Genomic DNA, 68,919 nt, shown 5'->3' with positions numbered 1-68,919 from the left:
GGACAACTGAGACCAAAATGGCGTTGTCACAATTCAAAATGCCACATTTGGCAAAAACCAAACTCAGCATATCAGCACAAACACCTGATACCAACAGTCAAGTATAGCAATAGAGGGCTGATGATTTAGGCTTGTTTAGCAGCCACAGGACCTGGGCACTTTATAGTCATTGAGTCAACCACAAACTCCTCCTCTATACCAAAGCATTCTAGAGTCAAATGTGAGGCCATCTATCCAACAGCTAAAGCTTGGCAGAAATGGGTCATGTGACAGGACAATGGTGCCAAGCACAGTCCAGACCTCAACCCTACTGAAATGCTGTAGCAGGACCTTAAGAGAGCTGTGGATAAACAAATGCCCAGAAACCTCAATGAACTGAAGCAATGCTGTAAAGAAAGGCGGGCCAAAATTCCTCCAGAATGATGTGAGAGACTGATAGTCATAAAGAAAATGTTTACTTATAGTTATAAGTACATAAGTTATTTATATATATATATATATATATATATATATATATATATATATATATATATATAAGTTATAGCTTCTAAAGCTGATTCTACAAGCTACTGATTAATGGGGTGTACTTAGTTTTTCTCACATGACTTCTCCATTTTGGCTTTATTTTTGTCAAATAAATAATGATATGGTGGAATCTGTTGTGCATTGTGCAGAGGACCAGATTATCTTTTATGTACTGATACATTAAACCATTGGATTCAAAGAGTTTCTGAAGCTCTGGTAAGTGAAGCCTTAGGAGGGTATAAGACAGTCACTTACTTTCCGCAAATCTCTAACTTCAGTTCCTCCTCACCGACGCTTTGTTGTTCTGGTGCTTTTATTGTAACCTCAAACTTAGGTAAAACTGGAAGCCAGATGCAGTTTTTATAAGATGAATTACATATATATTATGTCAGTTACATACATATTAACAAAACTAGTGTACTAGTATTGCCACTTACCATACTTTTTCACTTTAAAATGATGTTCAGTCAGTTTGTTACCAATGTTGGCCTTCAACTTATACAAGCCCTGAGGAGCCTCAGAATTTAGCTTATGAGAAAGCTGCAGTATCAGGCCTGAGGAGGACACATTCATCCACTGACCAATTCTGTTATTATTATTATCCTGTTTGGTTCCACAAAAGAAAAAAAGAAAATACTTGCTGTTAATACTTACCTATTCAAATGAAAATATAAAGGAAGTAAAGAATAATGTTAAGAACTTCAACATCAGTGTCAAATTAATATATGGTGCCATCATCTTACCTCCAATGTCACTGCGCTGTACTGTTGAGTAGAGGACTGTGCATCAGTATTTTGTCATTTTCATTAAGAATCAAAATACCTCCAAACACTATCAAGATACCTACTATGATATTATGTAACACATTAAAATCTAAATGTAAATAGATGGCAATGCATAAAACAGCAACTAGTCACTTCATCTGCCTGACTGAATGTTGTGACTTACTGGAATTTACAGCCCAGCCAGATTATTCTTATCTTATTATTCAGCCACAGAAACAGACTCCTCTTACCTTTTGTTCAAGGGGAACAAAATTTGAATCCATGGCGACAACTCTGAAATTCACTGTGAGAGGCCAATGGTATAGATATATGTTCTAAGTTGTACATTCACTAACATTTTCATGTAAGCCATACACATGAACTGGAAATAGTGACACATATTACAGGAAGGATGAATTACCTGTTTGGCCAGGATTGTAGATTGGTTTATCAGTCTGAATAAATGTTAGTTTGCTGTATGACTTAAACAGGACTCTGCTTTTCTTTGTCATCTCAAAACTTTCACCTTTCACTTGCACTTTTATCTCCTGCAGAGACTGGCCATCAACCTCTGGAGCCTGTAGAGATAAAGACATATGTTGCCCTAGACTTCAATCAACAATAACAGCTGTAGGAAAAATAAATGATTATCTTACTGGTTTCTGACCTTGAACTGGGAGCAGCGATGAAACTCTTCCTCCACTGTCTCCTCTACAAGTGTTCTGCTGTGATTGTTGTGAATGAGGTAAATGGTCATTTGTAGAGTCTCATTAGGCCTCAGGAGACTCACACAGAGTTTAGCCTCAGAGCCAGACTCTATCACTGCAGGAAATGTCACCATGAAATATCTACAGACAAAAACAATATTTTGAGATCAGTTCCAACAGATGTAAAAACAAGAGATAGAAAGCAAACATTACTGCAACTCTGATCTGTATGAGAACCAATCTCAGCAACTCTGTGATAAATATTGTCTATTGACAAAATCTTCTGGCAGTTCTTCCTTTTTTTTGTCTGGTTTTAAGTTCTAAATTTTAGGTTTCCACATCTCTACACTTTTACAGACTTAGAATGGATACTTTGAAGTTTTCAGACTTTTGCTCTGTTAATAATGGGATATATATGTTCACACGTTTCTTGTCCCACAGCTTCACAAAGTAATAACGTGCTATTCTAACCTACTATGATGTCAAATGATTGTCAGCCAGTAACATGTGGCTATCTTAATATAATCTTCAAATTGTGATGTTTGCTTCTAATACTTGATAAATGTCCATTGTTTCATTATTCTTTTCATTACTTGTTCCTTATTAACTTGAATTATTCATTCTAATGAATTCAAATCGTCACCCATCGCTGGGTTTGATCATTTCTTTACAAATTTCATTCTAAGTCAATGAGGTAGAAATTGGTAGTTGTAATGGTTAAGGTCTTTTTCCATAGCTACCCTGTCTCATGTCTTTGTTTTGTTTTTCAATTCCTGGTTCTTTGTCCCCACCTGTCCTCTCGTTAGTACGTGTCTTTAAACTCTGTGTTTTCTAGCTCTTGTTGCTGGTCATTGTTTGTACATAGCTTCTATTTGTTCTAACCTTCATCTGCATAAGCCTCTGTTTGTGTAAGTAATTTGACCTTGGACTGTTTAAATGACTCTGACTCCTGACTTGACCTTAATAAATCTTGTCTTCCCGTCTTTATCAACACTACATGGAAGAGCAACCTGTAGGGAAAGATGCAGATAGATGGAAGGAATGTATAGAGAACCGATTCTGTGGTACTCGGTTAACTCTCAAGCGCCACTTCAAGCTTCCCGTGTGAGCTTTGGGAGCTGCTGAATGGTTTCTTCCAGAATCACCCAGTTTCTTGTCCCACTGATTGTTCCACCAGCCACCCAGCCTGTGTGAGTCTCTGGCATTGTGGATGCCACCTAGCCAGTTCCTGTTCCCAGCATTGTGGACACCACCTGAGTTCCTGTATTTCCTTTTGTTTAATTGATTCATTGTGGATCTTACTAGAATGTTTTTGTTGGTTCTGCTTAATTTCTTAGATTTTAGTTTGTGTCGGAATTCATTCATCAGAGCCACATATCAAGCAAGCTCGCCTCGCTGTGTTGAAAGTGATGGAAGTTTCACAATATGGCTGGCAATAAATCATTCCACAATCATCATCAAAAGAAAGGATAGGACACATGACCACCAAGGTCTAGGACTCTCCAACCGAGCCAGCTCCGGAAGTCCTACCCTGCGGATCAAGAAGCCTAATCGTCTCACCCTCATCGTCGTACATTGCTCGTGTAGGGTCGAGCAGCTAGCAATGTGATTAAAAACAGACACTCTCTCTCAGTGCCACCCAGATGGTCTGACATGGTCAAGCTCAATGAGTTGTAAGGACAAGTTTCCCCTTTAAGGTTACCAGTTAATATCAATAGTAATGCTACGTTTTCTATATATCAAAATTATGTCGTATTTAAATTAGATCTTATACTTTTAGTCATGCTCTCTCACCCTGAATCTCATTTAGTTAATAAGTTTCCTTCGTTGGTCATTGTTTGGTTTGATAAGTAGATTGACCGGTTCATCATTCTCACAAAATACTTAAACAGTTTTTTTCTTCTGTCCTTTCCTTTATTACGTAGCTTTGGTTCCACCACAAAAGTAGATTTTGTTCATTTATGTTACGTTAATTCCTTTGCTACATTTTGCTATCCTGCAGTGATTTTAGAAGATTCAATACCTCTAGTCATTAGTAGAATCTTAATCATTTTTATGCATGTTCTCCTATCTCTGTTTATTCAATAGCTATAGTGTAGTTATAATGCTTATGAGCCATGAGTGATATTGGAATTTTTGGTAGATGAGACTGGTGACTTTTATGAGTTGAGACTGAATTATCATTAATAAATGGGTTAATTTAATTAATTTATCCAGGTTAATCAGGGTGGAGCCCCAATTAATCTGAATATCTATAACTGAAAATTTATTAAAGTGTTACACTACTAAATATTTGCTGGACAAACCATACACCCTTCTAAAGACAACAGGCAGTATAGTGAGGATCATGGTTTTTTTTTTTCTCCAGTGTATTCAACACCATACGGTCTGTGTTACTTGGAAAGAAGCTTCAGCTGACACAAGTGGATGAATCCATCATCTCATGGATAATGGACTTCCTGACTGGTCAACCCCAGCTTATGAAGCTGTAGGGCCGTGTCTCAGACATGGCCATGTGCAGCACTGAAGCTCCTCAGAGGACTGTATTAGCACCAGTCCTGTTCAATCTGTACACCTCAGGTTTTAGGTACAACTCCAGCTCATTCCATCTGCAGAGATTCTCACATGACACACCCATCGTGGGTTGTATCAGGAAAGGACAGGAGGATGAATACAGGAAAATTGTATTCTACTGGTGTATATTGAACCAGCTGCATAGTAAATCTGGGAAGCCAAAGGAATGACATGGCAGTGGAAATCCAAATCTCCCTAGTCGCGCTGATTGAAGGGAGGGGGTTGGTACTTACAAGTACCTCGGTGTGCACTTAGACCACAGTCTGCAGTGGGGTTCCAACACCTGTGCAGTGTTCAAGAAAGGACAGAGCCAGCTGTATTTTCTGAGAAGACTGAGGTCCTTTTGAGTGTGCACAAATCGCCTTTGGACTTTCGACTAGTCTGTTGTTGCAAGTGCCATATTCTGTTCTGATGTGTGCTGGGGCAAGAGTATCAACAAAAGGGCTCTGAACAAACTGATAAAGACCTGGCTCTGTTACAGGAGTCAAGCTGGACACCAGAGAGGTTGTGGCAGAGCAACGGACCCTCTGTAAACGTCTCATGATTATAGACAATGCATCATAGTTATGTAATCTCTCTTACCAGCTAACTGTAGCTTACTAGGCAAATAAATCTCCAAAAATTATTATTTTCAAAAAGTCACATGAAAAAAAAGGTTTCAATGTCTGAAGTGACATATCTGGAGCTACTATATAAAATAATGCAAAATATCAAAGGCACTCTTTGAAACCACATTTGTTATGTAAATTGCATTCTGATCACAAGTGGCCATTTTGTGTTAAAGGTGTATCTGTTAACTTTAAGTCAAAACTGAATCAGTCTAAGGAATGTATCTGAACCCTTCAAAAAAACATTCAGAACTCTACAATGCAATTTACCATCTAAATATCTATTTCCTTAATGAAAAATATATGTCTTCAGAAAAATGTAGCCAGTAAAATTACTTATTAATATTATGCAACACTATGTTTTACATGGTTTGAAAATAAAGTATGTCTACCTAAACACAACGTGAATTTATTATAAAATGACACAGTTAAAAGGCTATTCAAGTTACCCACAGATTTCTTTGCAGAATACTTACGGTCCTGAGGTTTGTCCATAGACAGTGCTAAAGAGGAGGCAGGCTAACAGTAGTTGTTTACTTATGGGAATTCCACTGACATGCATGGTGAAGTTCAGCCACTGACACCAGGCTGTGAGGATTAATCATTTTAAAGGAATGTTTAGCCAGAGTGTTTAGTCAAAAAATATTTGGCCTCATCTTATTAATGATTAACATATTAAAGCAATGCATTTTAGCTACTTTTATGTATCCCGCAGGAACGAGGCGAGAGGCGGAATGCAAATGCAGGAGGTGGTTTATTCGGCAAGGGTAACAAAAACACAGAGGACTAAATAAACAGAGACAAGGGGAAAACACTGTGGTAAAATAACATACAAACTGAGCAAAGGGAAAAGCATAGTCTAGTCGCAACAGAACAAACCTGACTTACCAAAATAACCAACAACATGGGAGACAAAACACAGGGCTTAAATAACCAAAAACAATTAACGACTAACCAGATGCAGGTGAACATATCAACAGGGAAAGCCAAAACAAGGACTGGAATTGAGGAACAGATGAGGGGCTGAGAAAACAAAACAAAGGAACGGAACAAGGAAATAAAGGAAAGCAGACACGACTGTGGAAACAGGGATGTCAGGAGGATGGCCAATCGTTACAGAACCCCCCACTAAAGCGCGCAACACAGTGGCATGCAAAAACAGAACACAGGACTGGGACGAGACACTGGCAAGCGGAACGTGCAAGACGCGGAGCAGGGACAAGACCCAGACAAGACACAAGAACAGACAGAAACAGGAGACTCAACAGGAGCAGACAAGGGGACAGATACAGAAACCAGGGAAAAAGGAGTGGACAGGAAGTGAGGGAACAGGACAAGAACCAGAAACAGACGTTGGAACAAAGGCAAGAGTTCAGGTAAGACAGAGAGCAGGAACAAAAGTGCTACATGAGGCAGAATCCGGACTAAAAGGAGGAGCTAGGGATGATGAGCCAGGGCAGGAAAGCGATGGGGGGACACATGGAGTAAACAAGGAAGTAGAAGCCGGGCCAGGGGCAGGACTACAGACAGGGATTGTGGCAGGAACGGGATTCGAGGTTAAACCCTGCACAGGTACAGGAGTCAGAGCAGATCGAGGGATGGAAGTAGGATGGGGAAAGGGAGTAGGACCGGCAACGTGGCTGGAACAGGAGACGGGTACAGAGTTGGGAGAGGAGAAGAGAGGAGAAGAGAGGAGATACATTCGTACGAGGTGTAGCTGTGGGAATGGGGACAGAAACAGAGGCAAAGACGTAGAGGTATGTATGTTTTACACAACTGAGACAGGCACAGGAACAAAATAAACAACAGGCATGGTTACACGTACTGGGACGGGCAAGGGAAAACTAATGCCATAAGGCAGGGTAACAGGTTTAACTGAGGTCACATAAATAGGCATAGCTATATTGACAGGACAAAACCAGGAACAGGAGCCGACAGAACAGGAGTTGAGGAGACAGAAGCAGACACGGGGGCAGTAATGGGGGCTGGCGCAGCAGCCTCAAGGGGCAGAGGAGGTACAAGAATAGCATAAGGTGTAGACATAGGAGTTGTGGGGGGCCGGGAGGCCGACGGAGAGGCCTTAACGGTCACTGGCTTGCTGTGAGGTGTGGCCGAAGGAGTCCTACATGTCTCAGGAGGCACACCTGTAGCAGCTATTAGGGGCACAGGGGAGTCTCGAAGAGCAACCATGGGGACTGGCCTGGCATGAGGCACGGGGACAGGCAGGACAGCTTCTTCTGTGCCGGAGACAGGGACTGGCAGCGCAGCATCCTCTACACCGGGAACAGAGTCTGGCTGGGGTCCAGCAGGGAAGCGGCCATGACTGGCAGGTCCCGCTTTGCAGCTGTCAGAAACAACAGACCAGGAACGACCAGGGGACCAGCTACTTCAGTCAACCACAGGTTTGGGCGGTCCACGGACATGCTATGCCAACCAGCGGCGCTGCAGGGAGGTCCGGAAGCATGGTTTCGGTGATCGGTGGTGCTGCAGGGAGTCCTGGAGGTGTGGCTTTAGCAGTCTTTGGCACTGCCAGGGGGTCCAGGGGCGCGGCTGCGATGGTCAGTGGAGCTGCAGGGATGTCTGTGGGTGCGGCTGTAATGGTCAGTGGCGGGTCAGGGAGGTCCGGAGGCGGGGCTTCGCCGGTCAGCGGCGGGTCCGTGAGGTCCGGAGACACAGCTGCGGTGGTCAGCGGTGCTGCAGGGAGGTCCAGGGATATGGCTTCGACGCTCAGTGGTGTCAGGTCCGGGGCCATCCAGGGGGTTCGGAGGTGCAGCTGCGGCGTTCCGCTGTGGCAGGTCCAGTGGATCCGGAAGGAGTCACACAAAATATACAGAACGGTGTGCAAACAAAATAAGGTATATAACATTTTCTTACTTTAATAAACTGATTGACACACATTATGAAACACAGCTACATATTGCATGATCATGAAATGTTAGCATACAGTATAACAAGCTCAATGGACGTTCAGTGACGTACAAACAATCATATCTACAATATTCAGTATAAAGTTTAAATGTTCATCAGGGGATTAAGGTTTTAAAATACATTCAACCACAGGCTGTACTATGTGTATTTTTATAGACATGAGTGTACTTAAATCTTTTTATAGGCATTATGAGCAATGGGTAGAATATTGTGGACATGAGACAGTAATTTTTACATAACTTTTTTACATATTTTCATTCGCCCATTCTTACAAGACAGTTATTTTTGCTGATTAGGTAAAATAGTTGCTTTTAGTAGAAGGCAAACTGGCAAACTGGACAACTGCACCTTCTTTTACATTAATAATAAAAAGTGGCTAAATGTTTAAATCTACAACTCCTTTACATTAATAAAATGTCTTTATACGATGAGCTTTAAAAAGGAAATTAAAAAATGCTTTACAGAATTGTATTGCACTGAGAGGCATTCCAGTGCCAAGGATTAGAACTAATAGGGCACTGACAGGGCACATCAGTGTCCAAATCTAACGCACATGGTGTTTTGAAATGCATTTATTAATATGTACCAAATGAGAACCGTAACTGTGAGGGTGGAATGAAAGCATGTCACAAATTATTTGGTTCAAGAAAGTTAAAATGGTCATAAGTTGTAAGGACTATACTTTAGACTGTTTACTTATAAAATAATGCACGGTCAGTGATCTATTTGACTTGTACAAACTTCAAACCTCCCACTCATGAATTTTGGAATAGAAGGGATTAATTCCACACTCTTTCCACTAATGAAACAGTGATATTCTTATTCAGAAGAGTGGCCATTGGTTACGGGCCTACTAAAGAAGGTGTTCCCATTACTTCTGTGGATGATGTTAATTCCAAATGGTTTGGTGAAATGACCAAAATCACCATTTTTGCACTTATTGCCATGTGTTTTTTGTTTGTTTCTTTGTTTTATTTTTGTTTTAATTTAGTTCCTGTCTCCTCCCCATCATTCCTGTCTTATGTTTGTTTTCGCCAATTCTACTTTTCATAACCTTTTCACCCCTTACATGTACCCTTTGGATTTCAGTAATCTTCATGTAGTCATGATGTTTTTCCTAAGTTTGCTGTGTATTTTGTTCAGCAGGTTTTTTCCCCTTACATCACTTATTGTCATGTATTATCCTGGAGCTTTCATTTTTACTTCGGACTGTTTGTACGACTATGCTTCATGAACTGTCCCAAATGACAGTGATTCTCTAACTCAAGAGTCAAGTGTCAAAAGGCTTTCTATTGTCTGTGACAGCCCAAGTGCCACAAGGCAAATAGCAGGATGCACAGACTCCCTCGACACAGACAGACATCTGTTAGACGAACACGAACGATAAACACAGAGGCACTCACGTAAAACATGCAGGGTGAAAACGAACAACGTCGAACACAGACATAAACACAAGCCCAATGATAAGTATGTATGTATTATGTATTAAATACATACATAGCAAAAAAACAGGTGCAGGCGTGTACCGACAACAGGGGCGTGGTTGCAAACAAGACAGTTGGTGACCTCACACTGCACACGGCGGGCCATACCAAAGGAAGAGTGGGAAGGGGAGCGTTCTGTGACATTGTCATTTCAGCTATATACAAATATACAGTGAAGCTAAATAACATTCATCCAGGACCATGGTGCAACACAAAAGAAGAACACACGTGTAAATAATAAATATGAAATACATACCAGTGATAACATATAGGGTAATACCAACCAGACACCAAACTGGAGGAAGAAGGCTGTTCCATGTTGTGATATTTTAACATACATGCTTATAGCATACAGCAGTCTTGCCTTGCCCTTTTTTTTTCTACTGCGCGTCTCTAATCCTGATATTTTGACCCTCAATTATCTGACCTCTGTTTCCTGCCTCTGGCCCTTTTCTGGATTGTCTTGTATAGTACCCTGCACATGGATCTTCTGTGTTTGAGTCTAATTAGTTACAGTTAAATGGAATGCAGGATTTGTTAAATACTTGTTGTCAGTCTCTGGGATGTGAGGAGTGTAATGGCATGGGGGAAGAAACTCGCTTTAAGGCCCAGAATACTTCTGTACTTCATAACACAGTAGGAGAGAGAAGAGCTGTGTGATGGGGCTGTGGGATCATCCACAAAGCGTGTGTTGTAAATGTCCTTGAGGGAGGGGAGAGACATTCCACGATCTTTTTGGCTGTCCTCACTTTTCTATGTAGGGTTATGCTGTCCAAGAGTGCAAGGATGCTCTCTATTGTCCAAGTTCAACTTGAGCATCAAAATGGGCATGAAAGATGATTTAGGTGACTGTGAATACGCCGTGGATGACGGTGTTAGATGAGCTGGTATGAGTGTTACAGAAACTGCATCTACTGCATTTTTCACACACAACCATCTCTAGGGTTTATAGAAAATGGTCTGAATACGAAAACATATCCAGTGAGTGGCTGTTCTCTGAACAAAAATGCCTTGTTGATATGAGAGGTCAAAGGAGGATGACCAGACTGGTTAGAAAGTTAACAGTAACTCAAATAACCACTAGTTATAACTGAGGTAAGCAGAACATCAAATCTGAATGCACAACACGTCCAACCTTTTGCACTTATTTTGTACTCAACTAGACAAAATTAACTTCTAAATCCCTTGCATTCTTAGTTCAGGGAGATAGCCCCACACAGTGTGTAATTAAGTGTGCTTATTTACTGGCTTTAATTAATAAAAATACAACACAGAGATGTCAGAAAATCAAACTTTTGTGTGTTATGATTTACAGTGAAATCTGATGGATTGCACAAAAGTGACGTTAAATCAAGTTCCTCTTAGCAACCAAACTAAAAGACTTGTCTTGAAACGTTTAAAATGCCTTCCAGTTAAGAAGTATTACTTTCCTTTTGTTTTGTGCACTGGCTTAGTTCAGCGGTTACTTCATCTAATTTCATTGAAGAAATATGATGTTTCCTGTACAGGGATCGAACCTCGGGCGCAGTCCAGTGCTTTTTGTCTACTGGTACCGCTAATTAAATCTTATATCATACATCAGTCAATGCAATTTCAAAATCACCTATTTATAATTCTAATTTACAATTACTAAATATATCTTTTTCAATGTCCATAATTCACAAGGGCCTTAGTCCAGATGAAGCGTTAGAGTTCATTATTGCCCCCTACAGGTTATATCACGAATCTTCGCTAAACAATCAACGTCGATGAATAATGACGTAAAATCAGTCGTACCGGTTCTCACGCAAGTAAACAAGACAATACACGAACATTAAACGGTCAGTAGTTTGGTTATAAAATCGGTGGCATTTGTAGCAGTATATCACAAACCTGTGTACCACGCGTATTTAGTTTTACATTGCTTGTTAAGTTAACAGTAGGTAGTGCCTAGCTAGCTAGCGTTAGTTAAGTGGTTGGCTAGTTTACCTTGCTAGCTAGCCAGCTTCATAGCATAGCTGACAAGAGCGCATTATTTTAATTTCATTAATTATTTTAATTACCGTAAACCACAAGTAAATATGGATAGCTGGACACTTAGCTAGGACGGAGCATTACGGTGCTGGAGAACATCTAATTATGTATCAAGAAAATCGCTAGATAATCAGCTATTGGGTAAATTGATGTGTAGGGTTAGCTAAGCTAGCTAGGTTAGCTAGCAAATAAAGTTAACAGTTTATTTCATGGTTAGATAAATAACTAGCTAGCTGACTAGCTGCGATGTTTAGTTTAGTAGCACACGGTAAATCGTCGTTTTTTCAGTTTAACAGATACGGGGACTGCGTCTTATTTTCCTTTTCTGCTTAGTCGAAGACTGGATTGAGCGGAACGAGGGATTTCTTCACGCTGATCGTGGATATGAAAGGGTCAGAACCTACATAGGTCACCTGTGCAGTACTGAAATAGTATTACTTTGCACTTAGTTAAAGGTTAATCGTTGTTTGCATCCATTTGTCAATTACTAGTGCATTTTATTGTTTGTAACCATTTCTTTTTTCTACAATATTTAATTTTCAGGCAACAGAAAAGTTCAGACCCTGATTGCAATGTTCCTGTAATTGAGGAAGGTATTGTTGCTGATGGTCCTTTTTGTATGTGAATCTCTTTTTTTAAAGTGGTTTTTAAAAAGTCTGATTTTGTGGTTATGTCAGGGGCAGTTGCTACTGCTGAGGACCCATCAGCAATTGCCACTATCCAGTCAGCTGCGACCTTCTCTTCAGAACAGCCAATTAAATACCTCTTCAAGACAGAGGGTGCTGGGGGGCAGGTAGGGGAACTGTACCCTCCCACCGGACAGGTAGGAGAGGAATAGCAGGGATAGGCATGTAAACTTAAAAACCACTGTAGTATTATAGTAACCCAAAATAAGTATGTCTAAAAGGTTGGACTGGATCTGTTTGTTTTACTTTTTTTCCTGACAAGTAATAGATGTTGAAAATATTTTTGTTATACTGATGCTGGTGGTCCTTACTTTTTACAGGTGACATACCGGGTAATTCAGGTTTCAGATGGGCAACTGGACACACAGACAGATGGTACCACAGCTGTCAGTGTAGTGGCTGGGTTTCCTGCTACAACACAGCCTGTTACCCAGGTACATTTTCTATGAAATAAGTTTGTCTGGCATTACGGTATTTATTTTTTATCAGTGTTGCAAGGTTCAGCTAATTCTGGTGTTGGTCCATGTAAATAGGCTGTATTCTCTCAGTCTGAGGGTCTAGAAGGAGATGGCACAGAAACTCATTACACTTATTACCCTGCCACTATTTCGGATGCTGGAGCAGGCACTATGGTCACAGGTGTGCAGACCTCTGATACAATCCTCAGCCAGAGCACACCTGCAGGTAATAAAGAACGCCTTGCTTTTGCACAGAAGTGAAACTGTTTTGACATATTTTCCATAATGACACAGTACTTGCAGTAGATGCAATGACCGTGTGTTGACAAAACAGTGTACCTCAGGTATTCTTCATCTGTGTTTTAGGGCAGTTATATGTGATGATGTCCCCCCAGGAAGTTCTGACGGGAGCAAACCAGAGGTCTATTGCACCTCGCACACAAACTTACAACACGTAATCTTACCTTCTCCTTTAGAATTTTAAACGTTACATTTGTAATAACTATTAATCTCTTGGTAACCATGTTTAGAGACCACCAGCCATTCTAGTTGTATTTGATTTTAGTCTGTGCGTGCATAGTCAAACATAGTGATTATATAGAATAGTGTCCTGCTGTCCCAAAGTACTTCTTTGAGAGGGTCTGTTGTTACGTTTCATACTTAAAGCAAGTCCGAGGCACCGAGGACCTCTAGGGATGAGAAACGGAGAGCACAGCACAATGAAGGTGAGATGTGATGTGAGTTTGGACTAAGAATTTGGCATCTAAGAACTGACTGATTCTTAAAGAAAACATTAATAACTGCAAAAATGTTGTTTTCTCTTTTGTAGTTGAACGAAGGCGCAGGGATAAAATTAACAATTGGATTGTTCAGCTTTCAAAGACCATTCCAGACTGTACTTTGGACTCCACCAAGACAGGGCAGGTGAGTGTCCCTTTGATGGTAGGTTTACTATATACATCAGGAAAGTGTGACACAGGTTTCTCCATTGTGATTTGCCACAGAGTAAAGGAGGGATCCTCTCGAAGGCTTGTGATTACATTCAGGAGCTCCGACAAAGTAATAACCGATTGGCAGAGGAGCTCAACACATTGGAGAGGTTGAGGATGGACAACCAGCTTTTACGACAAGAAGTAAGGCCACTTCTTTTAGTTTGGTTGCTGAAGTATTCGTTCACAAATCACTTCACTAGAAGCACTTTCCATGTACACTCACTGTCCATTTTTTATCTGTCTTTTAGGTGTATTATATAGCTGTGCAGTTATAGACTTTAGCCCATTTGTTGCCATTCACAGTTTGTCAGCCTATCTCTACTTTGTTCATTACTGGTCAGTTTCTGATCACAGGATCACCGCTGGCTGGATGTTAATTGGAAGATGGACCACATCAGCAAAGCACACTGCTACGGTAGTGACAAAGTGAAGCTGATTTAGTACTGGGGCGGACAGGAATAACTCACTCATGTACCACATTAGCACAGCAGTAACACTGGCATGGTAGGGACACAGTGGTGCTGGTTTAGTAGTGTGGGACAGGAAAATCACCTACCATATTATAGTAATACTGCCATGGTAGCAACACACTGGCACTGGTTTATTAGATATACATATTATCAACTTTGTAATGCTATTTTGTTGAAACATTGTTCAATATGCTTATGTTTAAATAATTTGCTGATTTTAGCACCTAACTGTAGCCTAAAATGACAGTTTTTTGGTCACCATCAATTTAAAGTGAGTAGTGGTTTCCAGGAGTGTTTCATCTCAGCAAATGTCTTTTTTTCTTATGTTAAACCTATAAGGGGATGTGGTTACAGTTAGATTCTCATGCCATTTAGGCTCCTGTGTAGGGGCCCATTTGGGGGTCCTTGTTAGGGACCTACATAGGAGTCCATTTTAGTGCTGTGTAGGATACATGTCATGAGTTGCTATGAATGTATCAGCCAGAGCTTAGTTTCTTAGTTTTTACACATCACTCTCATTGTGATCTGGCACCAAAAAGCCAACATTGGCCCTGATCAGACCATTAATGAAGAGTAATAAAATGGTTAACACAAGTTGTGCATGGCAACCTGGGGACTATAATCTATAACTGTAAAGCTACAACGAGGGTTTTTTTTTTTGTTGTTTTTTTTAAATAAATATTTCTAATAAAGTGGGTTCATGATGGACATAGTGTACATATCACACCTAAATATTAGTTTGCCATAAGACAACTATTTCAAATGTACTCTTCATATACCAGGTCCATCAGTGGCTGTTAACAGCTGTTAATGTATGTGTATAGGAAAATTATTATTTACACATGGGAATTGCCTGGATATTTCCACAACATGTGCTTAACACAGCAGACTAAAGCCCTATGTATGCTGGCTGACCAAAGATGCGTAATGCAGCAGTTAGTCGAGAGGCATAAAAGACTGCAGGAGTAGAACTTTCTAAATTGAAGAGCATTCAGCTGATCTTTTTAAATGCCTTTATTATTTGCTCCAGGTGGAAGACTGGAAATCCAAGAATCAGATTTTAAGGAGTCAACTTAGGCAGCACGGTATCGTTGCAGCTGCGTCTGGGGAACCCCAGTGAAGAGTGGGGGAGATGTCACTGGCTTTGTTCCGCTGTAGGCGGTCCATGAATTTTAGGACCATGGCACGGAAATTCAGAATCCAAATCAGAAGTGTTTTTTTTGGCATAAGACCTTAATCAACATCCAGCTGGTTTTGAGGCTGCAGTGGCAATCATGGACAATGCTTAATGCAGGACTTATAGGTCATACTAATGAGGTTCCTTTTAATGCAGGACGTGTAGTTTATACTAATGAGACTCCTCTTACTGGACCTTGCATTATTATGTATATATTTGTTTTGTACACACATTTTTCACAATATCTAATTATGCATTTGCTTTTATATGTTGGTAAAATCTGCAAAAATTGAGCATGAAAGACTTCATTTGTTTTATACATGTCTAACCTTTGTGAGGACAGTCATCATTTTTGCATGTCATTTTTATTGTGGCTGCTAAGGGTTTATGACGACTACTTTTTTCTGGTCATGTGCAGAAACATTCTGCATTATGCATAATGCCATTCAGTATGTATATGCATCTGAAATAAATATATTTCTTTTGTCTGTAACAGTCAACCATTAAATATTTGTCTCTGAGTTTTTGTATCTTTACTACAAGACACCTTTTATTACTGTATATTCCAGAATCCTACCACTGACAAGAGAAAGAAATCTAATCTTGAAGAGAACACTTTCTAAGAGAAATCTAACCTTTCAGGGGAGTAAGGTATTCTATAAATGAAAATGTTTCAATAAAAGCAACATGCATGTCAATTACTGGCACTCAAAGAAATGTGAATTTCTTAGTAGGCACAATATGTGCAACTATCTCTTAGATATTATATCTAACAGTATCTGGCTTGCATGATAGTTTGTATCTAAGATACAGGTTCATCTTGGGGAAGATGAGAGAATACACTAATAAAATCGGATAGAAATGCTTGTAGATATCTGTCAGCTTGGGGAAGGTCAGAGACACAAATACATTTACAACGACTGGTGTAGCAAAGATTTAATTTTAATTCATATTTATTTATTTTTTCCTCAGCCAGGTGGAGCAATTGAGAACCACCTTCCTACACAGAGCAAAAACAAATTTCAGGGCATAAGCATATATTTCACAGTCTTTCCTATCAACTTTACAAAGCTGTTAAAAGATAACATTTTTAAAAGTTTAAAAGCATCTAAATTTTGAGTAAGTCTTTCCTATTTCAGACTAGCTCTAGTGAGAAATCTTTTGCAACATGATATTCAGTAAAAGGTAACATTATTCATATTAAGTGACATTTTGTAACATTGTTCATTGCTGTAAGTGCACCAAGAAAGATTTTGGAGTGAGACAGCACTACAGTACAAATACCATTTAAAAGGTAGTCCCTGAGAGAGGCCTCATAACTAGTCTTCATATTATTCACACGTTTATTATCATACATTTAAGAAACAAAACTTGTGAACCTCACAAACTTGTCATTTTGGTTTAAATAGAAGTGCATTTCAGGGAATAACATACTGCATCCAGTAGAGGGCAGTATCAGAACTGAGCTACCATTGGATCTTTTTTAGGGAGATTGATGTGGCTGGGCATTGTTGTTGTGTTATGCCTCCTACTCCCATATGCCTTTCCCATACTGTTCCAACTCCAGGTTTGGTGGGTCTGTTCTTATGCTGTTGCACAGTCACTGAGAATACACTTTGGATGGTTCATGGGAGAATTTCTTGTTTATTCTCCTGGCTTCTACTTTTCGTGTGCATCTCTTCAGACGGGCAGCCAGAGCTGTTAATATTTGTTTGGCAGTCTCCAAGGCCTCAGGTATGGACAGATTGTTGTACTTCTCAGGTCCCTTCAGGGGCCTTATAGTGTCTTTCTGCATTTCTAATAGCTAGCTGATTTCACTCCATGTGGCTTTTATCTTGGCCCCCAACCACCTTCTCCATGGAGGATGCTGCTCCTTGATGGTGAACCTCTTCTAGCCAAGCATCTCAAGTATCACTGTTGCTGTGGCATATATCAGATTGTTGGTTTCAGTGAAGGTCACAGTAGGGATTGTCTTTAGCGCTGCATTCACATACTCCACTTGGTCTTGGTAGTCTGTCCATCTTAGCCATGATTTTCAATCTCAGGTCAGCAGCTCTTGTAATGAGCTTGGTGCATGGACTCATTGGGTCTTGGTTCCCAAGTTCAGGGTGTGGGGATGATCACACAAAATGAATGTTGATACTATTCTTTCCACTTCTGTGTGTCTATTACTCAGCATACGTTGAGATGCTGTAATAAATTGATTTATGTTGCAGACCTTTTGCAGAGCTAAAGTTGTCTCCTCAAAAAAAAAAAAAAAAGCAATGAACATGTACACAAAAAGGAGAGAAGTAGTGCACAATTTCTTCTAGATCATGTTACCATGTATTACATTGCTACTGGTGTTGTCAAATGTTCTGCTTTAGAGTTTCTTTCCTAACTGAATGCCAGGTACGCTTAAGTTGATTTAAGAGAGAATTTCAGTGTAAAGACAAACACAATATCTATAACATAGCAAATGGAGTCGTTTCAATGACAGTCTTCAGTTGTGGGCCATAATGAATTAAACACCATGTAAAATACGTTTTATGGCTATTTATTGCTAGCCTTTTCCATGTGGCAGGTCACATTCTGCACATGTTTGTTCTAGCCTGCCACATTACACATGGAGGCACAAACTGCAGCATCTAAGCGTAACAGGGAAAGCCCACTCCCATCTAAACATAAGAGGGAATGTACAATCCCATGCAAACGTATGAGCATGCTCTAATCTCAAAGCTCAAGCACAGACTTACCTACTGGTATCCCAGCAGTTGACCCACTAAACCTTAACTTTCAACTTATGCACTAAACTAATAGTGGCATGTCCTCTTTATATCCCTACCTTTTCCTCAGGAACAATGATGGATGATTTAACACACACACAGCTGCAAACAAAAGTTTGTTTTTAAAAATATTAGCTGCTGTATGATTTATTCAAATTGGTTGCTCTCTGTGAAATAGTGTCACATCAATGCATATCCTGGCAAGAAGCCTACATACAATCTGATTGTAACGATACCTTTGAGGTGTCATTGTAGTCATGGCCAAAAATTAAAACGGACAAATGTTTATTTTCATAAAGTTTACTGCTTCCATTTTGTTTAATCCTTTTGTCAGATGTTTATATGGTATAGTGAAGTACAGTTCTAAGCATTTCATGAGTAACTTTGACGAATATATCCATTTTAAGCAAAGACTTAATATGTAAAATGTTGACCCTTCTGCAGTTCACCTTGGCATGGTAGATATCAGCTCCTGGGCAAATTCTTGCCTAATCAGTGCTGGGAATTGATTACAGTTTCTGTGTTTGTCCTCAGGTTCTCAATAGGATTGAAAGCTGGTGAGGTAACCAAAATTTCAATGTTTTGCTCACTTGAGCCGCTTGGTTATCACTGTCGCCTTGTGATATGGTGCGCACTCGTACATGAAAAAGCATTGTTCGATAACGATGATCCCACCACCAACTACAAAATCACCAATCTTACCCAATAACTGACAAAAATGAGCAACCAAACACAGGGCTTAAATAACCAAGACAATCAAGCACTAACCAGACACAGGTGAACATATGAACAGGGAAAACCAAAGCAAGGACAGCAGATGCGACAGGGAAACCATGGAAACATGGACGCCAGGAGGGTGGCCAATCGTGACACTTACAAGCAACGATGTGATTGCCTGTGAAGCCCTTTTGATGCAACTGGATACGATGCAATGATGACCGCATGTGTTTCCTTGGAGGTAACTATGGTTAACAGAAGAAAATGTTAAGCACCACCACCCTTTTAAAGCAACCAGTCTGCTCTTCTACTCAGTATGACGGAGTGATATCAGCTGCCTTGTCCTTATTAACACTGAGCTAACGAGAAGATCACTGAAATTATGTTATCAGGCAAATTTTGTGGCAGGACTAAAATGCAGTAATTTTTGTGATTAAGTTCATTTTCATGGCAAGGAATGATTTTGCAATTAATTGCAATTCATCTGATCATTCTTCACAATCTAGAGTTAATGCAAATTGCCGCCATAAAAACTGAAGCAGCAAACCAAAATGTGAAAACCAAAATTTGTCTAGTCTCAAAACCTTTGGCCACGGCTGAACAGTTTTTGGCTGTTCTGTGCATACTACTGCATATGCAATCATACGCATCCTAACAATGACTGTAACGTGAGCATATCAGAAATTCGTGGTTTAAATATTTAGCTTTCTGACACCTTCTCTCTCTCTCTCTCTGTGTCTCTCCCTCTCTCTCTGTCTCTCTCTCTCTCTCTCTCTGTGTCTCTCTCTGTCTCTCTCTCTGTCTCTCTCTCTCTTGCTCTCTCTCTCTCACACACACACACACACCCACACACACACTCACACACACACACACACATACATACACACACACACACACACACACACACACACACAAATGACTACACTGTAATTATTCTTAGGCCTGTACCTAACAAGAGGCAGCACACACAGGTAGAAAGAGTTAACAAATATTTAATAATTTACACACAACTGATAAATCAGTATGAGTTAAGCATCTTTGTGGTACCTTTGTGAATTTTTTTATTATTAGTTTTATTTCATGTGGTCCTACAATGCAATAATTCTCTCACATACACTCACATATTTTCCAGTAAGGCTAAAAGTTAAATGATTCTTCCTGATGTTTTAAGAAATCCCTTCTTTGCTGGTAACGCCTGAATCAGTGGAGTCTGTCTCGGAATGAGCTGCTCCCATTTCCTGCATGATACTGATAGTGCTGCTTTCTTCACTGCAGCTCCAGGGATTTGCTGCAGCTGAGCCAATTGAATGCATCAGCAAAATGCTGTCTCACACCTAGATCTTGGTGCTTCTCAAAGCACCACATCAGATCAATCTGGTACTTCCAACACATTGGAGTGAACAAAGAATATGGAGAGCAGTTCTGCATTCAGCAAGCCCCCAACATTATATCAGTTGTTTTTCCGTTTATTTGTTTTTTTGTAGGACACCTGTTTGATTCCCAAGTTGATCATGCAATACCTTTTAAATGTGCAATTTGGCAGAGTGGTTAGAATAGTTGCAACATTTTTGATATACAGATAATTTAAGGTGGTAGTAAGACAGCTCACTGTCAGACAGTTAAGATGATGATGATAATAATAATAATAATAATAATAATAATGATAAGTATTGTTTATATACGAGTTTTTCATAAAGGTAAATTAGATAAAGATTAAATACAAGAGCAAAAAATAAAGTGCCATTCATCATTAAATACAGGCTACTTGTCATGTGGTATGGCCCACCGTGTACCCTGGAAGTCACCTTGTATTGTTTGTAACCACGCCCTGATATGGCACACACCTGCACCTGGTTTAATGTGTGTACTAACCAACCTGTTGGTGTGTGCCTCTGTGTTGGTCATGGTTTGGGTTGCTACTCATACGTGTACTTCCATTAACCGTATATGTTCGTGTTCATGCCAGTGTTACATGTATTCATTTTCACTGTTTATGTTGTGTGAGTACTATGCGTTATGTGTCAATAAACGTCTGTCGAGGGAGTCTGTGCGTCCTGCTCTGCGCTCTGTGGCCCTCGGGTCGTCACACTACTTAAAAGTGTATTGGGACATTGGAACAGAGGTTTTTACCCTCCTCCTAAATATCAATAGTACTCAGGTCATTAGGACATGAATTTCAAGCTTGGGCCATAGCATGGAAAGGGTAGCCCGTATGTCCAGCATATAACCAGTGTATTTCTTCTGGTAGAGCTTAAGCAACAATTAAGAAACAATTCACTGTAGTACAGTGGACTGAGACCATGAAGGTTCTTCAAATAAATTCTGTAAGTTGAAATATGATCGCTCACTCAAATGTGTGTCAGATTTCTCACTGCAGCATTTTGCACTCTACAAGCTTGAGAGAGAGCTTCTGATAAAGCAGAAAATTAACAGTGATTGAGACTAGATGGTGTCATGAGCTTTTCATTGACAGTTGTTAAGAGGCTGCTGCTGACCATGGGTATATTTCTCCAGTGACAATGGTGTTCTTGATGCAGCTAACAGGTGGCGCTTTGATTTAAATTAATTTTATTTATATGGGGTTTTTAACAATAGGCATTGTCTCAAAGCAGCTTTACAGGAACCAGTTTTATACCCTTAATTAGCAAGTCCAGCGCAACTGTGGTAAACGGAACTCCCTTGGGTGAAGAAACCTTGGGAGGAGCAGAGTCAAAAGTGCAACCCATCCTCATTTCGGTGATAATGAATAGCTGCACTCAAACAAATGAGAATAGTAATAAATGGAAACAGATGCTGCAGAGGATCAGAATCTGGCCAGATGTTTGCAGTTAAAAGTGAATGAGATGGTTTTATTCACAGATGAGATTTTCAAAACCATAGTCACATGGCACAGGTCACTAACAGGAAACAAGACAAATGATACATGTGGGGAAAGAAAAAACATAGTTGGAAAACCAGTCCAGGTCAGTCAATATGTACTGCCAAGTGTGACAAAGGGCAAAGTAGACTGGGTAGGGGCATGAACCTTCCTGCCAGTAAAGCTTTTGGTGGGTTTGAGCTGACAGTACATGATGCAACAGATCTATGGACATATGACATATTCTCACACTAATATCTACCAGCTAAAAGCTCCTGGGCCAAGATTTGCCAGAATGGCCTGAATTAAGGGATGTGTGTACCCAAGTGATCAGATGATCTCCAAGGCTACAAACATGTATTTCTTACCTGGAAGGCACTGTGAATGACTAGAGAACCTCTCCACTTCCAGACCAGTCACCTACAACCACTAGACAGTTAGGTGAGGGAATATTTCACTGGAAGTACTGGAAGTTGTTTTAGGAGTAATATCATCTATTATCTCTATAGCACATTTATAGGGCTAGTGCAGTAGAAGTTTAGTAGCATTTATTTTGCTAAAGACCTCTTTAAGATCTTTTTAGGACCCTGTCTAGGCTGGGAGGCCGTAATAGGATTTGAGTGTGCCCGTGGTAATAATAAATAATAAAATGCAAACCAGACAAACAGGTTGACAGCAAAGGTCAAGTGTATTTACAAGTTTTGGTGTGCACATGCAAGAAACTGGTTCAATAGCATCAGGAGTGGCCGAGGACAACATAACAAACAAAACCACACTAGAAACAAAGACAACTGATTAATCTAACAGTGCTATAACAGAAATAAATCCACACCCAAACAAAATGGCCACCACACCACCAGTGGGAAACTACTATATACAGGACAATATATACAAGATACAAGAGATGTATTCATCAAATGTATTTATATAGCACTTTTTACAGTTGATGTCACAAAGCAGCTTTACTAATGTCCGAGTCCAAGCCCCCAGTGAGCAAGCTAAGCGCAACAGGGGCAAGGAAAAATTCCTAGAGCATAAGGAGTAAACCTTGAGAGGAACCAAGACTCAAAGAGGGTGGGAGGGGGCATCCTCCTCAGACCCCACAATAGTAACAATATAGACAATAAGGAGCAGAATAAGTAGCGAAAGAGAAAAATAAATAAATAAAAAATGTGGAAAAATAAGCAATGAATGTCTGGTCCAGTTTCTAGAAGCCCTAGCCTGGTGCCAATGGTGTGCAGGTGTCTGAAACCCATCTCACACGAGAACAACACAAAGGCAAGGGAGAAGTAGTTGGCTGGGGTGGAGGTGTGGTGGGCTACAGTAGGGGGGCATCAGGGGGTTTTGGGGGTGGTGACAGCATCATATTATCCCAGTATACCAGAACTCTCCATGCCCACGGACCCCCAGATCTACACCTTTACCTAAGATGGGAAGTACTTAATAAAATGCCTGACTATACAGATTCACAAGTTTTCAGCCTAGCCTTAAATATTGAGACTGTGTCTGAGTCTCAAACATTTATAGGAAGGTTATTCCATAGTGTGGGAGCTTTATAGGAAGAGGCTCTGCCCCTTGCGGTAGATTTTCTTATTCTTGGTACTAGCCTGCACCTATTGATCTAAGCATATGTGGTGGGTCGTAATGCACTAGGAGTTCTCTAAGGTACTGCGGGGCAAGACCATTCAGTGCTTTGTATGTCATTAGAAGCATTTTATACTCCATATGAAATTTTACTTGGCACCAATGTAGAGTAGCTAAGATAGGAGTGATGTGACCAAATTTTCTAGTTCTAGTAAGAACTCTGGATGCTGTATTTAGAACTAGCTGGAGCTTGTTATGCACTTATTGGTACAGCCAGATAGTAAGGCATTACAGTAGTCCAATCTTGAAGTGATAAATGCATGGACTAGCTTTTCTGCATCATGTGAGGAGAGTATATTCCTATTCTTTGTAATGTAATAAATGCATTTGAAATATTCCACAAATAGATGGGTCTGCGTTTGACGCGTTTGTCCAGACATCAAGAGGACGTTCCTTCCACCATCTGGGTTCCAGGACGGAGAATAGTCTCGATGCTTGTCTTCCATGAGGTTTGAAGCATGGTGTTTCAAGCTGAGCCATACTTGAAGTTTGGATTGGTCTTGGGCATCCAAAGTAGCACACCACAGTAGCACACCAGACTCAAACCACAGTCTCATAACACAGTCTCATACACCAGTTTCAAATCACAGTCTCACACCACAGTGTCACACCAGCATCTAGGGAGGCAGCAGGGTCATACAAACGCCTCAGCAGAGAGAAATAAAGTGTTAAATATGCAGGGTATGCTAGTCCCCACATGATTGATATAGATATTATATTGCCAGCAAGGTTTTAGACGTGAAACACATATTACCGAAATAAGTATTATTGATAAACATGGGTCAAGGTCTATATTCCTTACAGAAGTTTAATGGTTTTTAATAAGCATTTTGGTTTGCTTCATTGTATTAAATTTTTGAACTCATTCATGTGGATTGTTGACATGTATAACATGTGGACCTTAAATCCTTTTTTCATCTGTTGTTTCACATCATGTGCTCTGAGATCATGAGGATTGAGAACAGCCTACTTTTGCCTTATGATTGAATGTAGAATTTACTTTTGAGCTCTGTATCAAGCATATTGCAAGTATGCAAATGCTTTTAGAATGGATATGTTATGTGCCTGTCAAGTTAAGAGCATGCTTGTACTTGTACTTGTAGAAACACATGGTGTGACTGCAGAACACACTGAATTCAGTGAGGTCTGCTGCAACCATCATAGCAAGAGGAAAATGTCTTCTCCCTGCTGGCATGGCTGCTTACAACACAGAAGGGATTCATTCATTCTTTCAGATGGAAGCTCTTCTCTTCCCTCTAGAACACAGTGTTGACTGAGCATGTTCTTACTGCTATGATGAGATAGAAAGATAATGTATAGCCCTGGATGAACCCACAGAACTCAACTTTAATTTAATTTTGTCACATGTCAGTTCAGACTGTAACATAAAGGGATAAGGCCACCAGGGTGGGTTTACATGAAGCAGCCTGCAATCTGTGCATATTTGGGAATGAACATAATCAAAGATCAGGGTAAACCCACTTCTGACCAAGGCATTGCAAGCCTAAAGGCGGAGAAGAAAATCTGTTAGTTTTATGGCAAGGTGCATCCTTTAACAAGAGTGGTCAAATACTGTATGTCTATAGTTTTATGCCAAATTCACCAATTCACCCTTGGTTAAATGTAACTTATCAATATTCAACAATGATTTATTATTTTTGCATGCTGAATACAAATACGTGTTTTCAGAATTTCTCTGTGTCCCATAGTCTTCTGTTCCAGTATACTCATTATGTATAATATGTCATTATGTATAGTATGAAAGAGTGGATTCCTTCTATGTTGTTAGACTACTGCTGCACAACAAAGAGAGCTATTCCTGGGGCCAAATATAGGCATAAATTATGCATTGTACATATTAGATGTATGTCTGTACAAAGTGCAGTTTCATTCATGAATATGTAATATATAATTAATCTAAAATGTAATTGCCCTTAATTTAATTGTCAATTTAAGAACCACACATGATAGAACAATTCTAAAAACAGATACACATTCAGCATAAAAGTACTATAAAGGTCCACTTATTTTAGTTTGGGAAGCAAAAACATCTGTGCCATTCACCAGCTCAGCACCAAGCTCTGAGATGTTTGATAAGGTGCTATTCCAGGTCCACTTGAAAGGACTTTGGCCTAATCAGCGGCTTACTGCTTTTCTCTTGCCTTTCCCAGCTCTACATTTTGAGTCGGGGCTGTGTATATACAAGGGCACTTGTACCTCATCCCTTATCTGAGAACGTTGGGACTACGCCTGTCATGACAAGTGCTATTATGTGACAGGACTCACAAAGTCGCTCATATATAAGGGAAAACGGTTTGTAGGTAAAATCTCTGTGTCACAGTAGGCTGGCCATCCAGTAGGAGAGACACGCCCACTCTTACACACGCACTCAACACCTGCCCCGGTCCCAATCACCAACATATTAGCATTTCACACCTATTCTCTCTTACTATTTAAGCCCACAGGTTTTTGTGTCAATGCTGCGCATGGCCAGTCCAACCAAGGTATCGTTGGATCCTCATCCAGTGCAATTCTCTTTTCTTTCTGCTGCCTTGCAGCTTGTTCATTTTAATTTGCGAGTCATGGAAAACAAGGACGTTTGATTTATCGTCGCCTCTCGTTCCCTCTGTACCGCCAATGTCGCACTCTGAAGGGAGCTCAGAAAATGCGATTAGTGTTTTAACGTATTGGAGTCACTTTTTCATTCATAGTAATATATCAGTGAAGTCTAACTGTATCTAAAGAAATTTTGGCTTTTGCATATTTCCCTGTAAAAATCCATTAAATGTGAGTGAACTTGACAGTTTTATACAAAGACACCAATCTTAATATAAATATAATAATAATAATTATTATTATTATTTCCTGAAATAAATGATAAATATAAGTGATAACCAGAGATTTACAAAGCTAATTTTATTTATTTATCACTTTGGAAAAATTATTTATTGCAACCCACTGTGTGCCCAAATAGGATTGTTAAAATATATTTTTTAAAAAGCATAAAATTAAAAGATTAACATATTTGTTTGACTCATAACATGGAAATGCAGCATCACACATGACAATTTCCTGTTGGATCTGATGTTGCGTTTGTTTGTTCCAGGACTCAGGACATGCAGAGAGCCACACATTTGCAAGAAGCTATTTGAAACAGTTTTATATCCTCTTCAAGAGAACATTGAGTGGGAGACCAAGAGAACAAATGCCAGTGGTGAAGTCTCATAACGTTCTCATGTATAACCCCTATAGTATTACAGGTAAAGAAGGATCAGGAAACATCATTTCTTCCCAGTGAAAACATTCTAACATTAAACAGCATCACCAGCATAAGCATCAACAGGAAAAAGACTGACTAATCGGGGTAAATGGGGCAGGATAACTAAAAGGCGAACAAGACGAAGCCAGTGACACACTACCAACACACTAGTTAAACTAAAGAGAGCACATTTAACTTACACCAAGACACACACACAATTCAACTATTAAACAGTGACATTAAGTGTCACATTAAGCACTACATTGTCAAGATTCTAACCTGTCCCCGCACTTCTTTTGTTTTGTTTGGTCTGTCTTGCCATGTGCTTGTTTACTTCTTGGTCCCACTTGGTTTACTCCCCCTTGTTACCAATTATTTTACCATTATGGTCATTGTCTCCAGCTCACTGTACTCACCTCCATCTACTCCTGTGCATTTATAACTTCCATTCCCTGTTAATACTGTGAAGCATTTGTTTGTGCTGTTCTGTCTAGTTGAGTGTTGGTTTTGCCTGGTTTCTGTTTTGTAGTTTTTTTCTTTGTAATCCCTATTCGGGGACTTGTGTTTTATTCCCTGTGTAAGTTATGGATTATCTGTTTCACTGGACACTGTGCCTTGGACACTGGATTGTGGATTCAGTAGTCTAGATACAAAAGTACACATGATTGAAAAAATATTTTCTGTTAGGTGATGACTCTTCCTGACACAGGTTTTCATCAGTGTTGAGAGGCCTGCTTTACCTTAACATTGGCAATGATGCCAGTAATGTGTCTAACAACGAGGAGTTCCTCTTTTACTCCATTTTTTAATCATGTTTGTAGCCCTCTTGCACACAGTACTGACATGTGAGTGGAGAACAAGTAAAAAAAAAAGATAGCAACACCAGAATCATTCTCTACAGAGGAAACAAAAACTGCACCAGATTAGTTCTTGTGTTGAGATTTCTTTACTCCAAAAGGGGAAGTGTAGGAAGTCAAAGGCAGTTTTGTGTTGCTTTCGCTTCCTCTGGAGACGGAGATGGCTGTGTTCCTCATGGAACACCCGACCCACTGGTATAGTTTGAAGGCCTACTATCTGGCTAAGCCAGTGGTGAGGGGCTGCGATAGCCTACTCAAGCCACTCTGTACTAAGTATGAGCCATCAATGGAACCTCTTAAAACAGAAAGGTGACATTTTAAACATAACCTAATCACACTCATGAGCCTGAAAATATAAAGCTCTCAGCTTTGACAGTATGTGCCTCCTGGTTTTTAACATGAATTTTATAATCTCTTTCCTAAAGAACATTCAGCTACAGGATCAGGTCACTACCAGTGCAGCACTTGCTCAGGAATGGTGGACGTCAGTGCATCTGCATGCACAGTGAGGCAAAGGCTTTTGTAGGATGGCTTGATGTCAAGAAGGACAGCAAAGAAGCCACTTCTCTCTAAGAAAAACATCAAGGTCAATCGGTCCTTCCTGTCCATTCTGCAGGAAGTATAGGGATTGGACTGCAGAGAACTGGGGTAAAGTTGTGATGTTCACCCTACTTTCCTCAGGACTCTTTCACATACACAAACAAGGACAGGGTGGTGCAACTAATATTCTAGCAGTGTAAACTTTTTAAACACATGAACTAATGCTGAAAAGTATGACGTTTAATCCATCCCCTTCCCCATCATGTGCATACAACAATATTATATATTATTCATTATACAAATATTCCCCCCATAATATCACACATCAGGTCATTCAACATTAGCCCTTTGACAGCGGTAAAAGTGTTCACAACTGGGGATTAGTGAGCAAGGTAAATCAAAGATGGAGACTCGGCGGTCTCACTCTCTTCCAGTTCATAGCTCTCCCCAATGGTCCCCTTAGAAACGAAGTTCGTAAATCCCTCAGGAAAGTTCCATTGCCAGTCAATAATACCTCTGGGTAGGGAAAAAAAACATCCAACCTTCCAGGTATATTTCCACTGCGTGAATGTAGAGGGAGAAAATGCAAACGTTTTCCCTTGGTGAAGTCCCATGAACTGCTCCTGTCTCCTTTTTCATCCATGGGATACTCTGTTTCACCGTTATTCCATTTATGATCATCCTTCCCATTGGGTGATCAGTCCCAACCACAGTCATCTGCTCCACGAGGGGCGAGCCCTAAACTCATGTAGCATGCCCCCCTTTTACGGGGCATGCGCTCAACCGACAACACGAGTAAAAATAAAAAAGTGAAAAGGTTGATACACATATACATGTTTAACCTATGTGATTGTTACAAAGTTATTTTCTCTGATGACGCCCCCTTCAGACTGTTTCGGATATATGGACAAATGATTGTCCTGAGAAGAAAACGTGAGCATTACCATGAGTTCTGTGTCATGCCAACAGTGGGGCATTCTGAGACCATTCATGTGTGGGGTTGCTTCTCATCCAAGGGAATGGGTTTGCTCAAAATTTTGCCTAAGAACACTGCCATGAATAAGGAATGGTATCAAAACATCCTCCAAGAGCAAGTTCTCCCAATGCTCCAGGAGCAATTTGCTGATGAACAATGCTTTTTCCAGCATGATGGCACACCATGTTACAAGGCAAAGGTGATAACCAAGTATCTTGATGAACAAAACCTTTAAATCTTGGGTCCATGGCCAGGAAACCCCTCACATCTTAATCCCATTGAAAACCTGTTGTCAATCCTCAAAAAAAGGGTGGACAATCAAAAACAGAAATTGTGATCAACACCAAGCACTGATTAGGCAAAAATGGGTTGCGCTCAGTCAAGATTTTGCCAAGTAGCTGATATCCAGCATGCCAAGATGAATTGCAGAAGTCTTAAAGTAGGGTCAACATTTTAAATATAAATATTAAGTGTTTGCTTAAACTGGATGTATTTCTCAATAAAATGTTTATTTTAAAAAGAACTTATGAAATGCTTATAATTGTACTTCACTATACCAAAAATGAGGCAGTAAACTTTGTGAAACCAAATTTGTCAGTCTCAACTTTTGGCCACGACTGTACTGTAGTATAGTGTGCTGAATGACTGAGTAGCCAGCAAGTCGCTACGTAGCTGTCCATCTGCACGGCCTTTAGTGGCTCAGCCTCTAGGGCTCCTTGTTGGTGCTGCCTCTACCAGTAAATCTGACTGTCATCTGCATAGGTGTGGTGAGAGAGCCCAAAATCTTGTGCTATATGGCCAAGATGAAGTTAAAAAAAAGAGCATGTGCTAAATGTCGTCAATGTAAATAAGACAGAAACTTAATTTTCTGTTTTGACAAAATATTTCCTGTCTTACAAGTATATACTGAACCATTTTAGGACTGTTCCTGCGAGTCATATGCGCAGGAAATTTGTATGAATTACGTCACTGAATTACACTGTGACGGATTAATTAAATTTGGAAACAGTGGACTCCATCTCTGTTCTCATTGCACCGGTGATCTTAGATCACTTGATTAGATTCCACCCACCTCTTTAATGTGAAGTTTATGGAGACAATTAAAAGGCCGAGGGATGAAAACAGAGGACGGTTAATACGTGTAATAATAATACAATACCGGTTTTCTATGACGTATGCTTTCCACTCTTCTCCGTCCAAATCTATTTGGATATATTTTTTAATGTTATAACTTAAAGATAGGCTTGTGTTTAAAGTTCTCCCATGGTTCAGTATCCATGATTTTAAAACCATGTTTACAACACTGTTTTTAATCGCCCATGCTTTTATACAAACTTGCAAAGAGTTTCCATCTGACGTCCACTGAGGTTCGTCAAATTTCGCAGTTAAATCCCTTATGATGAACAACAAGAGTTTCAGATTTTAGATTTTTCTGAGCACTCGGCTACTGAGGAATTATTGCCATGTCATGAGATGTCTGATCTCCTTGACTTTGCGTTATAGGGGCATGATTTCAGTGAGCAGACAGATTATCTGTCCTTCGAAGAACAGGAAGTAATCATGTTGTCTAGTAACACTTTAAACTGACAGACGAGGCTACAGACATTCGTCTGCAACATTCTGTGGTGTCTGGTTTTAGGAATAGATGTATAACCTGACTATAAAAATTGTTCACGAGGTAAGAGTACTCTCCTCATTAAAATATTTATTCTATGCTCTCTGAACTTTGGCAATGTAAATGAAATCTCTTGCACCCTTGATACTTCACTGTCAAAAGTCAGGTATCGCCATATTTATAAACAAACACTGGGTGTTCAAGTGCATGGTCAGAGTGTTTCCGACTTTGTTATAAAAACCTTCAGATTTATTTCTGGCATTAGGATAGCAAGAAAGCTTGGTTCAGTCAATAACGTTGAGATATCAGTGCGATGGTTGGTGCTGATGGAATTTGCTTATGGTAAATCCAACATGCTAGCTAGCTAAATCAGCTATTTAGCTAGCTAACCCAGCTAAATGCCTTCATACTGTTACTGTTGCATAGCTAGCTATAATTTTTGAATGTGTTGCCGACAATAACGTTAAATGGATCGCTTAGACGCGATATCTATCCAATTATATGAGGTCTTTATCTAAAACCACTGAAATTATATAGTTACACATTGTGAATCAAGTATTCTTTAGACGTAGTAGCTGTCGTTAATAGTGTGTTTGTGGTCACTGTGGTATTGTGCTGGCAAGAAGTAACATGTAACCAGATAGCTAACGTTACCTACTTGTTGTCCAATGTGTGGGTGCTAGACTACTGGTTGCACAGGTAAAACGTCTTGTACCCACTCCATTGTCGAGACTGCACAATATTGAGCACATTGCACACATTGAAGGAAAATATGAAATATTTGGTGGAATATTTTAAAGTAAGCTTTCAGAAGTTCTGCAAGCAATGAAGTTTCACATTCAAATTGGGTTGTCTGATTGCTGTGCAGAATTTATATGAGAAACACTACTAGACTCCAACACGTGTAAATGACTGTAGCCCCTTTAACGAGTTTTTTTTTTTTTGTTGTTGTTATTTCAGGGTTCCTGAAGGACAGCAGAATGTGGCGGCTTGGGAGGACGGCGACACAAACAAATGTGCCCCAAAAGTTTCACTCAGCAGCTACAGCAAAAAGTATCTTTATATTAAATGCCTTTATCTGTGGTCAAGTAACCAGTTCCTTACATGTGAAAGCCATTATTTTTTAATTTACTTTATCACAAGTCACTTTTTTACCCTTTCACCAGCTGACTTCCGTGGTATGAGAAAGACAAGGACCTCCCTGCTTCTCAGGTAGGATGATAACACAGTTTAAAGGTAGTATGGTGTGTAGTACGGCATATGGCAGCATGTGAAAATAATTACACTTTTATAGTTTTTAAGTTATTTTTCCTACATCCTTTATCCTCAGCAGAGGGATAGGTCCTCATGGAAGTGTGTGGAATGAACGGATACAATTAATGAATTCACCATCCACTGCTTTCAATTTGAGGTTATTTAGTTATAGCATATCTGATGCAGGTAAGCTTGCATTTTTACTCATATCAACTGTAACTGTAAATGAAGATTTTATACCTCTAAAGTATCCTTAAATTGTATCATATTCAATTCAGTTCAATGTTGAGCATTTGTTCCTAGCCAGTGGCTGTAAATGTTGTATTGAAAACATTGTTTGCCCCCAGTGACATTAAACATTGTCTCCTCTCAATGTTGTTGCTGTGTTTGGCCCCCAGATCCTGTAAACATCCACAAACAGAGGTTACTGTTATGGTTCAGTCACCTTCCCCGGGAAGAAAAGCAGTTTGGGGGTTACTTTTCTCCTGAGACAATGCATGTAGAGCCACTAATCCTGAAGAGGAACCCAGAGGATGGAAAAGGCCTTTCAACCAGTCCCTATAAGGGAAATGCATCAGTGAGCCATGCTCTCACAGTCGAGCAGCTTTTTGACGGAAGTCAAAGTGATGGCCAGGGACGAGGACCAAATGTTCTGCTGTATGGGGCTGTTGGTACTGGGAAGAGCACAGTTGTTCGCAAGCTGGTTTTGGACTGGTGTGCTGGGTCTGTGCTGTCCCAGTTCAAGTTAGTGCTGCCCTTTTCATGTGAAGACCTCTCTAATTTGTCCAAATCCACATCACTGAGAGACCTTGTGGGTAGAAAGTATGTGCACCTTCGAAAGACAGCATTTGTTAATGGAGATGGTAATCAGGCTAGAGAGGTACTCTTTATTTTCAATGGCATGGAGAAGATGAACTTAGACTTTAGGATTGGCTCCACCGACCTATGCAGTGATCCTAATGAGGCACTTCCACCAGCAGCCATTGTGGTTAACCTGCTTAGGAAGTACCTCCTACCTGAGGTGTGTGTGTGTGTGTGTGTGTGTGTGTGTGTGTGTGTGTGTGTGTGTAAAAGGTCCAGATATTCTCTTCATCTTCATAAGAACTTTTTTTCTGTTTATTAAATCTGTATTACTATGTTGTCTTGCTGTCATTTATTTATTTTTTTGTTTCTTTTTTGTAAATGTTTATTTTAAAGTGAATAGATGTACTAATTTTTATCTTTTAACAGCCAAATTGAGGATTAATGCAATGTTTTATCCTTTTGAATATTTTTCAGGCCAGCATTTTGATTACAACCAGACTGTCTGCTGTAGATTATATCCCCAAAAAGTACGTTAGCCGCTATGTTCAGATCTGTGGGTTCAACGATCCTGATCGCCAGAGAGCCTACTTCACAAGCAGATTGTTACTGCAAAGTGGAGAGAAGCCAAACAAGGAGGCAGAATCTCTGATCGAGATGCTCTACCTCAACCTTCAGAAGGAAAGCCAGCTGGCCACAGCCTGCTTCTTACCTTCCTACTGCTGGCTCACCTGTGCCATTCTACACTTACTGCACTTCACTGATGTCCATGCACCCATTCGCACTCTTACAGGTATCTACACCAGCTTCCTGGGGCTCAACTTTGAAGGAGAGGTGCTGGCCACGGGAGACGCATCTTCACAAGAGCCCCAGACGTCATTGATGCTTTACGTGGTTCGCACTGTAGGGAAGCTGGCTTTTGATGGAGTGACTAGTAAGCGCACATCGTTTTCCAAGAAAGACCTAGAACAGTGGATAGGTGGACAGACTAAAACTGACGAAGAACTTCAGCAGCTGGCAGTGTTTCGCACAGATGTGCTGGACTTTTTTCTGGTGCCTTGTGTTGAACGTAATAAAAATCTTACTGAGCTGGATGACAAACGATATGTCTTTGCAGTTCCTGCCATGCAGGACTATCTGGCTGCACTTTATGTTGTTCTTGGTGAGAATAAGAGTGCTATGGAGAAGGTGACTAATCAGTTGTCAGTAATAATTGGACAAGCTGGCGAGGATGTCACTGCTTTATTGAGCATCCTCTCCAAGTTTCTACCTCTCAGGATCTTCGCCATTTTCAACTTGGTGAAATTGTTCCCAAAACTTTTTGAGCGTGTCAGCAGTCTTAGCAGGGGTCGTATTGCCAACACCATGGCTGCAGAAATGTTTCGTTCAGAAGACAGTTTCAACGAAGATGTTTTAGATCAAGTGGAGCAAAGCCTGCTAGGAGTGCAGGGCCCGCAGCTGCAGCAAGAAGACGACACTGGGCCCTTCGAGCTGTACCCTATTTTTAAGGGAGGACTTCTTCATTATGGCAACAGAAGATTGCTGGATCAGCTGGGCTGCAGCATCAAGAGCTCCACGGTGGCGCAGATCACTCACACGCTTAAGAAGCAGCTGATCAAGGGGAGCCGCCTGGTTCTGCCTCCTACCGAGTTGATGGACCTCCTGGTTCTGCTCTACGAGCTCCAGAACCCGCAGCTCATGGCTGAGGTCCTGCAACCCATCAAGGCCATCAAGCTGTCCACCGTGCGGATGACCCCCCTCAAGTGCTTTGTCTTGAGCTCGGTGCTGGACTGCACACCCTCCACCTTCCTATTGAACGAGCTCGACCTTTCCTCCTGCCACATCACCCCAGAACTGCTACCCATGCTGTGGCCGGCCTTTCATCACACCCGGAGCCTCAAGTGAGACATTGCTTATTAAACCTGGCAAGCTTACAGCACTTATGGTAAATCATAAAATGTTAAGCATGGCATTGGTATTAGCAATTAGCTCCTTGTCAATTACATCAATTTTCTCACATGATTTACATGATTACATGAACTGATTATATGATTAATTTTGGAATGTTTAGTAGTACCTTGCCATGTGTATTTTTTAATACATTGACACATTTTATGAATCACCCAAATGTTCTTTCAAACTGTTAACTCTAATAATTGGTTTAATTATAGTCAGTGTGTAGTTATGTAAAGCCTTAACTTTGCCCATTATGTAAAACTGATGAAGGTAGGTTCAGGCAATATAAAGTGAGCTCAAAGATATCCGAGCATATCTTGAGAATAATGCATAGATTACTTGGTGTTTACATAATTGTATAGTCATACAATGCTCCTGCATGGACGATGATGTAAGGTAATAGAAGACATTAATTGAATTTTTAATCTGTCTCAAAAGGTTCACCAAAGGGACCTGATTTAAGGTGCATTTGCAAGCAGTATATAATCAATATATGATTTAAAAACACATTACCCTCTTTTTTTAAAAAGTAGCAAACTAATGGTGTGTATGTGTATGTGTGTGTGTGTGTGTGTGTGTGTGTGTGTGTGTGTGTGTGTGTGTGTGTGTGTGTGTGTGTGTGTGTGTGTGTGTGTGTGTTTTTCTTGCCATTTTCAGTCTGCAGTTTAACAGCCTGGGTCCTGAATCATGTGCACTGCTGCGAGATCTGCTACTTGGACCCAGCTGTACAATTAAATCACTACAGTAAGCTGATTTCATCTGCATTTTGTTTTATGTTGAGATTGCTTGGTTCAAGAAGATCAGTGGTCTTGAAAATGCTTGTTTTCTTTTATATAAATTATTCTAATTTTTCTGTATTTGCTAGGCTCTCTTCTAAATCAGCATACTTGTACACAACTATTTTTACTGTGCACACATGTAGAAATAGGGCCACTGTTTCTTGCATTCTTAGGTTATTTGACATAGATATATGCTGTATTGCTTCTTGTGTATAAACTTTATTCTTCTTGCTCTGGCTACAGGTTGTGTGATAACTCCTTGTTGGACAGCGGAGCGAGTCTTCTGCTGGATGCTCTGCCTGGTAACAAGTCTTTGCAGAAGCTATCTTTGATGCATACTGGCCTGGGAGACTGTACTGCGCTTAAGATGGCAGAGCGGTTGAGCCAGCATACTGGCTTACAGGAGCTAAATGTGGCCTACAACAACATTGGAGACGATGCGGCACTGACCCTGGCCGACGCCTGCAGAGAGCATCCGACTGTCCACACTGTGCAGTGAGTGTGGCTGTTCTTGCTTTCACTCTGCCATTTTACTATCCATTTTGCTGCCATCTGGTCATGATGCTTTTTCAGATTTTAGAAAGTGCATCAGTGATTTGATTGAGCCTTTTTTCCGGTGATTTCCCAGCCTGTACCTGAATCAGTTGACTGACGCTGGCAAACGGTCACTGCACATTCGCGGTGTCCCGCAGAAGAAAGGGGGCAGGCGTGTGAAAACTCTCGCATCGGTGACGGAGGGGTCGGACATCTCGGAGGACTGGCACCCCATCCTGAACGTGATAGGGAAGAACTCACTGTTGTGGGAGAGAGAGCGCGTGCGTGAGCAGCTGCGGGTCTTCCTGAAGGACCTGGAGTGGGGACGACAGCAACACCACAGCTTCTGGAAGAAGCTGCACTTCCACAGAGTGGAGAGTGTGGTGAGGAAAACCCTACGAATGCTGGAGACAAGCAGCACAACAGGCACCACACCTGCTTCAAAATAAAAGTCTAGGTGTTGGGGGGGGGGGGGTGTTTTGGGGGATCCAAATATGCAGTCCTATGAACATATGTACAAATCTAGTCTTCCTTTGCATGATTCATTTCTGTTTATTATTCACCGTGCATTTCCCCACTCAGTGCTTCCACATAAAACATACTTGTTTGTAGACAGTGTTTCAAGTTATTATGGATGAATTGGACTATATTTCTGAACAGTACTTGAAAAACCTTTTAGTGGTACAGTGATCAGTGTAGCAGGTCATGTAACAAAAAAATGTTACCTTGGTTTTTGGTCTGTATAGATATTTATTAATGCTTTTGTAAGGTTTGTCTTCTGCCTATAATCAAAATATTGTTGTTCCAACCATTATGGGTTTAGCACCCTACAAGCAATAGTACTACACTGACTAGTTTTGGCAGTCTTCAGTGACTACACAGTTGGTACAGTATTAAATTAGCCTATTAATTAACACCTACAATTTTCTTTCACCACTGAGTTGCAATGGATATTTAATAACTTTCTACCGTTTAACTAACAATTTTGTGCCTTCAATCATAGTTTACCTCATTTTAGCATGCACTATGTGCTCCCTCAAAGAATAATCAATAAATAAGAGACAAAATGAGAACCTTTCTGTCTTGTTCTTTTTTTCATGTGCAGTCTAAGAGTCATTGCATTTGTACTGTTTCCATTCATTACACAGTTAACATGTTCTATTTTGGATCTTTATGTTTGACTTTACGCAGTGTTCTATAGTAAAAGCATTGGAGCCTGCTGACAGCTAGCTCTTTCTGGGCTATTGTCTCATAAACCTCAGCTTAAATATTAAACTCCAAAGGGGTAGAGGAGAAGGGAGGAGTCATGGGAGGAGTGCGCTAGGTGCTTCGACATGCACCTTGATCCTTCTTACTGTCTGCCACCTACTGAGAGAGTCAGGACGCAGGACACAGGACACAGCACCATGAAATACACCGCAGGTAACTAGCCTCGATCGTGTTTAGGATAAGGAAAATGTAAATCACTGGAATTTGCAAATATAGAAGCAATATATGATCTTTTCTCATGTTAAGGATTTTATGAGTGATTTGGTGTGTTATGTTTATAATGCTTGTTTGGGTTTATATTCATATCTTAATATCAGATATAAACAAGAAATAAAGCACCATTGTAAGTTGCTCTTGACAAGAATGTCTGCTAAATGCAAAGGAAATATATATTGAAAAGATAAACCTTCAAATACTGTTAGCTAAGTGTTATCACTTTAGAAGATGAAATCAGCATATTAAGGCGGTGATTCTCTCAGGACAACCTGTCATAACAGTTGTAGCTGTCAGCTGATATATTAGAACATAGCTGCTCTTTGCCTAGGCCTACACAAACCATTAGAGCTGGCATGGTCACAAACTGTGCACCAGATAAACACTGTCATTAGAATTTTTAACCTTTTAACCCTAATATTCTGTATGTCATATTGACATACAGAATTTCAGGTTTATTTGACAAATATGTTCATTTGCTTATTTTTTATATTATTTTACAAAGTGCAGACTGCATTACCCAAACCAGTGAAAGTTGTTTTCAAGTTAATGTTAAACCTCAGGCACACGTCAGCAGGCAGAATTATATTTTAAACTGGAGGAAAGATTGTTGGTGGAAATAGGGCAACATTTTGAATGTTACAAAGTTATTTTTATATCTATAGGGCCAGGGGATGCGACAGAGTTGCCACAGTAAGTGTCCTTTAATAGTTTCATGAAGTGAATAAATGATAAGTGAGAACACGAACATTCTAGCCTTATTCTGCAACTCTTGCAGAGTAACCTATCAGTTAAATTGGCTAAATTAATAATATCTGTTAAATAATGTACTGCAATGACTACATACCAAATCCCACTTTTTTCTATGTCTGGTTGTCCCAATTTGATTTTGTAATTTTATTTATTTGGTGTTTGTTTAAAGAAAGTTCACTTTCAACCCAAAAGAGGGGATTGACAATCCGGCCCTGGTTATCTCAGATGATGCAGGTAAAGTCAACCATCTCTTCTGTATTTGGAGAAGATACCAGATCAATACCCAGTGGCGTCTGCTTTAGGTCCAGACCTGTGTCCACGTCTGTGCCTGTTAAAGCGAGAGGAGGGTGAAGGCTTTGGATTCTACCTGCGGGAGGACCAGGGTTGCAGGGGCCATGTGGTGCAGCAGGTGACTCCATGGAGCGCAGCACAGCGCAGCGGGCTGAGGGACGGAGACCGCATTCTTGAGGTCAATGAGCACTTTGTGGACAATCAAGAGCATTCAGAGGTAAAGATCTACTTCAAAAGGTAAAGACCTACTTCCTAACAGAACCATGAAGGAAAATGGATGTTCCCCCTGTGCTCCCAAGGTAACCTACATTTCATCATCCCTGCGTCCTACACAGCCGAATTGCTAGTGACTAGTGTTAAATAAATGTATCAGTCACAGGGAAACCACAGAAGTTAACTGCAGCACTGCTGATTTTTCTGTAAATGGAGAAAGCAATAAATGTATGCCTTTTAAGCAAACAAACTAACAAACAAACAAACAAAATATTTGAGCACAATGAATCTTTAGCAAGTATGTGCAAAAGCTTCTTAATTCAAAATATATTTTAAAAAATACTTGACCACAGTTACCTGCATTGCTTCTGTTTTACTGGTTGTGTCTCTGAGCTGTGCTGTCTCTGTGTCTGGTTGTGTCATTGAGCTCTGCGTCTCTGCTGTCTCTGTATCTGGTTGTGTCTCTGAGATCTGCATCTCTTGTCTTTGTGTCTGGTTGTGTCTCTGAGCTCTGTGTCTCTGCTGTCTCTGTATCTGGTTGTGTCTCTGAGCTCGGCATCTCTATTGCCTTTGTGTCTGGTGGTGTCTCTGAGCTCGGCATCTCTATTGCCTTTGTGTCTGGTGGTGTCTCTGAGCTGTGCATATCTGTCTATGTATCTGGATGTGTCTCTGAGCTCGGCGTCTCTGCTGTCTTGGTGTCCTGTCTGGCAGGTGGTCCAAAAGGTGCGAGCATCTGGGCTACACGTGTGCTTACTGGTGCTGGGTGCTGAGGAGTATGAATGTGCTGTGTCTGATGGAACAAACCTCATGGCTCTGGTCCGGGCTCACCGTGGAGATGGCTATGCCCGCCCCCGCCTGTACCACATCAACAGAGAGCCTGGCTTCGGCTTTGGGTTCAGCATCATCCCAATTGAGGGTATGGGGTCATAGTAGGTTAAATACAAACTACAACAGTGAAAATGTATGGACGTCTGTTTGTATATACAGATCTACACAGACTGAGGGAACACTGATTACTTTTTTTGTACAGGTGATAGAGGGAGGTATTATCTGAACCCAGCGATTGAGGGTCCGGCTGAAAGAGCAGGCGTTCAGGCAGGGGACCATCTGCTCTGGATCAATGGAGTTATGGTCTCAACCCTCTCACATTCAGCATTGTCAAAAATGGTTGGTTGGCATCATAATTATGTAACATTTGGCCCAGTGACTATTTTTAACCTGACATTCTCTGAAATTTTTTTTTTCTACTAGATTAAGAGGTGTGGCGAATATGTGACCATCTTGGTGATAGACAGCACAAGTGAAGAGAGCTATATTCGCCGAAAACTGCCCATTGTTCCTGCATTTGCTTGCACCCATAACCTACTGCACAGGCCAAAAACTCTACATCTTGTCCAGGGACTACAGGGCTATGGCTTCCTTCTACGACAAGAGAAGCTGACTTCAGGGAGAATTGGTGAGTCAGCTTCAGCACACAAGTATTCTCTCTACATACTAAATTATTAGACAGTATTTAACTTGATCATCATCAAATCTCAGGATTTTTGGGGGGGGGCAAACCCATGTAAAATGACTAGCGGGCACAAGTGCTAAAATGTGGGTTGCATCAGCGTTTTGCAGTCCACTTCTCAAGACTCACAGTTCAAGTATTTGTTTGATCCCAGCTCAGAGTATTACCTAACCACGTGAACTGAGGTGTGTCGGGAGCTTGGTCAGACCAAACAGAAGAACTATATGCAGTGGTCTTGAGGACTCTATTGTGAACCACTGGCTTATAAGAATAGGTTCTGTATGATACAACTCAGATTCAAAGCCCAAACGTGTTTATGTTCTATTATGTCCATATTGGTGATTTGGATTTTTGCCCAGGCCTAGTGTTGGTTTGGTATTATGGGGTATGATGAAGTGTGTTCTGCGGTATGGGGCACTGTAGCTCACGTGCTGCGAGAGGTGGACCCTTGTAGCCCAGCAGAGGCTGCAGGGATGGAGGATGGTGATCTGCTGTTGGCAGTCAATGGAGAGCAGGTGGAAGGTTTGGAGCATGAGGACATTGTCAGCAGAATACGGAAAAGTGGTCAGCAGGTCACGTTTACCACCATCTCCATCCAGGGCAGAGACTACTTCACACAGGTGTGCATTAACGGCAACACACACACACATGGGTGATATACTACAGATTTGTGGACTATATTCAATGCCATATAAGGAACAGTGTTTTAGTGAAACATTAATATTCATATCGCTTACTGGGTTGGTTGCTGAAGCAACATCTTTTTTGACATACAGTACATATTACCATGAGGATTACACTCAGCTCTGCACATTAAGACTCTCACTAACCCAAATGTGTTTCATATTGAGCAGATACTGAATGTAGAATAGCTGTGTCCTGTGTTTTCCGTATATTTTGTTTATTCTACAGACAAAACCTGATTTTGTTGCGATATTCTGAATGAATAGCAATCATTTCCTGATTGTGTCCTCCACAGCTGGGTTTTTCACCGTTATTGTTTTACGAACAAAACATTCCAAAAAGGGAGCATTTCCCTGAGCTCACTCTACCACGCAAGGATGTGCACACTAACCGGTCGTGTCCTCGCCTCTGTGTCCTTCACAAGGAGGCCAGAGGATTTGGCTTCATCTTGGCTTGCAACCAGAACAAACCGGGACCCTACATTGGACAGGTTCTCATCTATTCACCTGGAATATTTTATCAGCAGCATACTGTACTGTTCAAGACCAACATTACATTTTCTGTAGCATTACCTTTAGGCATAAATCAACATAATTTTCACTGACCTCATTCAATGGCAGCAAATCTGATTTCTCCGCTGGGTAAGTCACTTCTACTCTCCAAATGCTTAAACAGAATAAGGTATCTTGCTTTTGTCCTGTAGGTGACAGCGGGGTGTGCTGGAGAGAGAGCAGGACTGTGGGAGGGGGATGTGATCGTGGAGGTGAACGGCCAGAACGTGGAACATGAGCACTTTGAGGAAGTGATGAGGCTGATCAAGAAGGCAGGCACCTCTCTCAGACTGCTGGTTGTGAAGGGTACAGGGTACGAGGCCCGCAGAAACAGTGGCCTACCGATCAACCCAGGATTGATCCCGGAAGGCACACAGGTGAGGAAACGCATGAGGGAATGGAAAAAGATAAATGTCGGTCTGTATTTAGGGCAAATGTACACCTGAGGGTATTTTATACATGCATTCCTTTCCACCCGAGATTCCCCACGTGACGCTCAGCTCCTTAGTTCATGCAAATGTTTCAATAGAAATGATGGCCTGTGCTTATTTGATGCCCCTTCCTGCTTTCACTTGTAATATTAAATGCAATTAAACAAAGATAAAGCAAGTTAGGATGTTCCTTAGGAGCAATTGCTCTTCAAAGACAAAGTCAGTTTATTTATATGATGCTTTTCAAAATAGCCTCTTCACAAAGCAGCTTTACAGATGTCCAATTCCAAGCACCCAGTACGCAAGCCAAAGGCGACAGTGGTGAGGAGAAACTCCTTGAGAGCATGAGGAAGAAACTCTCACGGAGAACAAGAATAAAATTCAGACTAGAGTCTTTCTATTCTTTCCATTACAGAGCTGTACAGTGAAAAGTGCACAAAATACAAATTTTCAGTCCGTGTTGAACTTTCCTCAGGGCCAACAGAGCAATGCATTATGAGTCACCATATAAGTAGATCAATAAACAGGTGTATCTAATCAATGAATTCTGGCTTGGCCATTCCTGACATACTAAAATAATATGAATCCATAGGTGCTATGAATTCATATTATTTTAGTGTGTCAGGAATGACCTGACAATAATTGGCTTTGGCAGCTTCTCCATCAAGCCATAGTTCACTGATACACCTGTTTAGTGAACTACCTATATACAACACTTTCCCATAACTGATATTCACATAAACAAATGGTTGTATTTCACATTGATTGTATGTCATATTTAATGGAACAAATGTGAATATTTAAAATCTGGAGAGTAGATTATTAGAGTGGAGAGACGAGCTGTCTGAGCAGTAATTACAGTAAGTGCCTTTTTGTAATTAAGACAACTCTCTTTCACATGCGATTCAGAAGACTACAGGTCCAGTTGGGCACCATTTGCATTTTATCTTTCGAGTGTTACCTTTTAAAATGCGAGTACTAGTACCACGGTACAAATATTTCTTCCATTTTTTTATTTTTAAGTGGAGCAAGTGTATGCAGCAAAACTCTGTGTTAAGTCATTTGATCCAAGTTCTAAAGGGTTTGGGGGTATCCCAATCAAAACTTTTGGGATAGATTTGCAATAGCTGTCGTGAACATACATCTGGTGTGTTAGTGAGGCGAGGCGACTATATTGTGACTGATGCATAGTTCAAATAAAATAAGGGAATAGTCTGAGATGGACTGGGGTAAGAAAGCTGTTTTCCGTGTCTATGCTGTATATCAGTATAAAGTCAAGCGCATGTCCACCAGAATGGGTGGGTTCTCTTATACGTTGAGTGAAACCAAATGAATCTAGTACAGAGGTATATGCTGATCTCAAAGGGTTTTAAGGATCACCAAAGTGAATGTTGTAGTCTTTGACAATAATAGCTCATTCTACCAAAAGAACTAGATTATAGAGGAAACGTGCAAACTCATGAAGACGTTCAGAATAGAACACACATATTTGATTTATTGAAATGCTTTCTTACAGCCTCCAGATTCAACAACAGACTACTTTGTGTAAAGGGGTATGACATAGCCCAGAGAAGCTACTACAGCGATTGCTCTGGCCAATTCTAAAGGAATTCAAGCCAAACTCTGAACTACCACTCTGCTCACTCTACTGAATACTAGATCTGCTGCCATATCAGTCTATTGGAGGCAAAAAGCTAATGTGCCAAAGAAATAAACACATTATGAATGTTTTTTTTTTTTATTCAAGAGATGCATACATATTACAATGCACATAAAAACATATGCTTGTCAGTTTATACATTGACATTAAATGTTTAATGATGTATATTAAAATAATTGAAATGTGAAATCTCAACATATACTCACAAGCCACTTTATTAGGTGCTAGTACAGGGTTGGACCAATTCTTTGTGGCATAGATTCAACAAGGTACCAGAAACAATCACCAAGTGGTTATTTTTGAGTTATTGTTGCCTTTCTATCAGCTCAAACCATTCTGGCCTCTCTCCCCTGACCTGCAACATCAAGAAGGCCTTTTTGCCCAGGGAACTGCTGCTCACTGGATATTTTCTCTTTTTTGGACCATTATCTGTAAACCCTAGTGATGGTTGTGCATGAAAATCCCAGTAGATCAGCAGTTTCTGAAATACTCGGACCAGCCCGTCTAGCACAAACCACCATGTTCAAAGTCACTTAAATCTCCATTCTGATGCTCGGTTTGAACTTCAACAGGTCATGTTGACCACATCTGCATGCCTATATGCATTGAGTTGGTGCTAATATTTAATCAGAAAATTAGATGTGTTATTAACAAGCAGTTGTGCAGCTGTACAGTTGTACAGCTCTACCCAATAAAGTGGCTGGTGAGTATAGTTTTAAGATTCAATAAAGGACATTGAGTTGTATTGTTAGTGAAATTTTAATGTGGCCAGTGATAGCTCAGTGTTTAAGGCACTTGACTTGTTATCAGAAGGTTGCTGGTTCAAGCCCCACTGCCAAGTTGCCACTGTTGGGCCCCTGAGCAAGGCCCTTAACTTTCAATTGCTCAAGTTGTACTCAGTCATAATTGTAAGTTGCTTTGGATAAAAGTGTCAGCTAAATTCTGTAACTGTAAAGTGCCCTTAATTGTGTACAGTTCAGACTTTGTTTCACATTCTAAAAATGTTGGCTATTAAAGGTTTTGTAATTTTATGCTTGGCTAATATCCTTGTTCGCCACACATCAGCCAAATTCTCATTTCCTTCTTCCTTCCACTGCTTGTTATTGTTTTTTCATTGCCTATGGAGAAAAAGATCACCTATACATCAGTTCATAAGTAGGTTTGTTAATTTCAGCTAACACCAATCTTTAAAATGTAAGACCTATATATAATTGACATATATATATGCAATAACAAAATAAATATGACATTTAGCTCTTTTTTTTACTAACCATCTTTGTGTCTTTTGTCTAGTTATTGGAAGCATCCTCAATTTCTGTAAAAGACCCAAATTCAAGTTTTTTTTTTTATCCATGCGTTTTTCTACATTTAAAAATTGCATTTCCAAGTTAGAGTTTCAGACCAATATTAGATGTGTAACCTTGGAGAATAAAGCCAATTTGTTCAGTCACTCTTTCAGCATCCTCCATGCTAAAGCACATAGGGGGTTTGAATTTGATCACATTCGCCCATGGTCCATCAGTGCTCAGACATATGTGCCTCTCTTTCAGCCTGAAAAAGAGAGTATGACAGCATACATTCTTGGTCAAAAGAAATCCTAAGTGACTATTAAGGAACATGTACCTTGGTTGGCATGTCTGAATATTTCTCACCTCTGGACAAGCAGGCCCGCTTCCTCTGTTGCTGGTGTCAAAGCTACTCTGTCTTTAACCAGTTCAAAGCCCAAAAACAGCCCTACACCACTGCAAAGAAGGGATGTCTTAATTAAGAATGTCCTGATGTATTTCTGAAATTGCAGTATCATAAAGGTCATGTCTAACATGCATAAGATTAACCCTTGTGGATCATTCCAAAAATACCCTTTTCCATGTTTAACAATGAACCTTGTAACTTCCAAAATCAACCGAGCTCTGACATTATACTCACCGCACATCACCAATGATTGTGTGTTTGGCCTGGAGCTGTTTGAGGAGCTTCTTTAATTGACTGCCAACACGGACAGCGTTTGCTCTCAGGTCCTCCTTCTCTATCACATCTAGTACTGCCAGGCCAATTGCACAGGACACTGGGTTCCCACCAAACTGCATAAAAGATTGAGTCAAATCTACACTTATATACAATACAAATTATGGTGCTGCCAGTTTGGTGGTTGAACTTTCCTATCTATGTATAGCCCATATACATAGCATTTTACACTAAACCGTTCTGAATGCTGTTTTGTAATGAAATAGTACAATAACAGCTCCTTACAGTATTGAAATATTCTACACCATTGGCTGTGAACGTGCCCGCTATCTCCTTTGTGGTGACCACACATGCCAATGGATGCCCATTACCCATGGGCTTGCCCATAGTCACAATATCAGGGCAGAAGTCTTCACCCTGGAGCTGAAAGGCCCAGAAGTGGCTTCCCACGCGGCCAAAGCCGGTCTGAATTTCATCAGCTACAAACACTCCCCCTGCAGCTCGGATGTACCTGCAGGAAAAATAAATATGGCCATTTACTTCCTTCATCAGTTCCCTCCAGGCAGTAAAAGTCTTAGTCATCGTGTACAAAATAACATGTAAAGGACCTCTGCACCTTTCTTCATTTCTGAGCTCAGCCATGAGAATTAGAGCCACAGCACATTGTATTATGTGGAAAATAGATCATTGTGAGTTATATTGCCCACAAAACTGTATTGTGCTGATAGGGGACACCTACTCTGCAACTTTTGGGAAGTAGCCAGGTGGCAGGATGATATGTCCACCAACACTGGGTAAGGACTCCACAAAGAAACATGAAATCTATAAACAAAAAGGTAAAGATCCGAATGTCAAAGGCATGACAACGCTACAACTACACACTGGCAGAAAATTTGCCGACTTTCTCAAGACCTAAATATGTAATTTCTTTGAGACATGATGAAACGCAGCATGGCTGCATGCCTTGCGTCCTCTGTTCTGCACTTCATCAATAAGGTTCTTCACGGTGTCTGCGTATGCCTGGCCTGGGTTGGGATGACCCTCTCGGTAGAGGCCTCTGTACGTATCAGGGAGTGGTGCCTGCATGAACACAAATAATATTGTAATATTATTATGTAATATTGCAAGAGCTATGCTGTCATACTGGAAAATTCTGTGTAGGTCATGTTTCTTACACACCACATGAACCCACTCTTTTTGGCCTTCCAACTTCCAGAACTTGTAAGGACTTATGTCAATAAGACTGGTAAGATGTCCATGATAGGCACTTGAGAGAGAGAAAAGGCCAACACTGAATTAAACACACTTTAGCATTACATTAAAATCAAGGGTATTGGTAGATATATGAGAATGCTCATATCTTAATTGGTCTTACTGGTTTAGAACTACAACATCCTTATTTTGAGTATATTGACGAGCCAATCGTAGGGCAAGATCATTAGCTTCTGATCTTTGGAAGAAGAGAATTATTCAAATGAGACAATTTCTGCTGTTTCAAATCTCTGTACATTTGCATAATGGCGGTTATGACAATGTTTTATCAAACAAATCTGAACAGGCTCCTTACCCTGAGTTGACGAAGTAAAAGACACAGAGTTTCTGGGGAAGAGTATTTGCAAGGCGTTCTGCATATTGCACGATATTGTCATGTAGGAATCTGCTGTTTGCGTTAAGAAGCTCCATTTGAGCAGTGGCTGCTTTAGTAATACTCGGATGACAGTGTCCCACTGCAAGATGCACGTGATAATTTGTTGCGCTTTTTTTTTTTTTTTTTTTTTTTTAAAGATCATAACTTTGGATGATGTCTTGCATCTGCACACTATTTTATGTGTGGTAACGAAGACTACAGCAGAGAGCATACGAGACGGATGACTTTACATTTACTTACCGTGTTGAACATTGCTAATGCAATCCAAGTACTGTGTCCCATTTTCATCATACAAATACTGTCCTCGCGCTTTCACTATTTTTAATGGTTCGTGCGAAAAAAACAGTCTGCACGATTGCCTACAGCGACACAAAAGGGAAACTAAATATTCTGCACAGTGTCAAAAAATATTACCAATTTCCCCCAAATAAGTAACTAGAAAACTCGCCAGCTATAAACAGAGATCAAAGCAACATACCCAATTAGTTTTTGACGCATTTGCAGAGTTCGTTCCTTGTCAAACATTTGCAAAGCCATTTTAATGATTTTTGCAGTTATTAGCCTATGCACTATTCATGTACTCTCACGAGTTAGTTCACGTTTGGGAAAGTGCTTGGCTAAATGGACTTTGGGACAAACAGCTGTCATGAGTCGTTCGATATCCACCGAGTTTGGGCTGTCGATGATGACGTTTTGCACATCCAGGAAACGCAGTAGTGGAGACTAAATAACACACATCATAGCAAGCAACATTACACGTTACCAGCAGAAACCAGGTATGCCATTTGCTTTGCTCGATGTGTTTTCACGACGTGCGTGGTCCCAGCTTATTCTTCTGAGACGTTATTAGTTGTCCTTTTTGCTAATACGTGCTGTGTCTGTACGGGCTTCCCCGACATCCCTCCTAGCTGCGCTAACCGAGCTAGCGTGGCAGCTCGTTACCTAGCAAGCCGTCTGTCCTCGCAGGAGCCAGTACACGTTAACCGCAGCCGCGCAGTGCTGCTCGTCCGAAGTGAAATGACACCTGTCGTAACTTATTTGAAAACCCCCGGTTAGCTAGTTCTAACTGTTTGAGCCAGTTGGCTAGTTATTAGTGTCATTAAGCCTAGTTAGCAGGGTTTGCTAGGGTTTGGTGGACAGTGGTTTGTCCATTTGGAAGGAGAAGGAGGAGGAGATTTCCTAATTTCATATTGTTCATAACTAGCTATGTGAACGCATACAAGGCAGACGTATGTGTCCGAAGCAACCTGGCCTGCAAATTCGTATCACCGTTCAGTATTTCTCAGTGCCAGCAGAGTTTAAAGAAATGTTTAATTGCTAAAATGTGTGAATAAACGTGTTAACATGCAGTACTCTTTACAGGCTGGTATTTAGCACCTGTATATGCTCCAGTGAAATGACAGACCAGGGTAATAATAATCAGAGCATCTCTCGAAACCCATTTGCTGCCCTCTTCGGTTCTCTTGCGGATGCAAAGCAGTTTGCATCAGGGCAAAATCAACAGCAGCAAGACAAACCACCATGTAAGTTTTCTGTTTATTGCATCTTATAAAGGCATACTGATAATTTCTCAGTATATGCTTATTTATGGTTATTTTATTACATAATTAATGCCACGATTTACAGCGGAAGACTCTGGTGAGAGCCAGTCTGAGTCTGAAAATTCAGTGTCTGACAGCATTGAGGACAACGATGACTCTGTGGCAGAGATCAGTCGTTCGTTCCGATCGCGCCAGGAGCTCTGTGAGCAGCTCAATGTCAATCACATGATCCAGAGGATCTTTCTGATCACACTGGACAACAGTGAGTGCTTCTCATCTGTACTGTTTGATTGTAAAGTTGAGTTGATTGATTGTATTGTAATTGATTATAAAGTTGAATTGTACTGCCTTGAAGAATGCTTTTATTTGTATTTTATGGCATTTTCTGAATGAGACATGAATCACTGTTCATGTAATGACATTATGATGATCTCACTCAAGTTGATTATAGTGAAGTGACATTGCTTTCCAGAGCTAGAGTAAGTAATGTCTATAATAACAGTCTACATTAGTTAATCTTCCCAGTATTCTCTGGCATTGGTCATCATGTGTTGTTTCTGAATCTTAAATACTAGTCTCCTGCAATATGAACGTCATTCTCATTTATGCAGAGTCATTCAAATCATTGCCACTATGGCACAGATAATACATCTATGGACATGTATGTATGGAAATGTATGTATACGCTCTATTTTTATGACCTTCAGGTGACCCCGGTCTCAGAAGTGGCAATGGCATTCCTCCTCGATGTGTCTACCTTGAAGAGATGGCAGCTGACCTTGATGGTCAAGACTGGCTGGACATGGACACCATAGAGCAGGTGATGAGCCGATGATCATCATTTTACTCTTTTCTCTGACTGAAATGAGCAACTCTGAAAGCAAATTGTGTACTACTTGTTGTTTTTTGTGTAAAGAAATAAAGTGTGTGCATATGGCCTCTTAGGCTATTTTCACCAGGCTACTCTTACTGGATCCAGGGAACCACCTCATCTACATGACCTCCTGCAGTGCAGCAAATCTGTCAGCAGACCGCGATGCTGGGGAGAAACAGGCCATTCCATACCTTTACGCCTGCTACCAGAGAGCTAAGGAAGAGGTGGGTTAGGTGGTCATCGTGCTGTAGAGCTCTGTACCTTTCCTGCTAAACCTTATTTGTTTTAGGTCTTTTGAAAAAAGAATCATTTAAAGTCATATGAAGGTCTACTTTTAAAATATCTCAGTCAGGGCAGCTCATGTGGTAGTATGGTATCCCATGTTCTCCTGCCTACCCCTGAGGGTATTGCATACAAGACCATACTCCATGCATCGTGTGGCCCTGTAGTAACATTACTGATCACATGATTTTATAATCCATTGATTATTGCTATTTGTAAGGGTTTTGTTCAGTTACAGATACAAGCCTGAAGAGCCTGCATTGGTACAAATGATTTGCAAGACCTGCCACGTTATTTTCTTTAAAAAACTGCTATAAATTATTTACTGAAAATCCCACAGATCACAAAAGTTCCAGAGAAGCTGCTGTCATTTGCAGTACGCTGTAAGAACCTGACTGTGTCAAACGCTCGCACAGTGCTTCTCACCCCAGAAATCTACATCAGTCAGAACGTGTACGAACAGCTCCTGGACCTGCTGCTGGAGGCAGTGAACGGAGCCCGTATGTCATATTAATTATGGAATCTTTAAAAAAAAATTTTTTTTTTACTCCAAGTATTTTAAGGTAATTCTAGGCATTATATGCTTACATTTTGTAATGAATGATTGATTGCTTGTGTTGCTGTTTTGGTCTTCTGGCTGTCACTGCAGAACTAGAGGAGGTCGTGGAGTTTTTAGAAGAAGTTATCGCAAGCCTTTTAACTGATCAGGAAGTCCGCACGTTTGGGGAGGTTATGGTCCCCATGTTTGATATCTTTCAAGGCCGTGTAAAAGACTTAGACCTCTGCCAACTGCTGTTTTATTCCTATCTGGATATTCTGGTGTATTTCAGCCGGCAAAAAGATATTGCCAAGGTTAGGACTCCCAGTTAATATTGTTCTTATATAGTGTTGATTAAACAGAGAACCTAAAATATCTAAGACATGCCTCTAAAGCCATTAATGATCATTTATAGTCAGTCCTTTCCTCCTAGGTATTGATGGAACACATTCAACCCAAAGATCCTAACAATGGACTTCAGTATCAGAAGACCCTTTTGGGTACTGTGTTAAATGTTTCTTGTCTACTGAAAACCCCTGGGGTAGTGGAAAACCATGGGTTTTTCCACAGTCCTTCCCGTTCCAGCCCACAGGAAATGAAGATTCAAGAGTCTAATATCCACCAGGTGAGTTTCCATGCTGACAGTAAAAAAAAAAAAATGTACAAAAGCATGCCATGGTGCGTTTTTCTTAGATTACGTGAGATGGTTTAGGTTTGTGTTTGTATTTAAACTTTAAACTTTAACCCTTTAATAACTCAGTGTCTGTGTTCCACTGCCAATTTCAGTTCATGGGGCAGTTTCATGACAAGTTGCACCAGATACTGAAGAACCTGCTGCAACAGTCTGGCGAGACACGTCACATGCTGCTGTCCTGGCTGGGCACCTGCCTGCAGGCCAACATGGGGCGGGCCAAAATTTGGGCCAATCAGATGCCTGAGATCTTCTTCCAGATGTATGCTTCAGATGCATTCTTCCTAAATCTGGGTTCTGCACTACTCAAACTCTGCCAGCCTTTCTGTCGCCCTTGCTCCCCCAAACTCTTGACCTTTAACCCCACCTACTGCACTCTCAGGGACTTGAGTGAGGAGGAGAGGCGCAATAGGAACGTACATGCCCGAGGTAGGCTACCCACTCTCTGCGCTAAGCTTCGCTCAGTCCGCTTTCCTATCAAAGGCTGAAAGGTCAGCTAAAACGGTATTACACTTTCCTCTTCAGGATTAGACAAGGAGACATGTCTGATTCCTGTTCCCCCTCAGCAGACGGTTGAATTTGCCCAATCGTACAGCCTTCTCACAGAAAATCTGATCCTCACTCAGCTTGCCCTGCACCTTGGCTTCCACAGGTCATTTCAAGCTCTATACTGTTGCCTAAAAATGCATTTGGTTATTGACATATTGACGTATTAACAATAATACTATAATTAATTGCTTCAGAAAGGAGTGCAAATAGTTTTAATTTTTTTGTTGCTTAAATGGCAGTTTAGTTTGAAAAGAGGTCCAGGGAGGATGCTGAGACGCTGCTTCTTCTCACTTGCTGTGTCCAGATTACATGATCAGATGGTGAAAATGAACCAGTCTCTGCACCGGCTGCAGGGCACATGGCGGGAGGCCCAGCTCGGTGGAGGCCCAGTGGCAGAGCAGCTGCGAGAGCAGTTTGAGCGCCTCATGACCGTCTATTTGTCTACCAAGGCGGCAGCCGCCCAGCCTGCCATGCTTAACAACTGCCTGAATCTGCAGGCCTCCTGTGCAGCCCTCCTGGTCCAGCTCAGTCTGGGCAACCAGGGCCCAGAACATATACCCCTCTCCTTCCCCCTGCCTCCACTGCAGAACAGCCTGCTCTGCTATGTGCCAGGTAATGCACGCCTTCATAAGCAGGTTTTCGGTCATTTTTTTGAGTACCGGAGCGATGTGCACACTTTGTGCATTTATAGTAGATCTGTTTCAACCCTCACTGAAGTATTTTGGTGTCTTTAACCTCTCACATTCCAAGCACCTGCCAGTGGGTATACACCCTCCATGACATACCTTTCATACTATATTCAGTGTAGTTACTGAATAATGTGCCTTACTTCACAGTGCTGTGGAATACTCTGTTATTACTGTTCAATTGAGGTGTTTGGAAGTTTGTGAGTAACAGACACATTGCTACTATAGCCAACCACTGTTATCTATTTAGTTCTGTTTTTTTTTTTTTTTGCAGAAACTTTTAATGGGCTTCTTAAATTCAAAACCATTAATAATTGTCATAATCATTTGGCATGTAATAAGCAAGATAACACACAGGCAGCTTATCATTATTGCAAAATAAATGCCTCTAAGGCAATTATAAGAACCTGCCACTTCACTTCCTCATCACCCTGTCAGGCTTTATTTTGTGATAATGACTAGACTTCTGCACATTATCCCCTCACCTACTCCTAATAAATAAAGAGCGAGTCTGGAGCTGGTGAGGTTAAATAAATGCCTGGTTTTACAGAGTTCTTTGCTGAGAACATGGGTGACTTCTTCATATTCCTCCGACGCTTTGCTGACGAGGTGCTGGAGTCATCAGCAGAGAACTTGGAGCAAGTGCTCAACTTCATCACTGTGTACATGGGAAGTGTGGAGAGGTGCGAGCGACTGCCACTACGTTCCCTCTGTGTGCTTGTGCGCCGTGTGCCTGATGCAACAATGGATGACTGTGCTCATGTAACTATTTACTGACAGAATGAAAAACCCTCATCTGCGGGCAAAGCTGGCTGAGGTCCTGGAGGCTGTGATGCCACATATGGAGGCTGTGTCTCCTGGCGCTCCCCAGCCTATCATGTTCCAGAGAGAGAGGGTGTTCAGCTCGTACTGCCATGCGCCTTATTTAGCAGAGGCTCTCATCACAGTGTTCGTAGACATTGAGTTTACTGGTGAGTTTCAAGTTAAATTTAGCTGGCTTGGAATAATTCATAATTTGTTGTTGATATTAAAAGTAGTCAGATAGCATTGTAATGCTCAGAGATGTTGCCTAAGTCTAACCTCTTCTTCCACCCTCCAGGTGACCCTCACCAGTTTGAGCAGAAGTTTAATTACAGGAGGCCCATGTACCCCATCCTGAAGCACATGTGGGGAGAGGAGCGCTACAGGGAGAGTATTAAGGTGATAACAATATTGCAAACATTTTATTTTTGGAAGCATTTAATCACCAATGTTCGTTCATTTTTTGTTATTCCTTCCTATATTTAAAAAATTGTGTTTCAGCATCTGGCAGATTATGCTTCTGAACATCTAGAGGCCATGAATCCTCCACTCTTCTTAAGGTTTCTAAACCTGCTTATGAATGACGCCGTCTTTTTACTAGATGAGGCCATTCAGGTATGGATTTATATCAAAGGGATTGGATTTATATCATGCTGCATTCACTTTTGCCACTTTATTCAGTTTTTTAGTTGGATTAAGATAAAGGCTTGGTGTTATATATTTGATATATGTAATAACAATGGTTTATCTTAATTATGTATGCCAGTTAGCTATCAGTATACAATATTTTTGTATCTATTTGTAATTAAAATCCAGTCAAATGAGTTGTGTGCACATGTAAAGGCTGTTTGATTCTGGACTGATCTGATGAGCACTTCTCCACGGGTTGGTTCCTTCCAGTATCTGAGTAAGATCAAGCTCTTGCAGTTGGAGAGAGATCGAGGTGAGTGGGAGGGGCTGACCCCTGATGCCCGCAGAGAGAAGGAGTCCAGTCTGCAGATGTTTGGACAGCTGGCTCGCTTCCATAACATCATGTCAAATGAGACCATTGGCACCTTGTCTTTTCTCACATCTGGTAAGGGACATACAGGTGTTTAGAGTCTATTAGAGGCAATAGGGTAATGTATGCTTGTAGCTGGTCTTAATTTTCTTATCTTGCCCAGAGATCAAAGGTATTTTTGTTCACCCTTTCCTTGCTGAGAGGATCATCTCCATGCTCAATTACTTCTTACAACACCTGGTGGGGCCCAAGATGGGGGCTCTGAAGGTGAAAGACTTCAGTGAGTTTGACTTCAAGCCTCAGCAACTGGTATCAGACATCTGTACTATTTACCTGAACCTGGGGTAGGCTTTCTGTATATATATGTAACATTTATACTTTTTGCTAAATTTAACAGGAGCTTCAATTAAATTTCATCTTTCTTGTGCACAGAGATGAGGAAAACTTCTGTGCCACTGTCCCAAAGGATGGCAGGTCGTATTCACCCACACTTTTCTGCCAAACTGTACGAGTTCTGAAGAAAATCAACAAACCTGGTGACATGATCATGGCTTTCAGCCTCCTAGCAGACAAAATAAAGGTTTGTCACACTATAGATTTGGGGACTAAGATTTGATTTTCTCTGTTATGTATTTAGTGTGTTGAAAATACTTTGTGTTAAAGTCTCTGGCAGACCGGCATCAGCAGGAAGAAGAGACCTACTCAGATGCTCCTGATGAGTTTTTGGACCCCATCATGTCCACCTTGATGCTTGACCCAGTGCTGCTTCCTTCTTCAAATGTGACCGTAGACCGCTCTACAATAGCCCGGCACCTGCTCAGGTGTGCGACACCATCCTGCTCACACTTTATGCACTAACATGACTGTTTACTTACAAATGCAATTAGTGTCTCAGTCTAATGTCATCACTGATGTGGTGTTTCTGTAGCGATCAGACGGACCCTTTCAACCGCAGTCCACTCACCATGGATCAGATCAGGCCCAATGAGGAGCTCAAGCAACAGATCATGCAGTGGCTGGCTGAGCATAAGCAAATGGGTCCCAGTGGCTAGTCCACATAGTTTACTACCATCTCAACCTTCAGGCACCATCCAGCAGAGAATTGCATACTCTGTCTCCTTCTCATACACTTCTGTGCCACAGAAAGAAAACATTCAACCATTAGTGAAGACCAGTCCACTAAAATGGTGTAGGTTTATTGCTTAAGGTCAAATACAGATGTGCAAATGCCATACCTCTGTAGTATTTTAAGCATTTTTCTCTCTAAGGCTCCTAAACATTTTCTGATCATCTGCTCAAAATCCTAATTATCATCAGTAATTAAGATCTACCTGGATAGACAGCTTTTATACTGCTGAATTAAACAGCTCATATTAATTTTACCTTGCTATTTTTCTTGTCTGTTTTTTATCCAGCAGAAATTTATTTTCTCTTTTTCAAGGATGTTGGTGTACAGATGATATGCAGGTCTGCAAAAATACATTCAAAACAAGCTGAATAATTTATCCCCTTTTAAATTATAATTAATTTGTTGAAACCATTTTGCCATGCACAGGATTAGTTACCCTGACAAAAAAATTAAAAGGGCAAAACTAGCATAAATCAGTTGTTACCTAAGTCCATTAGAATTGCTTTATTCATTTAATACAATAATTAGATGTCAAAACAGTAAAAATCAATGTTTGCGATATCTGAAATACATTATACCTAGGACACCTATGGCCATACATTAATTCTTGAGTTTAACCTTTTTGCAGGATATAATGGAATACATTGAGCTGTGATTTGTAATTGCTAATTGAATTTTTTTTGTTGTTGTTGTTGTTGTTGTTGTTTTTAGAGGACCATTATTAGCCACTGAACTAATGGCTTGTTAGCTTTTTGTTATTTAAAATTGAAATTTATTTTTGTTATTATGGAATGGGAAGTGTATTGTAATATGTTTTTGCGTTAAATGTTAGTGACACTGTGATAAGATTTTGAAACAAGTACTCTCTTTCATTTTACTTAGATTCATTGTATCTAGCGTTGTCCCACCGAGTTACTTCTCGGAAAGATGAGTCAGAGTAGACATGATGAGTCAGTTACTGTAACTAGCTCATTATATGCCAGATGACTTCAGTGCGTCTTTGCCAGTGACCCTGAGAAACTACAGATGTCCTGGGGGTTTGACATTGTCCTCTAAATAGAGAACTTTAAAGATGACATCAACTACTCTTCATCCTGCTAATGTGAGGGTGTATTAATGGTTGTTGCCTTCAGGATAACTGTTTTGGAGTATGTGTGCATGTAGTTTGTGGTTTTTTTAACTGCCCCCAGCTCATTATGTTTAACTATCTCCAGAGAGTGTCACAAGTTCTGCAATTACACAAATAAATAAGTTTATTAATTAATATATAAATATTCAGTTACATTTGAAATGACATTTTCTCTGAATTTTTGTTATTTTTTATTGAGATGGTTGTAAATATTTTTTCACATGATCATAAATACAGTTGCGATGGGGATGAGTACATTTCTACACTTACACTCAATAGATTAGAATATTAATGTGAATCATTTAGCCTTCAGATTTGAATGGTCGCACAATATAGCTTGCTTTTTTGTTTGTTTTATTAATAAATATGACAGTGATAACGTCTAGTATTTTAAATACTACTAATGTAGCTGTTAATTAACAGTAAACAGCTGTTAAATAAGTTTATCAATTAAGTAGGCTAAATGTTGAACAGTAATTGGGACCTAGAAATATGCATAGGGAACCTTAAATATAAACCATAACCAATGTTTGTAACCATTAATTATGACTGATTTTATTATGGGTAAGGGCTGGCTGCATTTAGGGAGTGATGCCAGAAAATAGCATATTGGGGAAAAATAACGGCCTTTTAACGACTGCGTAATAAGCTAATGCACCTGTAATACTCGCATCATGTTGTTTCAAACATTAAGCAACTTATAGAAGTCGGTCGAGGTGAGTTTCTTCAGCTATTTTCTATTTTTCTTGTTTTGTCTTATTTCCCGACGGCTATCAAACTTGAGCATGAACTACAGAAAAAAGTTATCTAAGTGGGTTAGAAGGATGGGAGACTATTAAGCAACTCACTTTGCTTTTATGATTATGTTTTCAAGCAGGTCTTCATTTTGAACATGTTATTGAACTCAGTTCGTTTGTTTACTCTGCTCTTTTTAATGCGGTGCTCTCCCGGGTATTTTAAGTGAACCTGCGTAAGGCATAATTAAACATTCTGTACTGGGATGTAAAAACGCGAAGTCGGGGGTCCATATTACTACCACCCCGAAACATGGATATTCAATTCTCGCCGCTTGACGAAAGTGGCAGTTTGTTGAAATCGCTCGTTTAGGGGCCACGCCCACTGAGCTCCCTGATCCTAGGGCAGGCAGGCAGAGTGTAAAATGGCGCACAGCTGTCGGTGGCGCTTCCCTGCGCGGCCCGGAGGGAGCAGCAGCTCGGGCACCGGGAGGAAAGCGGGCCGGATCCGGGTCGCCGCTTCCCTCCGAAACGGCACGGCGGCCCATCCGAACACCAGCGGGCTCGGCCCCGGTTTCGACGCGGCGTTGCGAGTGACCGCGGCGATCGACAGCAACCTGCGGAAATTTCGGGATGTTTTGGGGGAGTCGAGTGGCTCCAGCAGCGGGGAGGTGAGTTACGCCGGACCCTCCGCGCTGGCTGCACTCTGCTGGGAGCGGAGCTGAGTCTCTAACAGTACTTGCAGTGGCGAGTTGCTTTGGCTAAATGTGCACACTGAGCAGTTATTTTGCTCTACAGTAGGCACATGCCTCCATCCATGTGCAGTTAGCTTCGGAGGAATGACAGTCTAAGAAGCTGGTAGATAAAACGAATCGCTATCCGTATATCTGTCTGTGTGTTTTTCGTACGTCAGATACTAATTGGGCAGATAACGGCGATAGTAACTAACTTGGTAAATTATTGGTATGTTCTGGGGGAGCTTGGATAAACACTTTGGCCCTTGAAGCAGAACCTGAGTGTTTTGACAGAATAGTTGGAGACCCTGATAACGGTTCGTTTGCTAATATAAGAGGTTAGCATAAGAGTTTACTAGCTTGCTCAAATATTGCTCTGGTACACGAAAAGATGTAGACAGTTAAATAAAATTTGACGTTTGTAGATTAACGTCCATAATGGATCTCGTACACTTTTTTAATAGAGCTACTTACTAAAAACTTCAGGCTTGCTAAAGCTAGCTACACGAGAAAGGTATCCTAGCTTAGCTTAGCTAACAACAGAAGTGCAGAAAAATAAAACTCCCCACTTTTTCAGCGCAAAAAAAAAAAAAAAAAAATTTAAATCTGTAATTCAGTGCCAAGACTTCACATGGATATACAGGTGCGTTGGCCAGTTAAACGCCATCATAGCTGGCCAGCTAACTTAGTTTGATCCCACTTGGGTTCAGCTTCATGAACTCGTGTAACCGCGGGTCAAGACGTAGGTTACTGTAAAGTGCCGATGTTAACAGCTACCAGGCGTTTCATCGACATGTTTTACTATCTTTGTGAATGAGTCAGACTTTGCAGATTTCCCCTCTAAACCTCGACTTCCAGCTCCTCTCCGACAGCGGAGCGTTCGTTACCGCAGTTATGAAATAACGTCAGAATTTTAGTTTTATTTTCGGTACGGAAGCGTGGCTAAAGGTGATTTCCCGAGGTATCGGCTGTATTGGACACATTATTTGCCATTTGCCCCGTTAGAAGGTGTCCTGGCCTGAGGTATTTGCGGAGTTGGATAGCTTAGCTAGTTTATTTGCTAGCTTGTCATCAACGTCTTGCTCTGGCCCTTCAAATAGTCCGACGATGCTAACCTTAGCAAACTAGCACAGCGCACCTACTGTCATTTTCTGTCAGTTTCCTTCAACTCTCCACAGCTTTGCGGCCCGAATATAAAACATTTGTATATTAGCGTTCCTCTGGGTTAAATTTCCCCGCTACTGTTTATTTATTTATTTATTTATTTTTTTGCTTTAAGATTGATTCAGTCCTTCACCAGGTGCTAATGTTAGCTAGCTGGCCAGCTAACGTTTGCTAACCAGTTAGCCGTTGCTGATGATGGAAAATGGGAGGTGGACATGTTTTTTTTTTTTTTTTTCAGCACATACTGCGTAGTACCAAAATTAATTCGGAAAAGCTGTAATACGGCGAGATGTAATCGCCGATTTCTATTAAAGGGGGTCTGTGTTGTTGTGTAGTCACCGTATAAATGGTTTATTGGTGTAACGGACGTGTTTGTTTGAACAGCCAAACGGCTACAATAACAGCGCGCCTTTGGACGGAGGCTGTGGGGGTGTGTGCGCTTACGAACTCGCGAGCTACCATCTTCCTTTTTCGTGATGAGCACGCGTACGAGGCGAGGGGTGGGAGCATACCGCTATCAGGACAGTGTCATGTTTGGTGCAAACCTATTTTGTAATGGGTTTTTTTCCGTCTACACGTTTGTTTTCGGTATCGTCTGTTTTGGATGCACTTTTTGCGTGCTGAAATGTTCGTGCCATGTTTTGGAAATTAGCCAGTGGCTTATTCTGTTTTACTGCCTTAGTGTACGTGCATCATTAGGGCGTAAGGGGGGAATTGGCCCAATATGCTTCGCATCTCCATCTGTTCCAGTTAGACTTTGAAAGTGCATACGAGTAAAATAAGAATAGCATGTAAAATGCATAAGTCCTATACAAGGTAGACAGACGGTCAAAATCCCAGTGGAACTTGCAGCTCCTAGAAGTTGCGGACACAGCATTGTGATTTCATTCCGAGGGGATGTTGCGCCTGAGAAGGATTGTTCTGGCTCATCACAGCCTGCTGAGCTCACAGAGCAGCCCGAGGCCAGCATCCTCAGTAAACAGAAGGACAGAGAGGCCCTCCTTCATGCTAAACCCAAGTCCTGCTGCTTGGGTCCACTGGGTCTCAATAGGAATTCACTTGCATTTTAGATTGCTTAATCAACTGGTATGGTTTGCTAAAGATGCTGCTTTATCAGTAGAGACACAGTTTAATGTTTCATATACAAATGTGTAAAATGAATAACATTTGTTTTCAGGTATGATATTGTTTCATGTAACATTTATGAATCTGTAACATTGACTGTTACTGACACTTCAAGAAGACATTGAGTCTGGTCATGTTTTGTTTTGTTAGGGACACCATTTGGCTTGCCTTTTAGTGTCCAGAATAAGCCCTACTTACCAAAGTAGAATGAGGATCACTATCAAGGCCTGATACAAAAGTGTAGTTGAATAGATACAGCAAATGAAGGCTTTGCTCCACTGCTTTCAGATGAATGGTGCAGCCTATGCAGAGGGCAAAGGTCCAGCAGGTGTTTGGCCTATTTATGTGGAGAGGGCCCTGTCCCCCAGACAGCGTGTGGATCATAGTAGGAAGCTTTGTGTCTGCTTTTATCCAAGTCTTTAAGAAGCACAGGCGGCTGAAAGAGCACAGGGGCTGATATCAAAGGGTGAAGAGCGAGCCCTCCTCCCCCTGGGACGGCACTGGGAGGGACGTTGGACACAGACCCTCCCATCCATGGCTTTATTCTTCTTTTTATTTTTTTGTAGACAGGCAGTTAGAGGAGCTTTGCTCCTGCTTTGGGGGGTTGGGGGTGTGGCTCAGGCGTTGAGCTGTTTGCTACGATTTTTATGTCCCTCATTACACCTCGCAGGAGGCGCGTCTTTTGTTTTTATCACGCCTCTGTCTTAAAGCCACAGCTACCCAGTTGTGTGGGTGTTAGGTGTTGGAACATGGTGTCTGTGCCGTCTCTGTTTGGGGAGTGTAATGTGTGGGTACATGAGACAGTTTATATACATAATGTAAAGGGAAATTTCTCCATGCACCTTTAAAGTCTTTTGAAAGGCTGAGATGATGGAATACCTAAGATGATTGGAATTCCCCTTCTTTTGTAGTGTTTTTGCTGTGGGTGGTGGAACAACCCAAATGAGTCTTGCATACGGCCCAGTGCAATCTTTGTTTCTTATTAAGATGTCTGTTAATCTTTCAACCCAGCAAATAATGTGATATAAAATCTTGGTTGTTTCTATACATCTTTAACATTCTTATTTACATACTTTCGAAGTAATGTGCAGATTTCATTCATTCATTCAGAGTGAGAGAGCGCCCAGATAATGATGGTCAGTATTTCTTTACCCAGGTTTAGAGAATTTGGAGAATTTGATCAGTCAGCAGTTGTCAGAACCTATGATCTTTTAGGGAAAATGGATTCAGTAATTTAGTCAATGCCCTTGCTATCAAATATCCTTGGGCTTACGGTTAAGGACTGGGTATGTTGCTTGATGTGGCTGTGTGGGCCTATGGTGATTATAGGGGTTTGAGTATGTTTAGTATCACTGGTCACACACAGAGTAATGTAATTGTGGCTCCTTCAGGGGATGGGTAGTTGCTAAGTTTCACTGTGCTTGCCAGTTTATGTCTAGTTTTTGAGTTAACTGCCATATTGAACTTTTCCTGGGTTTGAGACCATCTGCTCAGGATGGAAGCGTCACGAACATGTGTAAACAAATCGGCTGCTTGTTAACCTTTTGTTACCTAAAACTGGCAGATGGCCCACAAGTTGTTTTGTATAGAAGAAGGATTTTCAGCGTGGCATAGAGAGTAATCACAACCGTGCTTTTTCATCTGTGGCCGGTGCTCAGGCTTTTCATTTTTAATCTAGACGTTTAATTTTTGCAACAGTCTTTGTTTTAGCAAGAATTACTGTCTGAATGCATTCTTATTTCAGAGAAGGGAAAGTACAAGGGTCACTGTTTCTAGTTGACTCCTGCCTGTTTTCCAGAGTGTCCCTCAGTCTTCTTGCACTTTGTGTCTTTGTCGGCCATGCAAGGTGTCGCTTTCTCAGGGCCCAGTGTCTGAATTTCGCTATCTCTAAACTCCCCTTCTGCCGTGGGCGTCGATTGAGCAGCTCTGCTTGAAGCAGAGAGTCAGGAACTTGGAGTGTGTGGGCGGTGTTGTTTAGATTAGCTTTTCATGTGTGCTTGTCGGCCACTGAGCCTTTTCATCTCCCCGAATCTGCTGCGGCAACTGCTGCAATGTGGTCAGAGCAGTGCCCAAGATCTCTTCCGCCTCTTCTTTCTGCATCTGTCACTGGAGGTTGTTTACATTGTGTGTGTGTGTGTGTGTGTGTGTGTGTGTGTGTGTGTTACAGAAAAGGAATGAGAGTGTGCCTGAGGCAGTCATTCTGTCATTGAGAGCCACTCATGCTCTTATAGTGACTTCTAGCTGCAGAGCTTTAAGTAGTCCACTACTGCCAACACAGATGGAAGGGCTGCTGTCAGATCCACATCACAGATGATGAAAAGGAAACTCTTGGTGCAAAGTTGGACTCTAAAGCCTACTTAAGCTATCTTGGATGTTCCTTTAAAACTGCAAGCATTGCTACTAATGATCATAGGATTTCGTATAAAATACAGATGTTCATAAAGCCTGAACAATTATATTGACACATTTTTAAGTTAATAATAATCTTTGATCTGATTTTGATTTAGTGTTCTTTTCCAAAGTTCTCTGTTTAACTTGAATAGTTTGTTGTTTGGTCTAAGGTTTATTAGTTACAAGTTGCTGTAAATCTTGATTGATTGAACAACCCTCATGCAACAAAAACAAAAATAGGCCATTTTGTTTTGCTCATAAAGTGTCAGTTTTATAGCTGCAGGGAAGGCAAAGAATGTAATCATCATTTTTGAAAGCTTCAAAAAAAAGTGGCTTTATTTGAGTAAAAAGAAAACAAGAATAGCAGGAACTTTTATATTTTTAAATTTCTAGTTATTTGTAAGAGTCTTATATTTGAACGATTTAATAATTACATGTTTTGGTAAGAACTAGTATGTTTGCCTCATATGGTAACAGATTTACAAACATGCCCCCCACATGCTTCTCTAAATAAATATTAAGAAAGGACACCCCCCTACACACACTTTAGAATCAACACAAAAGGATGTGCAAGCAAGTCTTGGACATTAGTTATCCTGTGTTACAGCTGAAATTTAGTTCTGAATTACACAGAGGATCTAGCCTTAACAACTGCTTGACTAGGACATATTACTGTAGGATGCATTACTGTGTACTCTAATCTAGCATATTGGTGAAGGGGATGCTAGTTGTCTTTCATTCTTAGAGTAATGAACGAACGTGCAGGCTGTGTTTTTTAATACAACTTCATTCTTTAATAAGCATGATGAGATTGTTTAATGTGCCCTCGTGTTTAGAACTGGAGTGCCTTGTTAACCCTTTTTGTGTGTTCTGTTTGCCTAATGTCTACTAGAGTTGGCATTAATTAGTCATCTACAGTGTAAGCCTATTGAGAAATCTGATAAATGTGGACTTCATTGGGACAGATACCTTGCTTCTAAAATAAGCTTGGAATTATGACCTACCTAAACAGTTGTGACAGAATTAGATCATAAGGACTATAAATGGCTTTCGTAATAAGTGCTCCTCCCAGTATCCCTTGTGGTAGGAGTGGGATAGGCTGCAAAATATGCAGGCCTGTTGTATGGTAAGTTCCAAATGATCTTGTTCACACAGCCTGCCCTGCAGGACAAAGGTGGAGAAATTGTTTGGTGTTTTTGTAGCATATCTGGGCTAGTAGCTTTGTATGCTAAGAAAGGGTATGCTATTTGATGTTTTCTGTAGCTAACATTATAGCTAACTGCTGGTTTAACAATATTAAATCGGAGATGTAGCTAGCTAGACATGTTGGGATCAGTAAGGTTATATGGTATTGTCAGTATTAAAAATTAAACCTTATTCCAGCCAGAATGTAACGACTGTTTTTATAGTTTTGTTTTCAGATGGCATCATGTTTGTAATCAAGTGATGTCGTGTGTTTTCCATTCATACTGGAAAACTAGGAAGATGATGGCAGGAATAATGGTTTCATCTTCTGCCATGTGTCTCTCTGTGTAAACCGTTCTCATAGGAAAGACATTTCCGTATCAATCTAGGTTTCTCATTCTGTTTTCATGTGTATGAGGGGAATAACAAGTATTACTCCATTTGTGTACACTGATAAATATTTTCATCCCAGATTTCAAGCAGTTGTCAGCAACTTTCATTCTAATTACCAAATCCAGACTGGAACTTCCTTTTCTTTCCAAGCATATGGATTAACTGTTTACCTGACATACTGTTTCTACAATCTACATCACATGTTGGCTAGCCCATATTATATGTTATGTTTCTTAGAATATTGCCATTAACATTTCTATATCAGAAAGAATTTTGTTGAAGCAATTCCCTGGTTTTTCCTTTGTTTTGTATATTGCTTTTCTGTTGTGTTTCTGGTCTTCCTATGGATTATTTGGTTCTTCTAGTTGTGCTGTCTGCTGTTGACCAAAGCTTCTGCCTTTTGAATCTTGCTTCCTCTTGAAGTTTCTGCCTCGCACTCACCACTGTCGCCCTTGGCGTGCTAAGTGAACACTTGGACCTGGACATTTGTAAAGCTGCTTTGTGACAATATCTGTTGTAAAAAGTACTATATAAATAATTTTTGATTGATTGCTTGTGTATTTACAATTTCTTGGGTGTCATCGAATGGAATTTCAATGTTTTTTCCAAGCAGCAGACATGAGGGTAATTTTTTCAGCACTGCTGGTAGCGACCTGTGGTTTGTATTTACATGTGCTTTGGTTTGGAGGATTACTGTCATGAGTTTTCTACAAAGCTAAAGCTCCACATTGGTCATGAAGATGGAATGTAACTGAAGTCAGAGCTGATCCTCTTAAGAATTAGACTCAGAAGATGATAAAAGTGAATCAGGCATCAGCAGTACATTGCTAAATGACCTGCAGAAATCCAGCTGATTATTTCTCCATATTGATTTTTATAGGAAGAAGTATTTGGAGGCTTTGGTACGGTCAGCGAAAATGGAAGAATACAGAGTCCTGGATGGACCTCAGGTGAAGTGTTTTTTTTTGTTGTTGTTGTTTTAGCAATAACATGCATTGGGCATATTTCAGTACAACAGTACTGTGGAATATGTTCTTTTCAGTGTTTATCATGTATTCTGTTTAATACCAGAAGTGGAAATAGTAGAATATCACAATTCTGTTTTGAAAACTGATAATCTTGATCTCTACAGCCCATAGAGATGTCATACAATGCTCACAACTTTTTTTTCCAACACCAAATTTTTTTTAGTCTATAGTAATTACTGATTTCACTTAGTCTCTCTAAAAGAAGGGTGATGCACTTTCTGAATTAAGCTCATTCTCTTTGGGTTAGTTACTCCAACACAGGAGAAGAAGCCCAGAGGTCGCCCCCCAAGAGCAGCGACTGTACAGAAACTGGCAGGTGTTGAACCTAAGCCTCTGCCTGTCCTCACAGCTCCACCCACAGAGAAGGTGAAGCGGCCGCCCGGTAGACCCCCTGGCTCTGGCGAAAAAAGAAGAGGTCGTCCTCCTGCATCTGCCACCCAGAGGAGCTGGTCGCACAGTGGCCATGTGCTGCCCGATGAAGGGAAGGATCCTGCGCTGGAGCCCTGCCCAAGTCCAGCACTTCACAAGGATGCGGAGGACGACAAGGAAAGAAAGGCCACAAAACGCACACCCCTGGGGCCTGTCGCGCAGCAGGCAGCTGAGGCCAAACTGCCCCGAGTGGGCTGCGAATCAAGGGTGACCAAACTGAAGCGACTCCGAGATGTCAAGCTGAGTCCCCTTAAGTCTGGACTCTTGAAGGTTGTCCCAGTCCCTGTGGTGCCAAGGCGGAGACGTGGCAGGCCTCCATCTGCTGAGCGCCTGAAAGTGGAGGCCACTGCGACTGCTTCCCAGGCTGCTGTCTCCTCGGCCCCGGAGTTGTCTCCTGGAGAGGCTGGCATTACCAAACAGAAAGCCTTCAGGGTTCGCCCGGAACGAGATGTGGACCCCCGCACTCCACAGCATCTCAAGCTCAGGGCCCCTCATCCTGCTGATGAACGCACTAGCCCAGAACCCCATGGATCCCCACCAACAGTTGACCCAGCCACACCTTCAAAACTCGGAAGACCTTTGGGTTTACGGCAAAGCCCTCGCCATATCAAGCCTGTGCGCATTGTCCCACCTTCCAAACGCACTGATGCCACTATCGCAAAGCAGTTACTGCAGCGGGCTAAGAAAGGAGCACAGAAAAAGAAACTAGAGGCAGCAGGGTCTCAGAGTGGGGCAGGTATTGAGGTTGGGATTAGGAGGAGGAGGAGAACACAGCTGAAGAACATTCGCCAGTTCATAATGCCTGTGGTGAGTGCGGTTTCCCTGCGGATTATTAAGACCCCAAAACGCTTCATTGAGGATGAGTCCAACTGTGGAGCTCCACCGCCACACATGAAAATTGCACGGTTGGACCCTTCTGCACCAGCAACAGCACCTCAGCCTGCCTCCCCCTCCCCCACTCTTGTTTCTGTTGCTCCAAATACAACCGGAACCGTGGCCATCACCGGGGCAGGACCTGCTGTTGATTCCCTTCCCCCCCCTCCTCCTCCAGCTCCAGCTGCCAGTGCCACTGTGGTTGCAGCAACCAGTCTCCTCAATAACAACAGCTGCAACAACAGTAACGGACGCTTCAGTAGCAGTGCAGCCTCCTGTGGCTCAAGCGCGGTGTCACAACACTCCTCCCAGCTCTCCTCAGGGGAGTCTTCCCGCTCCAGCAGCCCCAGTTTGGATGACTCTTCCTGCGACTCCCAGGTTTCAGATGGCACCCAAGTCCTGTCGGAGGAGCCTGACCACTCTCCCTCTTCTCAGGGCGAGAGGGAGACTAGTCTGCACCATACCCCACATCCGCTGTCCCCACCCTCCGAGCCTGAGATGGAACACTTGTTAATGGAGCCAAACAGAAGGGGCCGTGGAGGTCAAAGCCTCAGGAGAGGTAGTCTCGTGGCACGTGGTCGGGGCAGTCTGATCAGTGATAGGAAAAAGGCCATCATCAGCCCAGCCACAGGGGTACTGATGTCCTCTTCCCAAACAGGCTCTCAGCATGCATCATCTACTGCCTCCTCTTCCTCCTCTCCTCCCCCACCTCCTCTTCTCACCCCACCTCCACCTCCTCAGTCAACTTCATCGAATGCATCAGCCATCAGTGAACATCACTCGCACTCTGCATGGATCATGCCACAATCTATTGCCTCCTTTTTGCCTACCCCTGCGATACTCCCCGGTTCTCATGACAAACGTCGTGCCATATTACGTGAGCCCACTTTCCGTTGGAAGTCTTTCTCACGCACAGAACAGCAGTGCTTCTCCTCTGCAAAGTATGCAAAGGAGGGCCTTATTCGCAAGCCCATCTTTGATAACTTCCGCCCTCCACCACTCACAGCTGAAGATGTGGGACTAATGCCTCCTGGTCCAGGTGGAGGTGGTGTGGCACCAGGAGGTTTCCCCACATCAGGTAGAGCAGGGGGGACAGGTACCAGACTGTTCTCCCCACTGCATCACCACCACCAGCATCCCTCGTCTCGGTTTGAGTCGCCACTCCAGAAACGCATTCCACTGCTCCGTGCCCCCCGCTTTACTCCTACTCCTGAACACTCCCGCATCTTTGAGTCGGTTACTTTCCCAACTTCCTCAGGGAGAAGTCCTTGCTCGCTTTCTCCTCTCCAGGCCACATTGCCATCAAACAGGACTCTACGACGCCGGAAGAGGAGGCAAATTGGGCTTTCACGTGGACAACCTAGGTCCCCTTCGCACTCTATGACTACTAGGAGTGGTCAGTCAGGTGCCCAGGCTGGAAAGAGCTCCTCTGAACTGTCTTCACTGACCAGCTCTGTCCCCACAAGTGTAACTGGAAACTCCAGCCCTTTACCTGGGGTTGCAGTCAGTGCCTTAACTCAAGCCCCTTTCAACACCTTCTCAGAAAGTTTTCTTGGCCCCATTAGTCACTCAGATGGCCGAAAAGTGGATGGTTGCCTTGGTGTTGGTGGGAGTTCTGCCTCTTCGTCACAGCTCTTCCCTCATTTTGCTTCCGGTCCCCAAGGTCAGAGCGCTGGAAAAGCAGGGAGAGAGCGGAGTGTCTCTACTTCAAGAGACTCTCTTCCCAAAGAAAAGGAAAGAGACTCTCTTCCCAAAGAAAAGGAAAGAGACTCTCTTCCCAAAGAAAAGGAAAGGGAGCCAGAGAAAAGTAAGGAGCGTGAAAAGGAAAATAAAAGGGAAGGGAAAAAAGATTGGGAGAGAAGAGCGAAGAGCCATGTTTCAGAAGGGCCAACCTGTTCCACTGCAAGCCTTTTCACTGTGGATGATAAGGATGCTGATGAGTCGTTCACCCAGAAAAAGACTCCTGGGCAGAAGAAATCTGTCACAGTTGACCCTAGTGCAGAGGCCTCCCCAGGTGAAACAAGTGTGGTCCAACCAATAGGGGCATTGTTGTCCAAGGTACGTCTGTCTAAAAAAGGCAGATTGTCAGAGAAAGGTGTGGAAGCTGACGCAGTGGAGAAGGACAAGGATAAGGAGCGGGTGAGTGTAGCCATCCAGTCTGGGAACACCCCAACCACAGCGTCCCTGGGTTCAGTGCTGGCTCATGCTGAAAAACAGCCAGTCACTGATCGGCGTGTGGCAGGACTGTTGAAAATGGCTAAAGACCAACTCTGCAAGATAGAGAAGAACAAGTCGCTGAAATCAGTGGATCAGCCTAAAGGCCAGGTTGGTGCAAGATGTTGTTATTTTTGTGTTTGTTTTGACCAGTCTTATTTTTAGTGTTATTCTGACTAAACAGGGCTGTAGCCAATTACTATTTTAGTAATGATCTTTCAATTATATATCTCCCTGAGAGAAAAAAGGGGTGTGGGGATCTGTGGGTAGGTAGGTGGGTGGGTGTGTTTTAAAACACACA

At 41.4% G+C, this 68,919-nt stretch overlaps 7 protein-coding genes across 25 annotated transcripts in view; 5 read left to right on the top strand and 2 right to left on the bottom strand.

Annotated features, from left to right (window-relative positions):
• The window catches only part of LOC113579454 (alpha-2-macroglobulin-like), an 18,299-nt gene extending 12,540 nt beyond the window's left edge, over nt 1–5,759 (bottom strand). The window contains exons 1-7 of the mRNA XM_035534178.2: nt 5,655–5,759; nt 1,957–2,137; nt 1,711–1,867; nt 1,541–1,593; nt 1,269–1,289; nt 963–1,128; nt 781–865 (exon numbers count right to left, since the gene is read on the bottom strand). Coding sequence (XP_035390071.1) covers nt 781–865; nt 963–1,128; nt 1,269–1,289; nt 1,541–1,593; nt 1,711–1,867; nt 1,957–2,137; nt 5,655–5,740 — 749 coding nt within the window. The 5' untranslated portion in view covers nt 5,741–5,759. The remainder of the gene's footprint in view (nt 1–780; nt 866–962; nt 1,129–1,268; nt 1,290–1,540; nt 1,594–1,710; nt 1,868–1,956; nt 2,138–5,654) is intronic.
• Nucleotides 5,760–11,304: 5,545 nt separating this feature from the next.
• On the top strand, nt 11,305–15,907 carry usf1 (upstream transcription factor 1). Of its 11 annotated transcripts, none has more exons than XM_081700507.1 (12): nt 11,305–11,410; nt 11,937–11,995; nt 12,147–12,196; nt 12,281–12,396; nt 12,610–12,723; nt 12,823–12,973; nt 13,114–13,201; nt 13,414–13,472; nt 13,577–13,671; nt 13,752–13,880; nt 14,094–14,154; nt 15,240–15,907. In XM_081700507.1, the coding sequence occupies exons 2-12, from the start codon at nt 11,988–11,990 to the stop codon at nt 15,284–15,286; spliced, it is 918 nt and encodes a 305-aa protein (XP_081556633.1). In that variant the 5' UTR covers nt 11,305–11,410; nt 11,937–11,987; the 3' UTR covers nt 15,287–15,907. The 11 variants fall into 11 exon arrangements, with proteins under 11 accessions (XP_081556633.1, XP_026869216.1, XP_081556637.1 ...); XM_027013415.2 differs by having other exon boundaries at nt 11,306–11,410; nt 12,281–12,426; XM_081700511.1 differs by having other exon boundaries at nt 11,306–11,410; nt 12,281–12,426; nt 14,081–14,154.
• A 14,522-nt stretch (nt 15,908–30,429) lies between these two features.
• On the top strand, nt 30,430–37,013 carry nlrx1 (NLR family member X1). The gene is made up of 9 exons (XM_027013412.3): nt 30,430–30,679; nt 31,577–31,669; nt 31,783–31,828; nt 31,947–32,056; nt 32,269–32,891; nt 33,149–34,572; nt 35,285–35,371; nt 35,650–35,901; nt 36,035–37,013. Exons 2-9 carry the CDS (start codon nt 31,597–31,599, stop codon nt 36,387–36,389), a joined length of 2,970 nt encoding a protein of 989 aa, XP_026869213.2. The 5' UTR covers nt 30,430–30,679; nt 31,577–31,596; the 3' UTR covers nt 36,390–37,013.
• A 238-nt stretch (nt 37,014–37,251) lies between these two features.
• Nucleotides 37,252–43,507, top strand: nherf4a (NHERF family PDZ scaffold protein 4a). Of its 2 annotated transcripts, none has more exons than XM_081700204.1 (11): nt 37,252–37,362; nt 38,088–38,115; nt 38,345–38,409; nt 38,513–38,683; nt 39,391–39,595; nt 39,710–39,846; nt 39,931–40,135; nt 40,613–40,809; nt 41,169–41,363; nt 41,577–41,801; nt 43,372–43,507. In XM_081700204.1, the coding sequence occupies exons 2-11, from the start codon at nt 38,097–38,099 to the stop codon at nt 43,402–43,404; spliced, it is 1,452 nt and encodes a 483-aa protein (XP_081556330.1). In that variant the 5' UTR covers nt 37,252–37,362; nt 38,088–38,096; the 3' UTR covers nt 43,405–43,507. The 2 variants fall into 2 exon arrangements, with proteins under 2 accessions (XP_081556330.1, XP_026869203.3); XM_027013402.3 differs by having other exon boundaries at nt 38,478–38,683.
• Nucleotides 43,508–43,744: 237 nt separating this feature from the next.
• On the bottom strand, nt 43,745–47,761 carry phykpl (5-phosphohydroxy-L-lysine phospho-lyase). 3 transcript variants are annotated; one of them, XM_027013377.3, is made up of 13 exons: nt 47,607–47,761; nt 47,369–47,487; nt 47,048–47,207; nt 46,856–46,930; nt 46,660–46,747; nt 46,444–46,560; nt 46,220–46,302; nt 45,766–45,991; nt 45,442–45,596; nt 45,168–45,257; nt 44,936–45,066; nt 44,787–44,830; nt 43,745–44,633 (listed from the first exon to the last, which is right to left on the bottom strand). In XM_027013377.3, the coding sequence occupies exons 1-12, from the start codon at nt 47,663–47,665 to the stop codon at nt 44,805–44,807; spliced, it is 1,329 nt and encodes a 442-aa protein (XP_026869178.2). In that variant the 5' UTR covers nt 47,666–47,761; the 3' UTR covers nt 43,745–44,633; nt 44,787–44,804. The 3 variants fall into 3 exon arrangements, with proteins under 3 accessions (XP_026869178.2, XP_081556332.1, XP_026869179.2); XM_081700206.1 differs by lacking the exon at nt 47,048–47,207 and having other exon boundaries at nt 46,856–46,925; XM_027013378.3 differs by lacking the exons at nt 47,369–47,487; nt 47,607–47,761 and having other exon boundaries at nt 46,856–46,925; nt 47,048–47,202.
• A 48-nt stretch (nt 47,762–47,809) lies between these two features.
• ube4a (ubiquitination factor E4A (UFD2 homolog, yeast)) lies at nt 47,810–55,472 on the top strand. 2 transcript variants are annotated; one of them, XM_027013398.3, is made up of 20 exons: nt 47,811–47,904; nt 48,491–48,651; nt 48,755–48,931; nt 49,377–49,489; nt 49,615–49,767; nt 50,166–50,325; nt 50,475–50,677; nt 50,797–50,988; nt 51,150–51,483; nt 51,580–51,706; nt 51,908–52,215; nt 52,840–52,972; nt 53,070–53,260; nt 53,389–53,489; nt 53,592–53,705; nt 53,991–54,165; nt 54,254–54,434; nt 54,523–54,670; nt 54,754–54,911; nt 55,019–55,472. In XM_027013398.3, exons 2-20 carry the CDS (start codon nt 48,525–48,527, stop codon nt 55,140–55,142), a joined length of 3,219 nt encoding a protein of 1,072 aa, XP_026869199.2. In that variant the 5' UTR covers nt 47,811–47,904; nt 48,491–48,524; the 3' UTR covers nt 55,143–55,472. The 2 variants fall into 2 exon arrangements, with proteins under 2 accessions (XP_081556329.1, XP_026869199.2); XM_081700203.1 differs by lacking the exon at nt 51,580–51,706 and having other exon boundaries at nt 47,810–47,904; nt 51,150–51,316.
• Nucleotides 55,473–57,490: 2,018 nt separating this feature from the next.
• kmt2a (lysine (K)-specific methyltransferase 2A) overlaps nt 57,491–68,919 on the top strand; it is a 33,692-nt gene continuing 22,263 nt past the window's right edge. For 4 of the 5 annotated variants that reach the window (XM_035533911.2, XM_035533910.2, XM_081699608.1 and 1 more), the window contains exons 1-3: nt 57,491–57,753; nt 64,955–65,024; nt 65,350–68,729. In XM_035533911.2, coding sequence (XP_035389804.1) covers nt 57,508–57,753; nt 64,955–65,024; nt 65,350–68,729 — 3,696 coding nt within the window. In that variant the 5' untranslated portion in view covers nt 57,491–57,507. The remainder of the gene's footprint in view (nt 57,754–64,954; nt 65,025–65,349; nt 68,730–68,919) is intronic. The other variant, XM_081699607.1, reaches the window with a different exon arrangement.

This window comes from Electrophorus electricus, chromosome 17, assembly GCF_041902795.1.
Source record: "Electrophorus electricus isolate QZ-2024a chromosome 17, ASM4190279v1, whole genome shotgun sequence".
In the NCBI taxonomy this organism is placed as follows: Eukaryota; Metazoa; Chordata; class Actinopteri; order Gymnotiformes; family Gymnotidae; genus Electrophorus; species Electrophorus electricus.
Note: the sequence above shows the minus strand (reverse complement) of the source record. Positions and strands in the feature narration are given on the sequence as shown.

Bases quoted from the DNA above. Each gene is read 5' to 3' on its own strand.
- usf1 (XM_027013415.2), top strand. The intron at 12,197-12,280 runs GTATTGTTGCTG...TGGTTATGTCAG, and splicing joins TGTTCCTGTAATTGAGGAAG to GGGCAGTTGCTACTGCTGAG. The intron at 12,427-12,609 runs GTAGGAGAGGAA...TACTTTTTACAG, and splicing joins TGTACCCTCCCACCGGACAG to GTGACATACCGGGTAATTCA.
- nlrx1 (XM_027013412.3), top strand. From the start codon at position 31,597: ATGTGGCGGCTTGGGAGGACGGCGACACAAACAAATGTGCCCCAAAAG. The intron at 31,670-31,782 runs GTATCTTTATAT...CCCTTTCACCAG, and splicing joins CTCAGCAGCTACAGCAAAAA to CTGACTTCCGTGGTATGAGA. The intron at 35,902-36,034 runs GTGAGTGTGGCT...GTGATTTCCCAG, and splicing joins CCGACTGTCCACACTGTGCA to CCTGTACCTGAATCAGTTGA.
- nherf4a (XM_027013402.3), top strand. From the start codon at position 37,275: ATGCACCTTGATCCTTCTTACTGTCTGCCACCTACTGAGAGAGTCAGG. The intron at 39,596-39,709 runs GTATGGGGTCAT...TTTTTTGTACAG, and splicing joins CAGCATCATCCCAATTGAGG to GTGATAGAGGGAGGTATTAT. The intron at 41,802-43,371 runs GTGAGGAAACGC...GCTTTCTTACAG, and splicing joins TGATCCCGGAAGGCACACAG to CCTCCAGATTCAACAACAGA.
- phykpl (XM_027013377.3), bottom strand. From the start codon at position 47,665: ATGGCTTTGCAAATGTTTGACAAGGAACGAACTCTGCAAATGCGTCAA. The intron at 46,931-47,047 runs GTAAGGAGCCTG...CTTCTTCCAAAG, and splicing joins TTTTACTTCGTCAACTCAGG to ATCAGAAGCTAATGATCTTG. The intron at 46,748-46,855 runs GTAAGACCAATT...CTCTCTCTCAAG, and splicing joins GATGTTGTAGTTCTAAACCA to TGCCTATCATGGACATCTTA.
- ube4a (XM_027013398.3), top strand. From the start codon at position 48,525: ATGACAGACCAGGGTAATAATAATCAGAGCATCTCTCGAAACCCATTT. The intron at 52,216-52,839 runs GTAATGCACGCC...CTGGTTTTACAG, and splicing joins CCTGCTCTGCTATGTGCCAG to AGTTCTTTGCTGAGAACATG. The intron at 54,671-54,753 runs GTTTGTCACACT...TTTGTGTTAAAG, and splicing joins TCCTAGCAGACAAAATAAAG to TCTCTGGCAGACCGGCATCA.